This window comes from Tachysurus vachellii, chromosome 4 (genome assembly GCF_030014155.1).
Source record: "Tachysurus vachellii isolate PV-2020 chromosome 4, HZAU_Pvac_v1, whole genome shotgun sequence".
Classification (NCBI taxonomy): domain Eukaryota; kingdom Metazoa; phylum Chordata; class Actinopteri; order Siluriformes; family Bagridae; genus Tachysurus; species Tachysurus vachellii.
This window is the reverse complement of record NC_083463.1, coordinates 28,659,809-28,730,804: the sequence shown is the minus strand read 5'-3', so window position 1 is coordinate 28,730,804 and position 70,996 is coordinate 28,659,809. Positions and strand designations below refer to the sequence as shown.

At 37.5% G+C, this 70,996-nt stretch overlaps 6 protein-coding genes across 12 annotated transcripts; 4 read left to right on the top strand and 2 right to left on the bottom strand.

Moving 5' to 3' along the window:
* Positions 1-10,456: 10,456 nt before the first annotated feature.
* On the bottom strand, positions 10,457-22,701 carry LOC132844911 (transmembrane protease serine 6). Its single transcript, XM_060868795.1, has 18 exons — positions 22,428-22,701; positions 20,826-20,949; positions 20,534-20,676; positions 18,749-18,816; positions 18,473-18,660; positions 18,290-18,331; positions 17,732-17,936; positions 16,550-16,686; positions 16,283-16,395; positions 16,019-16,128; positions 14,381-14,523; positions 14,154-14,252; positions 13,785-13,898; positions 13,539-13,655; positions 13,188-13,356; positions 12,659-12,930; positions 11,737-11,873; positions 10,457-11,533 (listed from the first exon to the last, which is right to left on the bottom strand). Exons 1-18 carry the CDS (start codon positions 22,503-22,505, stop codon positions 11,372-11,374), a joined length of 2,421 nt encoding a protein of 806 aa, XP_060724778.1. The 5' UTR covers positions 22,506-22,701; the 3' UTR covers positions 10,457-11,371.
* Positions 22,702-24,680: 1,979 nt separating this feature from the next.
* On the top strand, positions 24,681-43,958 carry LOC132844896 (interleukin-2 receptor subunit beta). 7 transcript variants are annotated; one of them, XM_060868773.1, is made up of 11 exons: positions 24,681-24,841; positions 36,088-36,256; positions 37,349-37,454; positions 38,070-38,190; positions 39,076-39,163; positions 39,675-39,774; positions 40,091-40,224; positions 40,397-40,574; positions 41,569-41,674; positions 41,828-41,906; positions 42,047-43,958. In XM_060868773.1, exons 3-11 carry the CDS (start codon positions 37,376-37,378, stop codon positions 42,761-42,763), a joined length of 1,602 nt encoding a protein of 533 aa, XP_060724756.1. In that variant the 5' UTR covers positions 24,681-24,841; positions 36,088-36,256; positions 37,349-37,375; the 3' UTR covers positions 42,764-43,958. The 7 variants fall into 7 exon arrangements, with proteins under 7 accessions (XP_060724756.1, XP_060724760.1, XP_060724759.1 ...); XM_060868776.1 differs by lacking the exon at positions 24,681-24,841 and adding an exon at positions 27,336-27,408; XM_060868774.1 differs by lacking the exon at positions 24,681-24,841 and adding an exon at positions 33,986-34,112.
* Positions 43,959-47,898: 3,940 nt separating this feature from the next.
* Positions 47,899-50,608, bottom strand: LOC132844041 (3-mercaptopyruvate sulfurtransferase-like). Its single transcript, XM_060867199.1, has 2 exons — positions 49,880-50,608; positions 47,899-48,898 (listed from the first exon to the last, which is right to left on the bottom strand). Exons 1-2 carry the CDS (start codon positions 50,463-50,465, stop codon positions 48,600-48,602), a joined length of 885 nt encoding a protein of 294 aa, XP_060723182.1. The 5' UTR covers positions 50,466-50,608; the 3' UTR covers positions 47,899-48,599.
* Positions 50,609-52,224: 1,616 nt separating this feature from the next.
* On the top strand, positions 52,225-54,648 carry rps19bp1 (ribosomal protein S19 binding protein 1). The gene is made up of 4 exons (XM_060867198.1): positions 52,225-52,411; positions 52,784-52,954; positions 53,039-53,136; positions 54,168-54,648. The coding sequence occupies exons 1-4, from the start codon at positions 52,357-52,359 to the stop codon at positions 54,297-54,299; spliced, it is 456 nt and encodes a 151-aa protein (XP_060723181.1). The 5' UTR covers positions 52,225-52,356; the 3' UTR covers positions 54,300-54,648.
* A 1,221-nt stretch (positions 54,649-55,869) lies between these two features.
* LOC132844895 (uncharacterized) lies at positions 55,870-61,499 on the top strand. The gene is made up of 9 exons (XM_060868771.1): positions 55,870-56,106; positions 56,232-56,417; positions 56,493-56,564; positions 56,654-56,782; positions 59,589-59,741; positions 59,822-59,932; positions 60,458-60,497; positions 60,614-60,659; positions 60,755-61,499. Exons 1-9 carry the CDS (start codon positions 56,098-56,100, stop codon positions 61,476-61,478), a joined length of 1,470 nt encoding a protein of 489 aa, XP_060724754.1. The 5' UTR covers positions 55,870-56,097; the 3' UTR covers positions 61,479-61,499.
* Positions 61,500-62,880: 1,381 nt separating this feature from the next.
* LOC132844039 (uncharacterized) lies at positions 62,881-68,251 on the top strand. Its single transcript, XM_060867197.1, has 5 exons — positions 62,881-63,009; positions 66,112-66,261; positions 66,635-66,677; positions 67,001-67,046; positions 67,184-68,251. Exons 1-5 carry the CDS (start codon positions 63,001-63,003, stop codon positions 67,902-67,904), a joined length of 969 nt encoding a protein of 322 aa, XP_060723180.1. The 5' UTR covers positions 62,881-63,000; the 3' UTR covers positions 67,905-68,251.
* The last annotated feature ends 2,745 nt before the right edge of the window (positions 68,252-70,996 follow it).

The following is a 70,996-nucleotide window of genomic DNA, read 5'->3' as shown; positions in this document are numbered from 1 at the left end:
ATCTATTTTCTGTAATGTTTATCTTGCATAGGGTCACAGAACTCAGGGCACAGGGCAGGGGGCACCTTGGGCAGGGTGACAACCCATCACAGGGCACAATTACTGGACTGGGAGAGGAAACCAAAATACATGGAAGAAAGACTGGGTACATTGAGTGGAGGCAAGAATTGAACCCCAACCCTGGAGATATGAGGCAAACCACTAAGCCACCATGCTTCCATGCTAAACTGAACATTAGCGTTACTTTTTTTTTTTTTTTTTTTTTTTTTTAGCTCTAGTCAATTATTTTGAACAAATACAGTTCATCTTTACATATTAGAGTAATGAATTTCTCTATAAGCCACTCAAATATTTTTTTTACCACCTGACATTCCTAAGTTATATTCCATTTTAATCACACACCAGACAGCATGATACTGTATAGCATTTAAATAAGGAAATATAAAGCTTTTGGAACTTGTTCGGAGATTCTAATGAGGCTCACGAGAGTGCTTTATTAATTAAAGACAAGCCCTGAGGGTTAAAGACGTTAAGCCTATAGATGAAAAAGTCAGACAGCAATAGCAATAAATGTACTACAAGAAATATGTTGAGTGATAAAGTGTTTAATTAGAATGATAAAGATTTTTTTTTTTTTTTTTTTTTTAAGATTCTTTTGGTTAAACATTTAAAAATATATTTATAGTGTTCAATAACCTTTGACTGGTTCTGATCTTATGTTGTGAATCAGTTCTGCTGAGTTGGGATGAATTTGGAACCTTTTTTCTTTCACAGCTGCTAAGATAGCTGCAAAAGCATAGCTAGCCAAATACAGATGTTCCTGCATACGATGTCTGTCTGTGTGTGGGACATGTTTTTCTATCATAGTGAGGACCAAATGTAATCACAAAGAATAGGAACCTCTGACAGTTTTGTGCTGAAATTTGTCTCGTTCATATTAGGAAAACTGCAGCTTGACAAAATGTTGAATGTTAAAAGTTCGATAAGTATTAAATAGGCACATCAACATTCAAGCCAGTAGCAGGTCCTCATAAGGACTGTGTGTTTGTGTGTAAGTGAGTAAATGAGGGAATGTAGGAGTAATATAAGTTGACACTCAACTTAAACAAAGGCGTAGGTTAAAGACTTGGAGAGAACAGATGTCAAATTTACTTCATCCATAAATCGAGCCACAAGGCAGTATTTAGCAGGTCTATTCTGCTAACGTTCCCTGAGCCATCAGGCCTCTGAAGACCTTGGAAAAGTTTTAGGGTTTTTTTGTTTCTGCAAATATTATTCTATTGTGTAAAATGACTTTGGGTCTGAGAAAGTTATTAAAATTATTATTCTCTCACTTTCTACCGCTTATCCGAACTATCGATCAAATGTCAATCACCTGTTGGGTCACGGGGAACCTGTGCCTATCTCAGGCGTCATCGGGCATCAAGGCACGATACACCCTGGACGGAGTGCCACCCATCACAGGACACACACACACTCTCATTCACTCACGCAATCACACACTACGGACAATTTTCCAGAGATGCCAGTCAACCTACCATGCATGTCTTTGGACCGGGGGAGGAAACCGGAGTACCCGGAGGAAACCCCCAAGGCACGGTATCTATTCCCATCCATGTTTAGATGGTGGATTGATTTATTTATTTAATATATATATTTTTTATTATTATATTTATTATTTGTTTGTTTGTTTATTGATTTATTTATTTATTTATTTTTTTTTTATCAAACCTTTGTTTGTCACAGCACAGTTCACACAATTAGCATAATCCTTATGTTACAGATCTCCAACATTAAAACCATGAATAAAACCATATTGCACTTAATAGTGGTTGAACAACATAAGTATGTTCTGTTAACACTCCCTGATACCTCAGGCCTCTGAGAAGGTTAAGCCGACGTGGTATCTGCTGCAGTAAATAATCTGAACTGTGTGTATCTGGAGTCTGGAATGATTCAAAACAGCCTGGGTTTGGCTGCCTGAATTGGCGGGCAGGGACTCTGCAAGCTTAGCAATTTCGACAAGATGATCACGATATCAAATAAATATTCACATAAAGAGAAGAACATCGGGTGTTTAGCTCATACACAATAGCCAGAGAGATTACTCACAATTCCACTGTGTCTCATTTTCAGGGCTGTTTTGGGAGAGAGGAACTCATGGCAGTTCCACGTTGATCATAAATCTTAAGGTGAAAACTTCAGACACTCCTAAAGAACACAATCCAGTCCTGTCGCCTATTCACAGTAAGGTTTGCATTTTATTGTTTCATCATCATCACTTTCATCACTTTATTTATAAAGCACATTTACTGTAAAACAGCCACAGGACTGACCAAAGTGCTGTACAATAAAAAAGTGTTAGTAAAAAATACACAGAAAAATAAAAAAATGAAATTAAGACAGAAGATAATAATAAAAAGCAAAATAGAATTAAACAATACAATAATACACACTAAAACACTAAAACAAGCAATAATAGAACAAATAGAAACATTCATTCATTCATTCATCTTCTACCGCTTATACGAACTACCTTGGGTCACGGGGAGCCTGTGCCTATCTCAGGCGTCATCGGGCATCAAGGCAGGATACACCCTGGACGGAGTGCCAACCCATCACACGGCACACACACACACACACACACACACTCTCATTCACTCACGCAATCACACACTATGGACAATTTTCCAGAGATGCCAATCAACCTACCATGCATGTCTTTGGACCGGGGGAGGAAACTGGAGTACCCGGAGGAAACCCCCGAGGCACGGGGAGAACATGCAAACTCCACACACACAAGGCGGAGGCGGGAATCGAACCCCCAACCCTGGAGGTGTGAGGCGAACGTGCTAACCACTAAGCCACCGTGCCCCCCCAAATAGAAACAGTAAGAAGAAAATGAAAAGGAAAACTATAGAAATGCAGAGGAAAAGAGATACGTTTTAAAAAGGGACTTAAAGATAGACAGAGAGGGTGCTAATCTTAATTCTATTGGCAAATCATTCCAAAGCTGTGGCCCAATTACTGAGAAAGCTCGATCCCCTCTACGCTTGAGTCTTGAAAAGGGAACAGAGAGGAGGTTCTGGTTGCCTGATCTTAGCCTTCTGGAAGGAGAGTACGGATGTAATAACTCAGATAAATAAATAGGAGCTTGATTATGCAGGGACTTAAAAACAAATAAAAGTATTTTGAAACGAATTCTGTAATCAATAGGCAACCAGTGACGAGTCCTCAGTAGAGATGAGCCGGATACTCGGCTGAAACGAGTATCCGGTACGGATAAAGCACTTCTGCTGAGTACGAGTATTATACGAGTAATACAAGTCAATATCTGTGCTCGGATTGAATGAAAATCATCATTGGGTAGCTGATTGTGTCAGTGTTCTGTGATAGGCTAGTCACAGCGCCCCTCCCCTACACACATACAGATGTATTGTTAATAATACGTACTTACTAACCAGTAGAGTTCTGGTAAACGTGGGTTCGTTCAGACGTGGTGCTTGCTTGGTAGAATGCGACTCGCATTGCGTCTCTGCCTGTCGGAGATTTTTTCTTTTTTAAACCTTCAGCTGTCTCTAACCAGTAACCAGACACTGAGTGTCTGACACGTTTTTGCTGTATTTCATAAAAACATAAAAGTAGTAAGCTAGTGTTATAAATATTACAAATTAATTATTAAGCTACACGCACACATACACACTCGCACACACACACCTGGTGTGGAAATAAAAAAATAAAAAAGAACCAAAAAAATCACACTGATCATAAAAAAATTAAAAGTTAAAAAAGAAAGTTATGTTGTTCATTACATTTTACTTCATAATTGCACTGCATTGCACTGCGTTTTCATTGTTGCAAAACTTGTTCTGTAATATAGTTCGTTTGCTATAGTGATCAAAACCATTGATCTGAAGCTCAATCCTGATGCTGTCCTGTAAATATTTTTCTAATCAGCAATAAATCTAACAATTTCTGATCAACCCATATCAATTGCATGCTTAAAATAACATACCGGTTAAAGCCCACCCTACTTCCGGGGTAAGCCCCACCCACTCCGAGTACAGATACAGATACAGATAATTCATATGGTTAACAGATACAGATACAGATACAGATAATGCTGTACTCGCTCATCCCTAGTCCTCAGAAAAGGGGTAATGTGATCGCTTTTGCGCTTTTTTAAAAGAAATCTGGCAGCAGCATTTTGAACCAATTGTAAACGGTTAATTTGATTTTTGGCAACACCACAGTATAGAGAGTTACAATAGTCTAACCGAGATGTGATTAGAGCATGTACTGCCATCTCTAAGGTTTTAAAAAGTGACTAATTTTTGATAAAATGCCAAGCTGATATAAACTCGATCCAATGACAGCGGAAACTTGTTTATCAAATTTTAAGGACTCATCTAAGAGAACACCCAGATTCCGTACCTGCGGAGACCGAAAGACGGAAAGACATCCTAAGTCAGGGTTGGTGACCTTTACACTTTCTGTGGGGCCGAACACTATCACCTCAGTTTTATCTTCATTTAAAAACAGAAAGTTTTGGGCTAGCCAAGCTTTAACTTCATCTAAGCACAATAAAAGGTATGTAATGGATGAGGGGTTATCATTGTTTATTGTATATCACTTTGAACAATTTTTTTTTAATTTTTTAATTTTTTTTATTCATTTTTTTTTTTTACAAAGCAGCTTTACAGACATCCGGATGCAACAAGGAAGCCACAGGTGACAGTAGCAAGGAGAGAGAACCAGACTCAAAAGGAAAGATTTAAGACAAACAGTACAAAGGGTCTTAAAGGATGTTTATTATGAATGAATTGTGAATAAGATTTCTGGGATAAGACACAGGACAGTCTTTTGGATTACAGCAGCAGTTTTTAGGTACTGTATAGTACCGCCTCACTCTCTCCGTTCCTGTGATACTACATTCAGTTCCTCGCACATCCAGGTCTTCCACGAGTCGAGTGTTTGATCATTTAGTGCTGCTGCTCCCAAGCTTGACACCTTTTTTCGTTTAAATCTGAACTCAAGACCCAACTTTTGCACTCTACACCATTATACTGCTAGCTTGTTTTTTTTTATGTTAGCTTTGTCTTTTTTTTATAGCAAGTAATCCTGTGTTCCTTATAGTTTGTTTTGGCACACCTATCATTTTTTGTTTGTTTTTAATGCTGTTTTATTTTAGATAATTAGATGCATTTTTCCATTTGTTGTCACATTTAAAGTTGGGGAACAGCCACAAAACAAGCTAGTTCTTGTTATCTTGTTGTTGGATTATAGTAGCTCAAAACAATCTATCCCTTCCCAAGTCTCTCTCTCTCTCTCTCTCTCTCTCTCTCTCTCTCTCTCTCTCTCTCAAGAGAAATATGTGGCTTGTTATGTTACCAAGAAACCACAAAGCACAAATATCTCCATCCTGAAAACTTTCTCATGAACAAAACTTCAGTTTACAGCTTTTCACTTTCTCTGTCTGACGCTACAGACTCCACCAAAAATGATTAATACAGTAAATCTCCTCACAGACGATAAATCACCTTACAGAAATCTTAACCATATCAATTATTATATGTTTCTTATTTATTTATTTATTTTTTTTGTAATATGTTCAGATGTCTTTCTACAGAAATGTTGATGTATTACTACCAAACTACTGGTAAAGCTGCTATTAGTGAAAGTTAGTCAATCGCTTCTGACCTATCGTGATATAAAATAATAGAAAGTATGGTAACACTGACAAATCATCACCCTATCCATTCTTTCGCTCTGTTTTGTGTTCTGAATTTTATATTTATCTTTCATGACTGAATTGCTTTTCAAAGACTATTTATAGAAATGTGCTTCAGACTTAAATTTGTTATTTGGAGTGTGATTACATGTAAAAAGATAACTCTGAGTCTTCTCAATGTACATCAATAAAACCCACTTGCCTACTACAGTATGTTGAGTCTTAGAGCTTTCCTGTAACAATAAAACAAGATGACTGATATGTAATAACAGTGCTTGTGCCAGCTTTCTCACTTTCCTAAGGACTATTTCTATTTATGTTTCAGTTTCTCTGCCAATTTGTGTACTTTTGCCCTGCTTTATCCTCCTACGCTCTAATTTCTATTTCAAAGGCTTCCTTCGTTCTCTTTTAGTCTTACGCTCCAGGCCAGATCTATAGATTCTTGTAAAGTCTATCCCCAGCTTCCTCCTCCTCCTACTCCTCCTTCTTCTCCCTTTCTTTCTCCTCCTTCTGTTGCCTTAATGTGTGACTCCTGAGAGGAAAGGTCTGGAAAAACCCAATGCCCACAGCTGCAATGTGCATCATCACAAAGACAGATGGGAAACGGAGCCCCGCTGGGTTGAGAGGAAGGCTGTGAGGGATAAATAGTAAGGGAATAAGCTGAGAATAAAAAAAGATCTCAACTTTTTGTGTACAGATTGTTTAGGCTTGTGAATGAGTCATCAGCCAGCCACTATGCTCTCATTATGTTGTATGTTCGAAGAAAATTTTAATAAACTGCATAATAAACACCGAATTAACATTTGTGATTTCCTTTTTGGCTCAAACAAAACTGGTAAAAACAATTGGGAACAAAATGCAAATATATTTGAGACAGTAAAACATGACTGAGTTGCGTAAAGAGAGCTTACGTACAGTATAAGGGTATTATACTACAATGCATACAATACAGTACATACAGACTGGAATAAGGAAGAAAATGGGGTCAGGACATTTTTATTTGTATTGCATGTGTTTCTGATTGAAAAAAGCTCTTGCAAATTGCAATTGCAAATTCAACTTTGCCCAGACTTTGTTCATGTTTTCAATAATGTTTTGTAGTAAGTATTATCTATAAATAGTTTTTTTGTGGCTTAGGAAGTGGGAGTATGTTTTGAAAGGATTTCAAGTATGTTTACATCTCGCTATCTTAAAATTCGATTTACATTTATATTTCTGACTTTTCCTTTCTAAAAACTTAATTAAAGCAGCTGTAAGCAATATTAGCAACAGTTCATTCAGGATTCATTTTTTACCAACTTTGCAAAGATGTTGCTACGTGATTTTCTTGCGTTAATATTAACCCTAAATAGCCTCAAGGGGCTAAACCGCAAAATCCTGGAGGGACTAAATGAGCTTAAATGTCATAGCTTTTCTCTGTAAGGTTTCCAATTTGGCATCCAGTTAAGAAAGAATTGGCCATAAGATGCAGTATTTCTGACTGTCATGATATTTCCATGCTGCTTTCTGACTGATTTTTTAGTGAAAAGTTACCAGCAAACTGCAGTTGAGATTCCACAACTGCTGATGTGTAGGGTGAACCTCCTTACCCTTGTTTCTCAGCTCATAACTCTTTTCTGTTATAATATCCAATCCATCCAAGTGTACCGGTTTCAAATGAATCAAACTTTACCTCTCTCTCTCTCTCTGCAGCTCTGTACTTGTCCTTCTCCAATCCAAATCATAAGAGCACATGGAGAACAGCTAAACCTTATGGGTGTTCTTTAACTGTGCTTGTGGTTTTATAAAACTATCAAAACCCAAAATATGTTTTATAGGCTTAACACTGGTGGGAAGTCAGACCATGAGTCATTATAATGCAGAGAGAAAGGCAGAAAGGGCATTAGAGGGTTGTTATCCAAAGCTTGAACACACCAATATCATCCTAGACTGGAAAGAAAGATGTTAAATACACGTGACTATTTGGAGGAATATGGCGTTGGGACAATTTTACATGTACTACATGCATATTCTAGCATCAAGTTGTGAAAACTGACAAATTAAAATGTCCGTAAACAATATTAGCAACTGGCAGACATTCCATTTTCATGAAGATTTACTCATAGGAGGATTGACCAGTGCAACTGTCTTTTATATAGGTATTTTAGCATATAGTTACCAAAGCTCAAAATTAAAGCATCCGTAAACAATATAAACAAATGGCAAATGTTTCATTTTCATTTTCATTTCAAATTTGCAAAAACATTGTTAATATCATTATGTAAGTAAAGCTTTGAACAGAATATTACCCATAGGACTTTGAAACATCCAAAGAACCCTTGAAGAACACTTTTTTATATGTCACTCAAGTAGACACAGTACATTAGCAAAAAAATTGCATAAATGTACTTATATTGCATGTGTATTTGCTTAGTTTCTAAAAGCTCAAAATTAAAGCAGCTGTAAGCAGTATTAGAAACTAATGTACATTTTACTCATAGAAAGCTGATCAGTGCAATTCAGCTAATGTTCCATGTTTTATATGTGGGTTCTGCCTTAGAGTTTCTAAAAGCTCTAAATTAAAGCGGCTGTAAGTGATATCGGCAACTGCGGTACATTTCCAACATTTGCAAAAACATTGTTTAAGTCTTTATGTGTTTAAAATCTTTACAATGTAATTATTACCTACAAAAAGTGTTCATTGGCTAGAGCACATTAAAATTTCATATAGGTCTTCTGTATTTTGAAGCTTTGCCACAGAATGGCGCTAGGGAGCTGAACTTGTAGAATAACGGTCACTTACTGTATATGTGGCTTGATTTCACTTCCAGTTCCAGAACAAACAAAACTCTCACACTTTCCCTCACTATTTTCAGTGTGTGTATGTCTTTTAAAGTATATATAAGAAAAGGCCTATGTTGTATATACATTAGTACATATTGTGCTAAGCATACCATAGTAACCCAGTGATTATTCACTGCTGGATGTTTAACATTATGAAGAAATAATCATAAAATCAGTCTCTTTGCATACGCCAAAGATCTAATTCCTGTCTACTCTCATCATAAAGGTATACAATATGAAGGTGTAAAAACAGGAAGTCAAGTGCTATTTTGCTGTGAATGTGTCCATACAAATCAGAGCAAATACTTAAGCCCTATATAGGGGACTTTAAAGGGAGAATGTCCATGCATTCTCTACACCGGTTATCCTACTGGGTCACGGGGAACCTGGAGTCAGTCCCAGGAGATTCGGTCACAAGGCAAAGCATACATCCTGGACAGGTTGCCAGTATATCACAGGGCACAGCTACACACACTCACACACCCAATAACACACTATGTACAGTTAAGAGATTGGAATGGATTGTGTTAACATTCAGAGCATTTCCTTATTCTTCTCATTCATTACAAAACAACATAATGGTGTTGCAACATTTGCACGTTTGCACATGTGAAGTGATGTTAGTGTACTTAGTTCTGTGTTTTACTGTATGTAGCAATAGCCATGAGAAACATTTTTTTATTTCAGTGTACTGCGCCACCTGAATATGGTTGAAATGACAATATAATATTCTTAACTTAGGAAAGAGGAATCATCTGAATCAGTTCAAATCATTTGAGTCAGGTATAGTATTAAAAACTCTATACAATACTAAGATCCTCTTCAGCAGTAGTGTAAATGTAGTTATAAATGGATGAAAAATATATGATTCATCGTTCTTTAATACACAAGATGATAGGTGTTGGGAAATTGTGTGTAAGAAGATTTGCACTGTTGTGTAAGAAGAATAAAACACTTAAAAATAAATTGATCCTGAAGTACAATGACTACTTCAAGCTAAGCAAAATTGCTTTTATAAAGATCCGACTCTGTGTGATATCTCTGATAGCACACACTAAAGAGAACAGACTAGATGAAGCATAAGGATTTTTTCGCTATCTAAAACTAATGTCCGGGTTTGTTTGTCTACCAGCGACAGTCAGTCGGGCTGCTGTGCTATTGATCTGCCCTGAGCAGTGTCACACACACTCACACACACTCACCTACATGTTCAACCTGCTGAAAACAACTGCTACAGAACAAACAATATATATTTAAAAAGTCTAGTGTTAATGAAATAGCTCTTATTCATACCTAAGATATTACTGTAAATATACAGGAATATTTTATTTATTAAAAAAAAGGCAAAATTGTTAAATGCAAAATTCAATAACCCAAAACATCTACATTATTTGAAGATTATTCTTATACAAGGAATGTTTTTTTTGGACTGTAAATATAATAAAATAAAGTAAAATATGCTTGAATATGCTGCAGTTTTGTGCTTTGTGTGTGTGTGGGTTTTTTTTTCTATTTGAATTGTTGAAATTACAGGTTTAGAATTTTTTTTTAAACTTCTACTATAACTTTCTATGAAAGCTGTATTCCAGTTTAAAGCAAGTGTATCTTCGAGAGACTACAGGGACATTTCCATTTTTGTGTGACAACTGGAGATGTTGCATGGGAGGAATAAAAAAAGAACTATCCAGAGCTAGACATGGCCAAGCTGACGTTTATGATATTCACTCTGGCTCCAAAAAAAAAAAAAAAAAAATCTAAATAAATAAATAAATAAATAAATAAATAAATAAATATTCTACCAGCTGTTAGACGAGATAAATGCAATGAAAAAACAGTGAAATACAATTTTAACTTTATTAGGAAATGAATGCAAATATAAAAAGAATGTGAATGGATAATAAATAAAAGTTAAAGAATCTGCAATATTACAGATGTTTTTTTTTGTTTGTTTTTTTTTTTTTTTTGTCTGCAACTTTAAATTGTTTTAAAAGTCATATATAAAAATATAGAATTTTTAAAAGAGATATTTAGAGATGCCGGTTTGCAAATTTTTAACCTACTGTATAACGAATGGCCAAAGGCTCATGCCAAAATATGTCCAAAATAATTCTGTGTGAAAATTTGACATTTTCTTTCAGAATATACATGTGGGTTTGTTACACGGTGAACAAAACTGAAACACAGTGAACGTTCCTCTGTAAAAGAGTTACCAGCCTTCCATACTGAGCTGCCCAAGGCTATAAATACTCCTCTATCTCTCCTATTTTAATGTTTCTTTCTTTTCCTCATTACAATATACAATACACTCTTTAGGTCTGATCTACCCTGCAAAAACAAATATCAAAGCATATGAAAATATCTTGAAAATACGCAAATATGTCTTATTTATCTCATTTCTGATTACGAGATTGAACTGTATACAGTAGCTTGTTTGTAGATACATTTATGCAATATAAAGCTAGATGTTCTAGATGTTTTTATTTTTAATGCTTCAATTTTATATAATTATTTCTTTTTTAAATATCTGCCAATAATACAATAGTTTTTCAGGGTTGAAATGCACAGTGTAAACAAATGTTTAATAAATTCAATGTAATAGGAAATCTATATGCAAGATATTTTCACTTTTTGCAGTGGAATAATAAACAATAATGAATCCTAATGTTAAAATTAGACCATCATAGTAGCATAGCAGTCCATCAACTTTACTGGAGCTCTCATCTGTTCCTTCTCTAAACTTAAACCTACACACCTCTCTAGTCTAGGACTAGCTGACAGCAGCTCCTGGCTGAGAATAGGATCAGTGTGTCCTGCATGTCAGGATGCGATGAGTTGTTTGATCCAGGAAGAGAGTTTGGTGATGCGAGTGTAAACACCATAATAATCAGCTCGGCCGCAGCCACGGCCCCAGCTCACTACACCAGCCAAAAACCAGCGACCGGATGTCTCCTGACAAACCAGCGGCCCTCCAGAGTCGCCCTGTGGAGAGAGATGGAGAGCAAATTTGAGCAACGCTGGATTGGTATATCTGTATATTAAAATAAAGTGTATTTTTATAATCTTTCAACAATTATTAGTGCTACTTGGACTACATACTGTATTGTGGAGGAAAAACTTGAATGATTGAGAAAAAAAAAAGATAGAAGACAGAGGATGAGAGATAAAGAGAAGAGGCATCTTACTTGACATGCATCTTTTCCTCCACGCCGATAACCAGCACACAGCATTCTGGGAGTGATAATGTATCCGTAGGAACGGACACAAGCCTCCTCGCTGACCAGATGCACATCGACCTTCTGCAGGATGTCGCTTATGCCACCTGGGGGATTATATATTAAATAATCATTAATGAATAATAAAGATCAAATAAATTATATACAATATAAAAAAGGAAACATTATACTCATTAAAAAAAGGTGTGTGGTACAAATTGTGTAGTGTGTATTTTTGGTTATGCAATTTTAAAGTATTGTTTCATTATAAAGTGGTGAACAAATGAATATCACATTGACATGAATATGAAATCAAATGAATCTTAGCTAAAATGAATCTCAGATCAAATGACTCTCAGATAAAATGAATCTCAGTTCAAATGACTCGGTTCAAATGAATCTTAGCTAAAATGAATCTCAGATCAAATGACTCTCAGATAAAATGAATCTCAGTTCAAATGACTCGGTTCAAATGAATCTTAGCTAAAATGAATCTCAGATCAAATGACTCTCAGATAAAATGAATCTCAGTTCAAATGACTCGGTTCAAATGAATCTTAGCTAAAATGAATCTCAGACCAAATTACTCTCGGATAAAATGAAATGAAACTCAATTCAAATGAAATGAATATGAAAAAATGAAACTCAGTTCAAATGACTCAGTTCAAATGAATCATAGCTTACATTAATCTCGTCTCAAATGAAACTCATATCAAATGCATGTCAGATTCAAATAACCTTGGTGTTATTTTTTATGGTAAAAGTGGAGTATATCAAAGTTAATTAACATTTATTATTTAAGTTCAATTATCTCTAAATTTGGGGTCAGCTTTGTGATTTCTTCTACCAATTTCTCTAAATGTCAGTGTATATACAGTATGCATGTCCTCACCTCCTTCTCTGAGCGCCCCCCAGCCCGTGACCCAGCAGAGCAGACCGGGCTCCAGCTGGTGTGTGGGTTCGGGCAGACAGGCGGGCAGTGCCAGTGTGCCTGCTGAGATGGGTCTCTCAAGCCTAAGCAGTGCCAGGTCGTAGTCGTGGATCTCATCATCGTAGTACTGGTGCAGGTGGATGTGGGTCACACGAAGAGCTTCCTCAGTCTGAGTGGAGGTACGTAGACGCAGCTTACCTACATACACCGTCCATACGGAAGGCGAGTACAGACTAAAAGAGCAGAAGAAAGCATCTTTGTTATCTTCATACCTAGTAAAATTGTCTCCTTTCATAGCCTTTAAGAACTGAGTGTGTGAGTATTGTATAGTGACATTTTATATAAGTACAGTACATACAAACTTAAATATCTTTAAGCGATATACAGTAAGAAGCTGGCTGACAGTAAATATATTCTGTTTTGTCTTTCACTATATTTTTAATATTAATATTTTAGCATTAGTGTTCATCACACAGCATGCTTTAATCACCGATCATCGTTGAAGCAATGTGCAGCAGACACCACCCACTGAGGGGAGATTAACACGCCACCACAGATATGCTGTCCATTTATCTGCAAGCTGGCCTGCCATGGCCACTCCCCCTCTGTCGCATTGACTCCTCCCACCACTCGAGTACTGAACTGACGCAGACCGCAATCTGTAGGAATATGTGTGTGAATGTGTGTTTCTGTATGGTGAGTACTATTTGGAAAATGCAGGAAGTTGTTGAAGCATTTCTAAACTGTATATATATATATATGTGATTTTTTTTTTTTTTTTTTTTTTTTTTAGAGATTCTGGATTTCTGTGACAGAATGGTGTTTTTTTTTATAGTCTCACCACAATATTTCTCATCAGAACCATCAGGACAGTCGCTGATAAAATCACAAGCAGGGTTCTGCTTCTTCAAACAGGTTCCATCAGCGCACATGTAAGTCTTATCAGTACAAGGAACTCCTAGACATACACACAAGTACAGTACATAGCAAGGTATAATATTCATCAGCGAGCTTTCCTCTGTATTTGCGTTTTCCTAAATATTCATTTCACTTTATGTAGACATGGTGTGTGTTTTGTGCATCATACCTATTGTGCAGTTCACTTCATCGCTCCCATCAGTGCAGTCCTGATGTTGGTCACACAACTTGTAGTAGTCTACACACTGACTGTCCCTGAGACAGCGGTATTGAGCAATACACACTGTCACACACACAAACGTATGCATCATGTTAATTCAAGACGATGAGCAGCAATATTGTTAAACCTAAAATACAATTAAGATTCTGTATTGAATCGCTGAAAAACCATTATATGCTGGTAATTTTAGTAATTCTGCATAGATTTCATCTGTGAAATTCTAATTCTTAATCAGACACGTCATCCCCATAGCTAAAGTACAGACATAAACCGATTTTTTGTTATAGGGAACTTTTATCACAGTAATTGCACTCTTACCACAGTTTCTCTCATCCAGACCATTAGGACAGTCTGAGATCCCATCACATGCAGACACACACAGGCCATTGACACTGCACAGGAACTGTCCAGGACAGGCTGAACACACACACCAACAATACCATAACAATCAGGTATGTCACAGATATGTCTACTGCACCATGTCTCAGTGTGTTCAGATGTGTGTGTGTGTGTGTGTGTGTGTGTGTGTGTGTGTGAGAACTAACGATCTGTTTGGTTGAAGATGCTGTAATGGACTTGGAGGCCAGGCCCTGTGAGTGACACCTCTGACGTCATGGAAACGGTGGTGGTGGAGGAGTGGAGGTAAAGTCGCTCAGCGTACGGCTGCAGAGCCCTGGTACCACACATTCTGTACACACAACACACGTCACTTAAACATTACCAAATTTCACTCATTCACATAGACTTCCATTCACTGTATTATCATTTGAACAAATTTAGGACACAATCACTGTTAAAAACATTTATTGTATATATTGTCACACGGACATACAGGACACAAATACGTGCTTACATGCATGTTTATTTGGATAAGTTCATTCAACACTGGTAATTAGAACAATGGACAATATTTAAAATCAGAAATAAACAGCATTAGAGTTCAGACAGGGCAAGGACAAAAGATGAACTGAGATAAACAGACAAATAATGCACAGGAAACAAGCAAAACGTGACGCTAATTAATGATCAGTCCAAAAGAGAAACTACAAAAGGAAGCAATGACCATATAAGGAAAGGAACGGTAGTGCGCAGATTATGGTTTATGCTTAGGTAAATGTTTTAATGCGATTTACAGAACATAAGAAATATTGCAAGAAGTACAAAATGTTTAACATTATACGAATATGTATACAAACATTCAAGATTAATATTAGACTTCTATTTAAATGTGTTTGTATTTATGCCCAGTGAGCAAGCCTGAGGTGACTGGTGCGACTGTGGCAAGGAAAAACTCAGATTAGAAGAAAGAGGAAGAAACCTTTAGAGGAACCAGTCTCAAAAGGGAACCTCATCCTTATTTGGGTGACACTGGAGGGTGTGATTAGTAAATGTCAGTGCTGAATCTACACCAGTTGACACACTGAAGTCTATACGCCACCTGTCCTTTCCTTATATGGTCGTTGTTTCCTGTTCTGGTTACTTGCCATAATAATAAATTAGGGCTATATGTTGTTTGTTTCCATATAATTAAAAGCAAGTAGGGGGCACGGTGGCTTAGTGGTTAGCACGTTCGCCTCACACCTCCAGGGTTGGGGGTTCGATTCCCGCCTCTTGATGCCCGATGACACCTGAGATAGGCACAGGCTCACTGTGACCCGAGGTAGTTCGGATAAGCATTAGAAAATGAGTGAGTGAGTAAAAGCAAGCATGATATGTCAAATGAAACTGAATAACACATTTTTTTTTTTTTTTTAATGTTCAAATCTGAGGAAATTCTTGTGTAACGTTTAAAAACACTTCTACAACACTGATGCAACCTTTGTAGTTGTAAGATGTTAAACACATTTACATTTTATTTTGTATAATTGGGAACATAGCTGGGCCTTATTTATGTAATTTGGAAAGAAACTAGGGCAGATTCTAATGGAAGAAATAATAAACCAATGAATCTTTGATGGTTTATGCTCTAATTATTCAGGATACGAATTCATTTTGATTAATTGAAAATATAGTTACGGGCACATTCCCGGTGACCGTGCATGACCGTGCATGACCGTGCACAAGCTCATGATGAATTTGATATAATGCAGGATGTGAATTTTATGTTTCTTTTTTTTTTTCTTTTTTTTTTTTTACAAGAATGTATTAAACACGTTCCTGACGTATTAAAGATTAAAGCTCACCTGCGGTTCTGAATGAGCCACTGGCCTTGTGTGCAGTTGTGGTTGTAACTGGCTCGACTCAGCTCATAACCCTCAAACTCCAGGGTCAGTCCATAATTCGATGAGGGTATCTACACACAGAGATTTTGGATTTTAATGGAATTTTTAATGGAATTTTTTTTTATTGAAAATACTGAGCATGAAAGTGTTTTCAATTTCCAACATTCACTCATTCATCTATCATCCAAGGTTCCTGAAAGCTAGGCTAATCACTTTGTGACTCACAGTGAACTGCCAGGTGCAGTTAGTATTAGGTGGATAGTAGCTGGGGTAGAACGGGGTCCGTAGGTTCCCCTGAACTCCTTCCATTCTTTCCAAGTTGATATCGTAGGAGCAATCTACAAAAAAAAAAAAAAAGTCAACTCTGGTCCAAGGCCTTTTTTTTTTTCAGTCCAAAATCTGATCTAGTTTAAAAATGGATAAACCAGATCCATCCAAAAGATGAATTATATCTGAACTATAAAATTTACATTAAGTCATTAAACGACATACTCTTTTTAGGCCAGGCCTGAGCAGAGAGGGAGAACGGGTCTTTATAGTTGTATTGGCCCTGTTTCCACACCACTGTCATCCAATCAGCAGAGGATAAAACCTGCACCACCTGCTCATGCCTGCTACAGCCATATAGACTGAGATAAAAGGGATATTTGAAGGAAGAATTGAAGGAAGGATGGGGAAAAGAATGGGAAAAGAAGAATAGAATGAAGAAATGTATTAGCAGGGTTTTCTTTTAGCAAAGATTGAGGATTCATATACGTACTTAATAGAGAAAATATATTCCAACAAAATTCACTCATCCCTGTTAACTTATTGCTCTCATTTACCCCAATAAAGAATCCACTTCACACACTGAACTTTATTTCTTTATTTTCAATTATATTTGGATTTCAACAAAGTTCCCTCTGCAATGCAACATGCTATTAGTGTAGATGTTAGTTAATCAGATATTGTGTATTCGCTTATTCTAAATTACTCAAACCTGTAACTTTAACATCAAAATTAACCTTGTAAAAATGAGATGTTGTTGCTTGAGATGGGTTAATGCTTTTTTTTTTTTTTGGAATAGCTAAACCAGTAGCCCGCCTTGTGTGTGTGGAGTTTGCATGTTCTCCCCGTGCCTCGGGGGTTTCCTCCGGGTACTCCGGTTTCCTCCCCCGGTCCAAAGACATGCATGGTAGGTTGATTGGCATCTCTGGAAAATTGTCCATAGTGTGTGATAGCGTGAGTTAATGAGAATGTGTGTGTGCCCTGCGATGGGTTGGCACTCCGTCCAGGGTGTAACCTGCCTTGATGCCCGATGACGCCTGAGATAGGCACAGGCTCCCCGTGACCCGAGAAGTTCGGATAAGCGGTAGAAAATAAGTGAGTGAGCGCGAGTAAACCAGTAGCAGCACAATTGTGGACTCACTCATATGACACACTGTTAGCTATGGCAATGCATAAAAGAGATTTGTATAGCAAGGACCACCTTGATGTGGTTCTCATCTAATCACTTACATTGATATCACTCCATTTTCTATATTACATACCGTACACAGAGGAAACATGTAAACTCCATGCACACAGGAGCTGGGAATCATACCTTGAGTGTTAATATAGTTCCTACTGTAATTTATTAGTATATTAGTGTGTTGTTCATAAACACAAAACCATTCAGAAATGAATGAAACTCACGAGGTGATGAGTGAGGAGTCAGCCGGGGTGATCGAGTCATAGATAGCCAGCCGGTCTCGACACTCAGGTAGCAGCCACTCCACCCTCAGCTCTAACTGGGAGCCCTCAGGGGCTTTCAGGTGCCATAGACAGGACGAGCGCTGGGTATTCGGTCCCTTCAGAACAACAGGAATGCTGTCAGTCACCGACTGATACCGGTAGCAATCTGAGGCACAGAGGAAACAGAATAAGTATAAATCAAACCACTGAATCAAATCACTCCAATAAAGTGGAAGTGAATTGAAACAGAGAGCTGGATAGGGTAATTATGAAATGTAAATAAGAGAAGAGATACAGTATGTGGAAATGGAAACTCAAGAAGATAGAAATAGATTTAAAAAAAATGCTCATGGAAACAGCATTACAGGCAGGTACAGTACACATAAATCCCCAGGCAGGCTTAAGTGAAAAAAAAAACAACACAGAGAGAGTGGATATGCTCAAGCACTGCTCTTTGTTCATATTAGATCAGACATGCGTAAAAATAAAAGGCAGAAAATAAAATTGAAAATGTCATACCAAATGAGGCTTGCAAAAAATCTATAACTTTGGGCTGGGTTTCTGTAAAAAAAAAAAGCAAAACAAATGAAAATCAACAAAACGCAACATAAAAAAAAACAGGCTTTGACATATGAGTGGAAATAAAAAAGCAGTGCTGCAATGGAGATTGTGGTGGAGTTTGCAGTGTTTTTACACTATTACCTGATAAGGAGAATGAGGACAGAAGAAGCAGATATCCCTCTGAGTTAACTGTATCCTTATCACCTGTCTCTCTAATGCTCTGCATGATTCCCAGTAAGCTCTCGTTGACCTTCTGCATGGTGACCTTCCCAACATGACTCTCAGGGAGGGAAAGGATGAGCCAGAAGTGTGCTACAACATTGCCCTCACTGTGGAAACACCATTTTACCAATGTCAAGAACGTGTTCATCAATGATAATGTGTTGAAAATTTAAGAAATGTGTAATTCATTCTTACCTAAAACCAAACACGGTCGCAGATTTGAAATAGCGTAACACATTTGAGGACTTCACAAGCTTCTCAAGCTGCAAGAATTAATGAGATATAATACTATTATATTTATTATTTACATCTAGAATATTGGACTAAGGGGCATGGTGGCTTAGTGGTTAGCACGTTCGCCTCACACCTCCAGGGTCGGGGTTCGATTCCCGCCTCCACCTTGTGTGTGTGGAGTTTGCATGTTCTCCCCGTGCCTCGGGGGTTTCCTCCGGGTACTCCGGTTTCCTCCCCCAGTCCAAAGACATGCATGGTAGGTTGATTGGCATCTCTGGAAAATTGTCCCTAGTGTGTGATTGAATGAGTGTGTGTGTGTGCCCTGCGATGGGTTGGCACTCCGTCCAGGGTGTATCCTGCCTTGATGCCCGATGACGCCTGAGATAGGCACAGGCTCCCCGTGACCTGAGGTAGTTCGGATAAGCGGTAGAAAATGAATGAATGAATGAATGAATGAATGAATATTGGACTATTGAGTAGAAATAAGCGAATAAGGCTAATCCCATAGTTAGTGGACGCTCTGTATAAACTTCGATATGTTAAAGTTTTCCATTTTTATTATCCAATTTCTAGAGAAACGAACTTGTTCTGTAGAGTCTTCACAATATTGAACTATAAATGGATTAAAAATTGTTTAATAAGACACTTGACATTATTGGAAAAATAATCAGTGACTGGCCACATCACACCACCCCATATTGGATTTTATTTTAACAGCATGACCTGTAATGTTTTATTCATTCATTCATTCATTCATTCATTCATTTTCTATGCTTATCTGAACTATTCTCGGGTCACGGGGAGCCTGTGCCCCGTGACCCGATGTGATCTCAGGCGTCATTGGGCATCAAGGCAGGATACACCCTGTATGGAGTGCCAACCCATCGCAGGGCACACACACACTCTCGTTCACTCACGCACTCACACACTACAGACAATTTTCCAGAGATGCCAATCAACCTACCATACATGTCTTTGGACCGGGGGAGGAAACCGGAATACCCGGAAGAAACCCCCGAGGCACGGGGAGAACATGCAAACTCCACACACACAAGGTGGAGGCGGGAATCGAACCCCCAACCCTGGAGGTGTGAGGCAACCGTGTTAACCACTAAGCCACCGTGCCCCCCTGTAATGTTTTATTTCTTTCTTAATTGTGAGGATGAGTGGAATATCAATTTCAAACCTTAGATTTTCCACCAATGGGATACAAATCATCTGATATCTTTAGCACATTTGGATGTTGCAATCTCTTGAAAAAAGAAAACTATACCTGGCAACTATAATTTTAATTAGAAACATAAATAAACTTGTAAACGAATTGATCAAAGACAAAGAGAACCAAAAATGCTTAATCGGGTGAAGGATGGAAGTGGAACTGTTCGTTTTTGTTACAAAAGTAATGATCAGTGATCACTGACCATAAACCGTTCCTCTAGATCTATCTTCTTTCTAGGATACAGGACCTTCTTGATCAGTTCTAATGAAAAAGGGTTGGAACTGAAAGCTGTAGTAATGTCTTAGATTCTGCTATGAAAGTCATATGTGGTATGAGGAGGATGTTGTAGCTCAGTGGTTAAGGTGTTGGACTACGGATCGGAAGGTTATGAGTTTGAATCCCAGGTCCACCAATCTGCCACCTAATCAAGGCCCTTAATCCTCAATTGCTCAGTTGTGTAAATTGAAGTAAATCTGGATAAGGGTGTCTGCTAAATGCTGTAAATGTAAATAAAAGTTGTTTCTGACCATGGCCTCCACGGAGCGTGCTTCCTCCCGGAAAGCTCGACTGGTGTGGGAAGAGAGAGCGGTGGAAAAGTTCCTGTTCAGGATAGAGATCTGGCCTATATACTGCTGCTCCACCTGTACTTCTAAGACCCACACTCTGTACTCTAAACAGAAAGAAGGAACATCTTTATAGCAAAAATTAATGATTTAATTAAACTTTGTTAAAATATGTTAGATTGTAAAACCGGCTGGATTCCATTTATTAGTCCATTGATCTAGTGAAATAATGTAGTGCTTTTTTTTCCACCTATACCTAAAAAATACCAGGCCAGGGCTGAACCTCCAGCCAGGATCAGAAGAATGAAGATGATGATCAGGGCAATAGCTCGCCGTGAGGCCACCTTATACGTCAATGTTGGCGCGTTATCAGAGCCTACCTGTAAATAGTTGAATAACATATTACAGCACAGATCTGGCCTAGTTTTTTATACAATGATTAAAAAAATGTAATAGAAAGTTGACCACAATCAAATAAACCAAAAGGAAGGATCATCAACCTTTTGAACAGTTTTTTTTTATGTGTATTTAAATTGTATTGCTTTGTTTTGTGCTTTGTGTTGTTTTTTGATGTTTAATGTCTGTACTGTATGGACGTTGCACCGTTTGACCTGTGAGACACGACATCTCGTTCCACTGCATGTCTCAACATGTAGCGAAATGACAAATAAAGAAACATGAACTTGAACTTCACTGGTTTGAAAAGTTAACATGTCTGAAACAGCTATGATTTGAATTAAGTTTTTAGTTCAGTTTAGCCTACTAAAACATTTACAAACAACTTTGACGCCCTTTGGAGACATTTGGGGAGAAGTGATGAGAGCCATGCAAGCTTTACGGTTTTGGGAATTTGGCTCCACCTACTTAGCTCCACCCATTACCAGGTTAAAATACTGAGCTATTTGAGTCAGTTTAGTAATTGTATTCTTTAACAGTGGTATGGATTATATGCACAAAAATTCAGAAAACTATCTATCTATCTATCTATCTATCTATCTATCTATCTATCTATCTATCTATCTATCTATCTATCTAAAACATTCCTATTACACACAACTTTGAGACCTTTTGAAGAGATTTGAAGAGAAGTGAGGAGAGCCAATCAGAATGCAGCCTTCAGCCTTTTGTAAATTTGCACCTGTTTATTGGCTTTGCTAGTGGTAGGGTTTATATGTACAGGTTTGCAGCCAATCAGTATTCAACCAAGCATTCTGAAGCTAGTGGCCAGAAAAGCGCACAAAAGATGCGTCTGCTTTGGAACTGAAACATGAATAACATGAGGATTGTTCTCATAAAACACAACCACAGTTGTAGATTATGAAACATTAGAAAATGACAGTTTTGTTTACAGGTGACATTTTACAGGAAACCAAAACCAAAATAACCTAAATCTGAGTAATCAAACTCCTCAAGATAAAGTAGATTGAGGTGTAAAGATGAATTCCATGTTTATGTAAAGACGAGAATGCTGTGTGTGTCAAAGCCTGTTCCTAAAAAAATATTTCACAGCTTCATCGAGCATACTAAAGGATTATTATCAGGCGTGATAGATTAGAGTAAGATCTGTAGCCACACATAGGGACAAAACACTGGATTGCCATTTTAGAAGTAGTTTCAATATCCTGATTCATCATCAATATGGATCACATTGAAACACACGGATCATCACAATCACAGGAGATGATTTCTCGAGAGCTTTTATTCGTGTGATTTTATTTTATGTCGCTCAGAAGCTACATTATCAGGCTGCTAAAATATTACGGTTACTTATCTCTCAGGTGTCTGTGCTAAACACTGACTTTAAATAAATTTTAAACCCCATTATGCATATATTTTAATGCTGGTATAAAGCGCTTACTTGCAAGGCAGGACAAGCCACCTTTCCATTTCCATACTCCACACAGTACACCGAGTTCTCTGTATTCTTGTGCTCCATAATACTACAAGACTGATACGTCTGCTTGATGCATTTCCAAACTAAAAAAACAACAATAGTCACTCAATCCTTTCCAACAAGTGTGTTGCTGTGAAAAAAAAAAAAAAAGATATCACTCCAGATATCACTCCAATTATTCCCCATGCTTCAGTGCCACCTGCGCCCAGACATTTGAGCAGGCCTAATGACCCCAGAGCACCAGAAAAGCAGCTCCGGTTTCCCTTTTATTTACAAATCCAAAGTTTGCCATGAATCAATATCCTCTTGTTGCTCTTAAACTGTCCTGGTTGCTGATTTGCCCCTGTCCCTGTTTTGCATTTGATCTAAATACTGGACAAAAACACTAACAGCAATCACACAGCAAAAACACTAGCAAATCTGAATGAGTGTTAATGCAGAGAGTGTTAAATACATGCATGGTACATGGACACAGTAGCTAGGAAACGTATTCTTTGCAGCCTATAGGGACCTTCGTTTATACCCTAGGCTGCTAGTGCCTAAGCAGTCATAGTGATATGATGTGTTGTGGTTGGATAATAAAGCCAATTATTTGACATTTTGCTAGCACAAACATATAAATTGTTGTTATCCGTAAATGAAATCCATTTGTTTCTGATATTTAATATTTGAAATATAATTGATAAAATACAATTTATAATTTAGTTAATACATTTCTATATAATTTAGAAAATCACTAGCTTCCCGTTTGCTGGTTAGTTGTTACCTTACTGTATATTTGTTCTTCTCTTCTTCTCTCTTTCTTTCCAGTTTTTCTGGAAACGTTCTTCTATTTAGAAGGTTTTTTTCTTCAATTTTTTTCATTTATGTGACCATGGACAGAACAAACATGTCACTGCAGTTGTATTTCACTGGCATTTAAACAAAAATTAAACAAGCATTACTTTAAATAAATTCATAGTTGTTGTTTTTTTCATGTCTTGTTGGTTTGATATATTTTATACAAACAAATTGGAATTTTGTGCACTTAGAGGTTAGTAGTCATTGTCATGCCTTGCTGTAGAGGGAGAGAGAAAGAGAGAGAGAGAGAGAGAGAGAGAGAGAGAGAGAGAGAGAGAGAGAGAGAGAGTTTTACATTAGACCATTTTTGTCTTGTGAATGATTCATATTTATTCAAATATACCTCAAATATGGCTTGCATTCTAAACACATTTTACTCATTTGTTCTATAACTAGTATACAGTACATGTACATTTTAAGTATTTACATTTATAAGTGTGTCTCTGGCACACACTTGAAATAAGCTAAGCTTTTTCTGTGAGAAAATATTCCTACAGGCGTCTCTGATGATTACCATGAACTCTGTAGTTTAATGCTGACTCAAAGCTTTACTCATTATACAGCATTCAGGGATATCTATAGATATATAATGTTCCATTATGTTTCAAAATATTAATCAATATACCTTCAAAATTTACAACAGGATGTTAAAAGTATGGATTACCGAAAAACATGATATATAGTGCGTGAGAAAGAATTATTTGGTAGACCACACTGTCATGTGACTCCCAGGTTCATGTGTTGATCTCTTTGAATTAGGGCAACCACAAACTCTCATTATTGTGCTGTGGAAAATGACTGTGTTGCAATGCAAGAGACTCTGCTGGCTGTATATATCCATGATGCTCCATAATGCTCTTGGAAAGGGGTTTAATATGAATTGTACAGCTTTACAGCCATTGTTGTATGTCCTTGTGATCAAATGGTAAATAAACTAGTTATAGATGTAAATAAACTGATTTTCTTCTGATGATGTATGCCATCTGGTGGTTGGTGAAAATAATAAAATGACTTTCAATTCATAGCAGATATGTATATATATATATATGTATGTATAGGTTGAAATGACAGATCTGTAGAGTTTGTGGTAAATGTGAAAGACTAGTAATGAGTTGATGCACATGATTGAGATTTTCTCATGTTTCTCAGGGTTTTCTTTGCATGGAGGGATCTAGCTTTTTTCTGTGGTTTGTACACAGTACATTTGATTGAATGGTTTTAAGCAACAATAAGCAACAATTTACACTGCTAGATTGCATGTTTTAGGGATTACTCACATCCTCATTGGTTTTTCTTTCTTCCTTACTCCTATCCAAACTAAGACTAAGTTTCTCTTTCCTCAAACTTCTCTTTACCCAAACAAATCACATGCTAGTTCACTGTGCGTAGAGAAATTACCTTATGAGAAGGCTTTTCCATGTTCCCTATAGCAGAATGCCCAGGATTACGAACGATAATACAGTACAAAAAGAGTTACTTCAACAATGGAACACTGTAAATTTGGACTATTTAGATTTGGAAAGAGGACATGACTACAGGTTAGTGAATTTTGAGATTTGAATTTTGAATGTCAGGTTATTTGAAGGAAAAAAATGATAATATTTAAAAAAAAAAAAAAAAAGTGTTGTCTTTACAATGAAACAGTTTAACTAAAAAGCAGTAAAGAAAAGTTCAACTTATTATTAAATGGAACTTTTAAAAAAAAGCCTTTGCAGTTCATAAAATCTCCACATGAAGCTGGTTGAGAAGCTTCCAAGAAAGTGCAAATCTTAATCAGAAATATTATTAAGAATTGAAAAATCTAAAATCAAATTTTAGATAATCTGACACTTATTAGCCACAGCATATTTTAATATCTCTTAATTCGCAGTGTAAATATCATTATTAATTTAAAAAAATACAAAAAAAAAAAAAAACATTTTATTGCTTTACAATTTCATTTATATGGATTATAAAACAATATTACTAATATTATGTCAGTGTTTAAGAAGAAAAATTCAACACCAAGTGAGTTCTTTAAAAAATGAGCAAAAATGTAAATCTTTGTAGCTTTCATGTTGCTACGGTCCAAAATATTACTTGTATGTGTGTTGAAAGGAAGTCGGGGGCATGAGGTGTGACAAAGGAACAACAGATATAGAGTCAGAGATAAATGTGAAGGTGATGATAACTCAAATAAACAACAGTGCTGTGGTTTCTAAAATCAGCTATCAGGCTCATGTTAGTATGTCCAATAGCTATAACTGCTATTTGTGATGGCTTAAGTGTAGCTCCTGAAAACAATTGTTTTATTGCTGATACAGTACCACTTAGAAACAAGTCCATTTTTTTTTTCTCTAGTCTTTGGTGCATATAGAAAAGATATTCGTTCTTCCTTGCTTTATTAGGTTATATAGAAAAAAGTAATTGTTTAGACCAACTGGAAAGAATTGCATTAAGACACAGATCTGGGGAAGTGAACTGAAATATTTCCAGCGCAATACAATGTCAATGTATGTATGGGGAAGGCGGAAACTATTACAACAATATCTGCAAAATGCATCAGTGAGGTTTTTGTGGTAAAATAGATAACTTGAACAATTATGTCCCACAGTGAAGTTATTAGGGCAAAGTTTCACAGTCCAGCATGACCATGACTTTAAACACACAACAAAGTCAATCCAGTGCAATGCTTCAGAACAAGTCTATGACCATATCTGACAATAGCATGACCATGACTTTAAACACACAACAAAGTCAATCCAGTGCAATGCTTCAGAACAAGTCTATGACCATATCTGACAATAGCATGACCATGACTTTAAACACACAACAAAGTCAATCCAGTGCAATGCTTCAGAACAAGTCTATGACCATATCTGACAATAGTCATACAGCATGGTGATGTTTTCATCCAACCTGATTAAGCACTAATGAGTTTTTGACCTATTTTAGACATCCTATGTATATTTTGTGTGATGTTAATATCATATCACAGCCTCAGGGTGACTGGTTATCTCCGATGTCCCTGTACAATGAGCAGGTATTTAGCTCATTTATTGTGTGATTTCAAAAACAGTGGATAATTATAGTCGACAATTACATATTTAATCAGGAAGCTTGCTGTGCAACAATAGGCTCACTTTTAGCTTCATTTTTTACTAGTTTATTAAATAAAACTGTGTAAACAAATAACGGCTTTGTCAGGTTAGTCTTTGATTACAAAATGACCGTGACCATGCAATACTTGATAGCTGAATACTTGAAGCAAAGGGAATAGTGATAAAAAAAAGTGCTTGAGGAATCAATAAGGATTTAGGATTTATAGAGAATAAAGCTTTGTAGAGGTTTGCAGTGTATTAAAAATGCAAAGCCATATTATCTCACATAATACACAAAGAGGTTGAGCTTTAGATCTTTCCTGAAAGGTTAGAGATATGAGGCTGCACTGAGAGATAAGAAGCTGATTCCACCACTGATGAGCTGGGATATGCTTTACATGAATGCTTATATCACAGAGAAGGATGCCAATCAAGCTGCGGTTAAAGACCTGATCTGGTGTGTGGGTATGAGTTTCTGGCTCAAGACGTGTACAGTAGATGATATGCTGACTGGCTGCCGTTAATGTGAAATGAGTCACAGTACAGACTTTTAGGAAGTTATAAACCAGGTGAGAAGTAGTGTTCTGAATGCTCGGCAGAACATAGAGGTTCTGGAGTCAGGAACGGATTTATTTATATTATGGAAAGTCTCTTGTAAATTGCATGCAAATTGTTCCACCTTTTTGTTGGCCGTTTCACTTCCCTAAACAATATTTAAACAACCTTATATTTATATATATATGAAAATGGCAATTCTATTTTGGAAATATGCAAATTAAAAAAAGAAAATATTGTAATGGAAAATCTCCATTATTATGTGGGGATTTTGTTTCAGTACATCACTGAATCGGGGAAGTGACTCCATCAGGTAGGCCGCCCAAACGTCATCCGGTTTCCACAGAACGAGAAGTGAAGCATGGTTTCAAGAAAAAAAAACCTTGTTCAAAGAAACCAGAGCGTTTTATCTCAGAAAGTCAGTGACAGGCCTTTGTTGTGGTTATTCTTTTTTGGTTTAGTGCTATCAGGTAAGACATTAGAGTAAATGTCATCTATTTGATTGAACTGAAATGTTTTGTTAATAATTTTGTTAATTTTTTTTTCTAATGGTTGAATATTTTGCTGTTTTTTCTTATTAGCTGATATCTTGTGTGCTCTTGGGTTCTTTGTGTGTTAGATAGGTGAGAAGATTAATGACTAATAGCAGAAAGAAGTGTAGCGGAAAAGGCACTGCAGTAGGGTGAGAGAGAGAGAGAGAGAGAGAGAGAGAGTGTGTGTGTGTGTGTGTGTGTGTGTGTGTGTGTGTGTGTGTGTATGCGCTTGTGTGTGCTTGTGTGTGTGCTCTTGTGGTTTCTGTAGTTTGATGTTATTAGGTAAATAGACCAGCAGAACTGGAGCATTTAGTATTTATGGAACATATGGGGTCTAAACTCCAGTACAAGGTTTTACTGAACCAAGCAGGAAAACCAAAAAGAAAAAAGAAAAAAGAAGTTGACACATAGACAAACTCGTAACAGGATAAATATCTGAAAAGTATGTACAAAAAAGCAAGTAAGATTTCACAACAATTCAACTGGGGATTGTACTGATTAGGAACACATGGTTGTGCTTAAAACACAATGAGTCATGTTATAGATCATATGATTGGGATTGATTGGTGCTTTCATGTTTGACTAAAGTTTTTGGCTAACAGAGAAATGGGAACTGAGCAATCGAGTTCTTATACATTTACGGAATTTGGCAGACACCCTTATCCATAGCGGCTTATGTTTATTTCATTTATACAGCTGAGCACTTAAGGGTTGAGGGCCTTGCCCAGGGGCCCAGGAAAGGTGTACCTGGGATTTGAACTCATGACCTTCTTTGCAGCAGTCCAACACCTTAACCAAAGAGCTACCACTATATAGTTTGTCACACATTTATCCTCTGTGATTTCATATATTTCATTCAACCAAAAACTGAAATGTTTCCTCAATAATCATTAATAAAATGTTTTTACAGCTTCCAGGGCCTGTGCTATAAAATTCTATAAAATCTGGAGACTTCTTCCTCAAATGTTAAGCCTTTTACAACCCATACACTGTTAATTTAGCAAACATTTTCAATCAGTACAAATAAATATATTATTTTATCTCCAGTAACAAGTCTTACTGTATATAAAATGGGTCAGAATACTGTTGGAATTTTCCCTCTGTTGGAAAAACCTTACACAGAATTTTAATGGGTGAAGTTACCCCTTCAAATTGGGGCATCTCAGAGAGCAGAAATGAGTTTGATATCAATATTTGCTTTGAAGATGAAGCATTTCTATAAATGGAAACCATTTGGAGTATCTATGGACCTATTCTATGAATATATTGCCCCTAGTAGTCTAGGTAAAAACAGAAATACAACATTTGCTTGTTATTCATCTAAGATTAATTGAAGAGTCCTCCAGACATGTCTCTGTGAATTAGTTTTTGCAACATGAGAGCAAGTTAATATAAATGTAAAAAATTCATTTTCAAATTTGGTTTGAAAATTAATCACCTTATTATCAATCATGTTATCATATTATCAAACTGGTGCTTTCCACTAGGTTGTTTCACTTCCCAGTAAAAAAAAAAAAAACAACAGATCTTCTCATGCTTCTGTTGTCATGATGAATGTTTAAAAACTAAAAAAAACATAAAAAATACATTACTGTATTGATGTAATGCCTAGAAATTTCCACCCAGACCTTTTTAGCTTTCTAACCGATTTCTTCTCTCATCTGACATAAAATACAGTATATAACACTAGCCTCTTTTTCTCTGTGAGCTGCAAATTGAAGCAATGACATTATCTTTGTGAGAACACCAATAGTTGATCTTTGGATGTGAAGATTAAGAATTTCTGTGTCTGAAAGTCTTGTGGGTCAACAAGAAGTTGTTCAGTATTTTCTTTCAGTTTGTAGGACAGTAAATACTGAGAAAGCTGAGTACTTCATGTTCATATGAGAAGTTTAAAACTTTTGTGTATTGCACTGATAATCGAATCGCATCATATATATATATATATATATATATATATATATATATATATATATATATATATATATATTTATATATATATATATATGTACACACACACACACACACACACAGAGTATATATATGTATATATGTATATGTATATATATATATATATATATATATATATATATATATATATATATATATATATATATATATAGTTGGAAAATATATTTCACAATCATTTTGGATTACATTCAACATAATATGGACTATGATTATGACCTGATTAGGATCATGTTTAACAATTGTTTGCTTATAAACCCAACGTTTCTGAATTTTTACATCTTTTATCAATCATGCTGTCGGAATAGTGGCGCCATTCTATCCACTGAAACTCTGGAATACTCACAATACTCAGAAAAGTATACCATCATATGAATATAAACACTGTCATATGAATATTCATAAAAGTATAATAATAAAATACGTATTATTAGCATCACCATAATTTAATTAGTACTTAAACATTATAATATGACAGTTATTTATATGCAAAGACGTTACCTCAATAAATCTTGACAATCTTGTCACAATGTTAAATCATATTTCAACATCATATATGTAATGTACTTCTTGTGTGTTTAACAGCATATTACATCATGCAGCTCACTCTTGCTAACCTTAACTGAGTCCTTGAATGCACAAGAACTTACAAGAATGTTTCATAACACTTTAAGACTTATCATTGAAATATTCTTGTAAGTTCTTGTGCATTCAAGGACTCAGTTAAGGTTAGCAAGAGTGAGCTGCAAATTACATCATGCAGCTCACTCTTGCTACCCTTAACTGAGTCCTTGAATGCACAAGAACTTACAAGAATATTTCAATGATAAGTCTTAAAGTGTTATGAAACATTCTTGTGCATCAGAAGATTTGACCAGAATTAGTACTACGGAATGAAAAGGAACGGAAAGTCAGATAAAAGATAAAGTCATTCCACCAATCTGAAAACTAATATCTTTTCTCACTCTAAGATAATAATCAGCCTTTTCAAACCTTTTCTTCTAAAGATGTCAGATAAGTTCTTTGAATTTAACACTTCACAGTTGTGAAAACACAGTAAGCTCAACATCCTGTTACAGATTAAAAGTTATGAGGTATGAAGGAGGTAACGATTAGATGAATCTGGGGCAAAGGAACACTGGGCACAAATTACTTGCCATGCCACCACTGGGAATCACAGTCATTCATACCTCAGGGTGTACAGTAGTAACCAATCCACTTTTTTAAAATAATTTTGAGAAGTGGAATGAACAGAGATCTTTCCCACCCATGTAGTTCTATCTACTACTATGCTTCAACAGAAACCAAACTTTTGAACAGCTGCTTATAGCTGGCCACATGGAACTACTAATCTGAAAACAGCTATTTTGTCATCTCCTTGCTGTGGCATCATTAGATTTCAAACACACATTCTCTTGACAATAAGGTGTTTATCCTGGTCAGTCATTGTGGGTCCAGAGTGTATCCTGGAATAGACTATTAAAAGACACCAAGCACAAATCTTGGAGCAATTCAAAAAGAAATCCAAGAAATCCGCCTTGCATATTATTGGGAGGCAGGAAAAAAACTATAGAACCTGAAGGAAACCCAAATATACACTTAAACAACATGCTAAACTAATTTACATCATTTTATGGTGTTTGGTAGACTACAGAGCAACATACGGAAGTGCTTTGAAGTTTCTACTGTATGAGTGAAAACATCGATATTGGTTCACTAGGTCATGGACTAAGAATACCATTTTACATTTACATTTACAGCATTTGGCAGACGCCCTTATCCAGAGCGACGTACATAAGTGCTTAAATCTCTAACATTGAATACATTAATGCTGGCTCACTAGGTTACATACTTAAGATACCATGAGTTTAAAACATTTGTTCAAAGTTACAATGAAAAAGTGTCAAAGGTTTTTTTTTTTTTTTTTTAAATGCAAAAGATAAGGAAAGAAGTGCTAGTTGAAGTGTTTCCTGAATAAGTAGGTCTTCAACCGCCGTTTGAAAATTGCCAGTGACTCAGCTGTCTGGACTTCTAGGGGAAGTTCGTTCCACCACCTTGGTGCCAGTCTTGTAATATACTTGCCTCTTACCCTGAGAGATGGTGGAACCAGTCGAGCAGTGGTGGTAGATCGGAGGGTGCGGGTGTAGTGCGAGGAGTGATGAGGGCTTTGAGGTAAGAGGGAGCTGGTCCATTTTTGGCTTTGTAGGCCAGCATCAGTGTTTTGAATCTGATGCGTGCAGCTACCGGAAGCCAGTGGAGGGATCGCAGCAGCGGGGTGGTATGCGAGAACTTTGGCAGGTTGAAAACAAGCCGGGCAGCTGCATTTTGGTTCATAGGTAGACCTGCCAGCAGTACATTGCAGCAATCCAGTCTAGAAATACCTGTACCCGAGCAGCCTGTGAGGACAAAAATGGCCGAATCCTTCTAATGTTGTAGAGAAGAAACCGACATGAGCAAGTCACATTAGCAACATGAGTGGAAAAGGACAGTTGATTGTCCATGGTTACCCCAAGGTTGCGAGCTGTGGCTGAAGGGGAGATCAGATCGTTGTGCAAGGATATAGCAAGGTCATGACCTGGGGATGAATCACCTGGGATGAACAGCAGTTCAGTTTTGCTAGGATTGAGCTTTAACTGATGAGCAGTCATCCATGATGAAATTTCTGCCAGACATGCTGAGATCCGATTAGAAGCTGTGGTATCTGAGGGTGGGAAAGAGAAGATAAGTTGTGTATCATCAGCATAGCAGTGGTAAGAGAACCCATGTGAGGAAATAACTTCACCAAGAGAGTGAGTATACAGGGAGAAAAGAAGAAGATCAAGTACTGAGCCCTGAGGGACACCAGTGGAGAGTCTGCATGGAGCAGATGTCACTCCCCTCCATGTTACCTGATATGAGTGTCCTTCCAGGTAGGAAGCGAACCATTCCCAAGCTGATCCGCAAATCCCAAGACTCCTGAGGGTGGACAAGAGTCTTGTGGTTGACCGTATCAAACGCTGCTGAAAGGTCAAGGAGGATAAGGACGGATGACAGTTTGGCTGATCTAGCAGCATGTAGTTTCTCAGAGACATCCAAAAGAGCTGTCTCTGTGGAATGAGCTGCTTTAAAGCCAGACTGGTTGGGATCTTGGAGGTTGTTCTGTGAGCGATAGACATACAGTTGATTATAGACAATGCGTTCAAGAATTTTTGAAAGAAACGAGAGAAGTGATACCGGTCTGTAGTTACTGATGTCTAATGGATCCAGAGCAGGTTTCTTAAGAATGAGAATAATTGCTCTCTTGAAAGTAGTTGGTACCTGACCAGATGCTATGGATCTATTGATGATAGTGGTAATGAATGGCAGAAGGTCTTGCGAGATGGTCTGGAGCATAGTGGAAGGGAGTGGATCCAATGGGCAGGTGGTAGGATTGCAGGACTGGATAAGTTGTAAATTCTCATCTGCTGCTACAGTTGAGAAATGTGACAACAAAGGTGTAGGGGAATCCATACTCTGGGATGTAAGTGCAGTCTGGGCTGAAGTGAAGGTCCGGCAGATTTCTTCAATCTTCTCCTGGTAGAAAGAAGCAAAGTCTTCTGCAGTCAGGGAGGATGAAGGAGGAGGAGCCGTGGGGTTGAGCAGAGAAGAGATGATGTTGTGGAATTTCCGAGGGACATGTGAGGAAGCTTCAAGTTTTTCCTTGTAGAAGGAAGTCTTGGCAGAAGTCACATCTGAGGAGAACTTGGCAAGGAGTGTTCGGTAAGAATCAAGATCTGCATCAAGTTGTGATTTCTTCCACTTTCTCTCTGATGATCTTAGCTCTCTTCGATTGTTGCGCAGCACATCTGAAAGCCAAGGAGCAGAACAAGACGTTTCCTTGGGTTTAGTGGACAGAGGACAGAGAAAGTCCATAGTTGTTTGATGGCAAAACAACCTGCAATTAACTGCAGACATCGTGTGATTGTAAATGTTACATTTTTAGAAACAAGGCTTCTTTACGTTTTTTTTTTGTTTCTTCTATTGGCACCTTTTACTAAAGAAAAATTTAATGTGATAGGATCCATGTGGAAACATCTACTCAATCTGTAGAACATATTAATGTATTGTGTTATGAAATTTTGGTAATTGATTCGTTTAACAAATGCATTGAGGAAAATTACAGTGTTTTGTCAGAATCTGGTGTATGATTCACTAAAAATGTACCATGCTTGTGCGCACACAGAGAAAGCTGGCTAGTATATGGCTGATAGATGCAGATTGATAATGAATCAAATGCAGTTTTGAAGGAAATGAGGTAGACTAAAAGTATTTTCAGTTGGTGAGTCATGAACACTTTCATTTAAAGATAACGCTATAAGCTACACTTAAACACAGTAGATATCCATCTGGCATGGTGGTAAAAAACGTAAGATTGTCTTTTTCATCATAAAAGCTTAGCTTTATTAGCAATGTTTTATTCTACTCTAAATGTAGGTGGATTGGTCTCAAGCCAAATTTATAATTAACAAAACTACATTTGTTAAAATCATCCAGAAAAAAAAAATCGGATTAGTTTCAACACTGAGGTTATGACAGTTGTCCCTGTAAGTTTTGTTTTTGTGAAAGAGCACAGAGTTCCACCGTCGCACCTGAAACCACAAGAGGCCGGTTTCCCCCGTTGTGGCTTGCTGACCTTTATAGGAGCAGAAAAACAGGTGGGACCAGTGTGAAAAACAGCGCCTAAACACATCCCTTATCAGTTACGCATTTAGTTTTGCACTGGAGATATATGGCTAATGTAAGAAGTGAACAAAGAAGTCTTCTGACCGCAAATTAACATCATGCAAACTGCAGGCTGAGATGAATAAAAGAAATTACTTTAACCAATTTTATACATTGCCTGCATTGCGATCATCTAAAAGATATAAAATAAATAAACATAAATTTAAATTAATTTGACAGATTTTATATTTTCCCAAATTATATGCAAATTAAATTGTGTTACATGGCCAGAACATAGTTTTGTTGTAAATGGAAAATTTGTGCAAATCTGAAACTTCTGTCATTTCCTGAACTTTCACAATTAGTTGCGTTATCTGTATATTTATTAAATTCCCATAGAAATGTAACTTTCTAAACTCCATGAAAATGTCAGTATTTGAAAAATGACATTATTTTCTATATATATTTAATAAATATCTCATTATCAATTTGCCCGTTGGTCATAATGGCATTGTTCCCGAACAGCTTATGTTGATGATTACAGGTTTTTTTTTTTATATACAACTGAGCAATTGAGGGTTAAGGGCCTTGCTCAGGAGCCCAGCAGTGGCAGCTTGGTGGACGTAGGAATTGAACTCACAACCTTCTGATTGGTAGCCCAACACCTTAAACACTAGGCTATCACATCCCTTTGTGGTGACTAACTGTATGAGATATTTTGCTGGGATCTGGAGACTCAACATTTTATACAGAGTTTTGAAGTTCCATCCATCCATCCACCTTCCATCCATCTTTCTAGTCAATTTGCAAGATGGATAACGATCAGTCAGATAGTTTAGGGATGTTATAACACACAGGATATGATCAAAGACGATTTGATTTGCTTTGTTCTGGAGCTTCATTGGAACAGTAGTGTCTCTCATTGAGTCACCCATAATGAATGAATCATCAAGACAAGCAAACCTAGAAGTGTTGGTGTTTTTGCAGAAATGGAACTTAAAAAGCAAACAGAAACTCTCATCAGAAACAAGTATGAGTGTAAAAACCTTTGTTTTCACCTGAGGATGATTAGTTTATAACAATAGGTAGGTCACTATTGATTCACCTGGATCCAAAGGATCATTGGAAATAACCGTGTCTATGAATGAATTGTTCATAACGAATGAATTGTTTATAACTTTAGACAAGAAATTACAAGAAATTAAAGCAGCGAAACACAACTGGAATTCACTCTGGTGATCTTCTGCAATCTGTGAACTTCTTCTTGGAATAAATAAATTAGATAGCAGAAGCACTTCATCCTGTTTCTTAACACTTCAAATTCTAAGTATGTTGCAAAATTCTTCCTTTTCTACTGTGAGTGTAAATGTGTATGTGTGTGAGAGAGAGAAAAGGAGAGAGAGAGAGAGAGAGAGAGAGAGAGAGAGAGAGGGGTCAGTTTCGGTTAAAAAAATGTAGGTTGTGGTACTGTAGGTGTTAAGATCAAACACAAGACCAAACCTAACACCAATGCTCAGAAATAGGAACACCCAACATCTCAGCAACTCACCACATATATCTAGATAGCCTTGATGGAGAGATATTTGGTGAGGAAATGATGACAGAGGAAATAGAAAATATATAAATATAAAGAGAATAAAACAGAGACTATAAAAAGAGACAGAGAGAGCGAGAGAGAGACAAATAGGGAGATGTGTAAGATACAATAAAGAAAAATTAAATAAGATATGTTAGTGGACTCTGTTGGAAGAAGTTAATTAGAGATTAGGGATAGAGATATTAAAAAAAAGGTAGAAATAAAGATAAAGTAATGACATGAGAGACGTGTAAGGAAGTCCCTGATAATTTCCTCTACAGGTAGGTTTGCTTTCAGTAAGATGCCAAGCTGTGTAGCTTACTGAAAATTGTGTTTTGTGGTTAACTGGGACTCCACCGTGTGTGCGTGTGTGTGTGTGTGTGTGTAAGCAGTGAGTGAGAAACTGATCAGTAGTCAGAGAAGCCACACTGAGCCACATTCATACCATGTGCGAGGAAGCCATCAGCATAAAGGCTTTAAATCCATCAACATTGGAAAATCATCAATCAAAATAATCACAGTGATATGAGTACCAAGAAAACGTTCCTTTATTTCTGAAAGGTGAGTTATTTATTTAAATACTCTGTGTCATGCTGCCAGTTGTATATATTAGAAACCCCCTCTCCTATTCTTAGCATCGGACATAGTCTGAAATGTTGGGTTGGGTTGATATCTAAATTGGAATGTATTTTTCTTGTCTAATGGATTTTGTAGTCATGTTTTCTTTCATCCAGTATAACTTCGTGGTTCGTCATGTTTTCTTTCCTTGAGTATATGAAAGCATGTTAGTATTAGATTAGGATTTGGCATCGGGTCATTTAGAGCTCAAGTATGAGTAGAGAGTCCAGAATGTTGGGTGGGATCAGTATATCACTAATGTACTATTGTTTGAGTGTTTATTATTATTATTATTATTATTATTATTATTATATTATTTCTTTCTTTCTTTCTTTTTTGTTATTGTATCAAACATTTTATAAATGGGGTCAATGCAGTCTTAATGCAATCTATGTCTCAGGTTCCAAGGGGTTAATATCAAACACAGAAGTTTTAAGGTTATGACGTTTAAATCTTATTAACATAAGACAAAGTTCAGGCCACCATTCTATGGAAACAAAACCACAGGTCGTCTTTTTGTGTAGCAGGAGTCCCAGACAGTGAAAGATATGCCATGACATTTTCACTGCACTCCTACTTGGTTGGTGGGTGTTTTGTTTTTTTTTGTGGTTTATTTTTGCTCATTGTGGTTCAGACAGTTTTCCACTCAAAGTGGTAGTACAAACTTGGCAAATAGAATCAAAAACTAATCATTTATCATGGAAGGGATTCATGGGGCGATAAGTGTGTAAGTGTAAATAATAGGTTAATAGGTAAGTAAATAGGTAATAGGTAAGTACCTAAATAGGTAATAGGTAAGTAAATATGTAAAGTAACATGTGATTGAATTTGGACTTGGACATTGAGCTGTAATTTGTTTGTTCTGTACCACTTAACAAAGATGCTGATGACAGCTAGCCTTAACAAACTAGGGTCCGTAGAAGAGTAAGAAGAGTAGAGCCGTAGAGGCCTAGTGTATCTTCCTAAATTCTCTCTAATGCATACTGTATACATGACATAAAATACTCAATCATACCAATCACTTTTCTGGCTTAGGTGATTTACCTGCAGAATACCTCCAGAATGAAGACAAAGATGCTGATTGGCCAGATCCTGATGATCTCGATGATGTCAGTTATACCTTCAAGCAAGGGCAGTAAAAGTAAGTGAAAGAGTGCTGAATGAATCTTCACAGCAGTCATTATTATCTGTAGCATTATGATTTGAGAATAAAGACATTTTGGTTGCTCAGTTTGTCCTCATGTTATGACGTGTATGTGTTTTGCTTCCTTATCCTTTGTCCACCCTGGTTCTTTCATTTCCCTTTGTGTTCAGCTGTTCTCTGTTTAGATCTTAATAGATACAAGTTTTGTTTTCATTTTTCTAGTACAGATTAGTTTTCCTGATATTGCCTTAGACTCACCCCATGAGTCAATGAGACCCTGATGAGGAGTTTTGACAGCCCTCAATAAACCACAGACAATGAATAGCCAAACATGTTTTCACTTAAGCTTTAAAAAAACTTTTAAAAGCATGTAAAAATGCTTTTATTGTACTTTCTAATTTTGTATCCTTGTGGCTGAGATGCACACAAAAAAGGTGTGTTTCTGAGCCATGCCATACATATTGCAGTTAAGGAAAGGTATAGATAACATATAGTAAAAGTATTATAGATCATATCTTAAAATTTCAGTTTATGAATGTTTATTCCAGGTTGTGACCCATTTTAGTTAATCTATCAGCAGTAATATTGTTTTTTTTTTTTGTGTGTGTGTAGATCTGAAATGCTACACTGACGGCATAACTATCATTAAGTGTATCTGGAACACTTCATCGGTGGAAGACAGATTTCAAATAACACCAACCACTAACTGCTCCCTGAAAAGCAGATTCAATGAGTAATGTATTATTTTTATTACTACATGACAGAACCCATACAATAGCTGTGGTTTTAAGTCACTGGTCTTTACAACTAGGCTTTACACTCTTAAAAAAGTTTCCTCGGGGTTCTATATAAAATCCCTGAGGTTCTGTACTTGTATCTTTAATATTAAAACAACTCTCTAATGTCTAAACATTCTAATGTACAAAGACTGCATAGAGTAAAATCTGTGCAATTACTGTACTGTTTGGAATTGTATGTTTATTAAGTTAATGCTGTGAGATATTTAGAAATGGCATTTATGAATGACATTTTTTTTAGAAAATCAATTTAATTTGTTATATAATGAAAACTGAAGTGATAGAATCACTTCAATAAGAAGACGTTTAGCTGTTATCAGTACTAGAGATGCATTTATTTTGTTGCAGTACTGTAAATGTATACTGTTTTTTTAATGAAGCCTTAACAATGATTTCTATATAAAGAACATTTTCTTTTCTATATTGTGTCATTGCTTTTAAGAGTGTGTCTTTCAGATCAGAACTTATTCATATGCATAAATGATAGAATTCAGCTATTTTTCTTTAAAGCCTCAATTACACTTGATGATCACTTGAATTAATACATAGACTCATTCTTTTTGAGAATTTTATTTAAATGAAGAATTGTTCTTAAACGTTTTGTGGATTGGGTTAGAAATGACACAAAGCCTAAAATCTTTATCACTTTAATTTATTACTGTTAAATAACAAGTGACGAGGTAATGTTATGAAATGTAGCTGATTATTTTCCAAGAAAGATGCATCTTAAGATATTTTACTCCTTTTATACCACGTCAATTTGGCAGCAATGAATTAATTGTCAAATAAATATTCATTAAAACTTTGTGTTTGCATTTCAGTTACACTTCTATTCAAACTCCCCAAAGTGACCTGGAGCCTCAGCAACAGCCGCAATTACGTGCAGGAACTCTTACATTTTTTAAAAAGGTACCAAATTAATTCGCAGTGTGTTTGAATATCATTTCATATACACTAGACAAATTCATTTCTTTAAATGGTTAAATTGCTAGGAGACTGTGTCTTGAATTGAATCCAAAATATATGACAATAACAGAAAAATTGGCCATGCTTTCTGGTTACGAGGAATGGCATAGTATCTCTCTACTGTCAATCAAGCACTAACCAACTAGCCAATCGCAAGCATCTGTTCATGACGGGTGTCTGCCATGCCATGCTATAGAAATGATGAAAAATGACAAAGCTTGTAGTCATCACTGTTGTAATACTCTAAGAATAATTTATGATATCATTTTACATCTTTTTATAGCTATTAAATAAAATGTTCTTGTTTCTGCTCTCTGACCTTCTGAGTATAGCATTTCTTGCTGAATGTATATTTTTGTTTAGGAAATGACACTTTGCCTTCTTATTACTATTAGCATGTATTATTAAGTTCTAGAATAATTATTTGCTAATTTGACACAATTGTTGATTCCAGTCTTTAACTATGGGGCAACCATTCCTCCCGCTATATGTGTGGTGTGAAAATATGAGTGAACCAGTGGAAACAATTACGTTATTTCACCCACCAAGTAATGGTAAGATATTTCACTGTGATTAAATAGACTTGAATGTGTGTCTTTTAATCTAGAAAACTTCACTTTGGATTGCCTTATTTGTCATATATTCTGTTTTTAACTTTTCATTTTGGTTTTTCCTTTTTAAAAAGAAATAAATTCATTATTAAAAATAATTAAAAGGTTTGTGAAGCATTTTTTTCTCCCAGGAAAAAATAGGGGATGCATACTTTTGCACACTTTAGTGTATGCTATGCTATGCGTGTTATGCATCTCTGAGAAGGCATAACTAAACTGTGTGCATGTGCACGTGTGTGTGTGTGTGTTTGTTTTATAGTTAAATTGTATCCTCCGACGAAGCCACTTGTAGAAGGTGCGAATGTCACTTGGCAGTGCGGCTCTCCTAAATCTGAATTTGTCAGCAAAGTGGTGTATGAGGTGCAGTGGGGTTTGCTTGAGAACATCTGGGAGGTGAGGCATCTTTGTCTCACTCGTTTTCTTTCTGTCTACATCTCTATTTATTATTATAGGTTAAAAGTAACTGTACTTTTAACTTATACCAAAAGATGTTACTGTATATGCATAAATCTGCTTTTTTTCAAAGCATATTGAATTGAATTGAATTGACTTTTTGCATGTATAGAAGAGCCAGGTGGCATCTACAGAAGTGGAGCACTGTGAGTTACCAGAAGACAAACTAATCTTAAGGAGGAAGTATGTGGTCAGGGTTCGGTCTGCTCCTGCTGGTAAATCACAAATCTGGAGTGATTGGAGTACGTTCACTGAGTGGAAATCCACTGTCGGTTTACAACCTCCACCTGGTAAGCACTGAATTCTTGGAGAACTCACTGTTTATGCTCATTTCAATATAATTCCTCATAGTCAGACATAGTCATAGTCACTGAGAGTACTATTAGTAAGGAATAAAACATGAGGGAGCATGCTGTTATAAGAAAATAATCCACACTGTGAAGGGGTCAGGCCATTAGCTGTCAGTGATGGCTGTTTTCCTATAACAGGACATCTCAAACACTCACTCTCACTCACTCATTTTCTACCGCTTATCCGAACTACCTCGGGTCACAGGGAGCCTGTGCCTCTCTCAGGCGTCATCGGGCATCAAGGCAGGATACACCCTGGACGGAGTGCCAACCCATCACAGGGCACACACACACTCTCATTCACTCACACAATCACACACTAGGGACAATTTTACAGAGATGCCAATCAACCTACCATGCATGAAACCGGAGTACCCGGAGGAAACCCCCGAGGCACGGAGAGAACATGCAAACTTGCTATGTGCTAACCACTAAGCCACCGTGCCCCCACATCTCAAACAATTTCTTCAATTATTCCTCCTTTAACTATAGAAAAAAACTATGGTTTTGCCAATTTTAACAATTTCCACAGTAACATCAGTATTAATATCTTTACATCTACATCTTTCTCTTTTTTGAAATAAGTTAGCAGACTAAGTGCAGCTTGTCATGTTCCTGACAAACCACAAAGTGTAAAGTTCTGCCCCCTAAGGAATTTCCCAAAGCACAGACACTGTAGACTTCCTCAAAATATTTTACATAAACATCCTTAAGCCTCACCACATCAATGATGATGTATTTACATTTCTAAAAAGACCAGCATCGTTTTTAATTGGTCTCTTTTTAGAATTATCGTATAAGCTGTTAGCATAGAATCAAGAATGTGCTCTTATAGAAATGACACAGCTTCAAAACACCTTCAAAAACTTAGTATTTAATGCCCAGCTATATACTGTACAATACCTGTACAATGTATTCTCTCCTCTTTTGACAGAAGAGCCTATGATACTGGGTGTCTTCAATACTTTAACCAGCCTTGGAATAATTATAGCAGTTGCAGTCATTTTACTGGCTTTCTTCTGCTTCCAGCGTCACAAGAGGTAAGTGGTAGCCTCCGTATTCACTATTCTATCCTGTAAGAACATGTTCTATGTCATTCCTCTGTAGTGTAGTTATTTCAAGATGCCTAATAGCATTGTGTAGGATTTCTGCTCTAGACAACTGACTAATGCAAACAGATGGTGTTTTTACAGGATAATCAAATGTCATTATGTACCCACGCCTGCAAAATATTTTGGAGAGCTTTTCACAGACCACGGCGGTGAATTTAAGGTAAGGTCAAGCTGAAAAAATCCACTACACCTGTAAGATAATTGTTACTAGCCATGTAGGGTTGGTTTTCCCTTCAAGTAGTGTGAAGGAAGGCTTACCAAACTATAAAGTTAATCTTGTGACCTTCTCTTCTTTCTCAGTCATGGCTCGGTCCTACTGTGATTGATCTGTGTATCAAGACTGATTCAGAGTGCATCTCACCTGTGACAATCTACAAAGTCTGCAACACTGATATGCTATCCAATAAGATGGAACAAGATGGCAAAATAAAGGATGGCAACTCCTCCAGTTTCTCCAACTCCATTTATTTCCTGTCCCAGAGCTCAAAAAGCGGCATAGAAGATCAGCTGGAGCCATGTTCGGTAGATTGTCCGTATGGACCGGAAGGAGGTGGCACTGTACAAGAGAATCTGCCAGCCACTCATGATAATGGCAATGAGACTGAATTGAATGAGATCACCATGAGCTCCCCTTTGGAAACATCCTCCACCTACAAGCAGCTGCAGAAGCTGCGGTTGGAAATCCAGAGCCCGGACTCAGGGTTCGCTGGCAGCTCTGGTGAACAAGAAAGCCAGGAGGAGTCTGGAAGTGAAGGACTACCCAGCCCACCCGTGGTGGACAACAATCTGCCCATTAGCTGCAACATACTGTGCCCAGTGCCCCAGCTGATAGGAGTCCCTCATTTTGGAATCCCACCTGGCCTGACATGGAACCCTTGGAATAACCAAACCTTCCCAAGCCTGTCTCCAGAGATCTCCAAAAACATTTTGTTGGGAAATTGTGGCATCATGGATTGCTCTGGGATACTGGAGCCCTCTAGTGATGACTATATGCCTGTTAAGAAGGTTCAAGGTTGATTAGGTGGTGCAAGTAATCTCAAAACCCAGCAAAGATAACAGGGACTCAGGGAACTGTGATGAAAAAACATTTTATAAACTTATAAATGCATATTATGTCAAGTAACGCATAACTGTATGGTAATTCTAATGATGAGCAATGTTCTCAGATTTCTGTAATGCTGCAGGAACAGTACCTTACCTACTGGTGACCTGTTTAAGATCAGACCTACCTTCAGAGGAAATATTTGCTGAAATATCAAATCCATAAAGCCAAAGTCTCTGCAATAACAGTACACCATCACATCATCAAAACAGAGAAGAGCACTAAACGTATAATTCTTAGAAGTGTCACAATTTGACCGTATGAATGGTGTCCCAGGTTGTCAAACATTCACAGAAAGTCACACCTTGTCTCAAAACATACTGAAACGTTACATCACTTTGCATACTGAACATCACTTTGGTTTGACATTTATTTTGAGTGAGAAAGTCATATACTATTTGTTAGCTATATTAGCTGTGTCACATCAGTGTAAAACTAATGCTGAAAACACTGGACACCAGTATCTTGGCTGGCAGCCCCTTGTTTACTACAGCGGCTTGTCCAGGAGGCGAAACAAAGAGATGTGGATCAGCTATATCCATCTCAGTACAATTGATGTATCTAAATGAAGCTGTTATATAGCAACAATATTACACTTTACTTGTTGATATACTGTAAATTATTTACAGTAGTGTTAATGGCAACTACTATTTTCAAGGTCATTATATTTGTAATGAAGTTCTTGCTGAACTGGAATTTAACAGTATTTTTTTTTTTTATGCGTAAATTGTCATAACTTTTGTATATTTACTTGTTATTGCCTATATAGGTCTTACAAGAGTAATGTCATGTCAATGCTTATGTCATTGTGGGACCCTAAACACCGACAGCCTTAATGTTTAATGAAAAGTCACTCACACTTTCCATCACCTAAATATCACTGCCAATGCTTATTCAGTCTGTCTTTTAAATGAGCTTCAGTATTAAGGGACTCTAAAGAAATTGCATATATGTGATTGCATATATGTGTGTGACATAGACATTTGTGTCTATTGTATATTGTGATGCGTGATATGTGTACATGTATGTATTTATGCTGCGCTGCTATGCAACCATAATATCATGAAATTTGAATTGTTTATGAAGACTATAAAGAGGTATTTTTCTAAATGGAGAGACCATTGTCAATATTTTCTTGTCAAAATTAGGTGTTTTTGTTTAGTATTTATGCATCCATCCATCCATCCATCTATCCAGACTTAAATTAAGAAGCAATACCTACCTTCTATCCATTATCCAAGCATCAATCAATACATACATCCATTCATTCATCCATCTGTAGATCTAGCATCCTTTTATCCCAATCCATTCAATTGGGAGTCCAATACCTAACTACCTACTATCCATCCATGCATCCAACCTTCCGTTAATCCATGCCTGCATGCAGGAATTCTTATTTCATTTGGCAAAGAACTTCAGAGCAGTTCCTCAGTTATATGCAGTTCAGCAGTTCCATGCAATCATCTATCCATCTATCCAAAGATTCTCATATCCTGTGGCAAGAAGGTTTAACACCAATAGACACATTAATGGTCTTACAGTACATTTCTGGTCCCTACCTACATTCCATTAATCTCTGTATCGGTCAACCCATCCATCCAACTATCCATCCTTCCATACATACATATGTTATTTCTCATTTCCACTTAATGGACATACTATGATTCGCTTTTCTGGTTTCCTCTTTGACATCAGTGACATCTTAAGTGCATCTTCACCCACAAAACCACGGTTTTACCAATTTTACATACACAGCTGATAAAAAGTTCTGTTTCCTCAGAAACCTTGTCTACTACTCTGTAAAGTGTGAGCTCAAGATGACTATTCAGCAGGCAGAAATGACAGTAAAAGGTTTAGTTTCCCTCCAATGAGACGCCACCTCACTCTGGGGTTTCCTGAATGAAGCAATATTGTGAGTAATGCTTGCATTGAGATGCTGAGATGTTTGTTTCACAAATGTTATTCTGAGAAGGCATGTGTAAAAAAAAAAAAGGGATCTTATTAGTAGAAAATTTTCTAGTAAAGAAAGAAAATATGATATCTGAGCAAAAGATAGTCTTTAAATCTACAATAAACTCTTACTGTGTGCAGTGTGTGTCAGACTACATCCTGTGATACAAAAAACTAGTAATACTGCATCACTAAAGCCACAGAAACTTTTTTGATACAGCCTCTAAAACTCCCCTTAGCTCACTTTGGCTTTCCATTTTTCAGATACTTATCTGTAGTTTGTTTCCTTTTCAGGATGTGAGAGGAAGTCTCATTTCAGGAAACAGACTGTTAGAAACAGTCACATATACAGAGACAATACAAGTGGAGCAACAGTTACACTGTACACTGCACTAAATTACTGTAGAATCCAAAATCCCTGATTCTATTAGATCGTAACACACACACAAACTCTGTCTCACACTCAGTCAGGGGACTTTTAATGAAACTCACCTGTTTCCAATCACACACAATCACAATCTCGCTTTGTAAGAGACACTTACTCATTCCCACACTGCGATACACTCTGCTTACTCTGTGCTCTAATGACACCAAGCTTTTATCTACATGATTACTTATCTGGTTTGACCTTGCTTGGTTTTTTTTATATCCTATTTATTTGCCTAGTTTATCCTGTTTGCAAATAACATGCCCTATGTGTCTCTCCCTGAGCTGTACCTAGTATTTTGGAGTGTTTGCTAATTGTTTAATAAAAATGCTCCACCTGAATTTGCAAGAGTCTAACCCTCCATCTTGTGACACAAATTGAGGTGGCCACAAATTATTATTATTATTATTATTATTATTATTATTATTATTATTATTATTATTACAAACCAATTATTATGTTTTGTCTACAAGAAATCATGTCTTTGTCATGACCAAGTATAGTGATATTTTATGTAATATTTTATGTAAAATCAGACAGTCTATTCACTTTGAAAATTCACTTAAATGTCACGTGTACAAGTGACACCAAAAGGTTATTTCAGAATTAAAGTGTAATATCATCAACCATTTTTATTTAATGGTTAAAATGTTCAAATTCAATTAAGTTTTTTTGTGTCTTGTTGCCACAAGTTGCCAGAAGTTACATTTGTGGTTTCAATATTTCACACCTTATTAAAAAAATCTCATCTGATCGCATTCATTTTCCATCACAATTCACTTCAAGTACAGTATAAGCTTACAATAGGCTCTAATGCTTTGAACCTTTCTGAACCTGCTTGCTAAGCTTCCTAGCTAGCCACCCATAGCTACTGGTTAGCAAAAATGTTCTGATTTCTCACTATTATGTTATATTTTGAAAGGTTTTGTCAGTGTAATATAAATGGCTGAGAATATGAAAATGCAAATTGACTCTCTAATATTGAAACCCGACTTGTGTCAACATGAAAAATGAAAGATATGAACTGAAATTAAATCATTAGGGTGTTTCCAGTTGACATATTTATAGATCTTTTATGAGGGTAAAAGTGAACAGATGTTCATAGGCCAATATATAAAACTGTGGTAAACTGCTCTGCCCTAGTGGAGCAGTTGGTTATTGCACTGTGTAATATATTGTTTGAAATCAATAAAAATATTACATTTTTAATTTTTATTACACAGTTTGTATATATAGTAATTAAAATATTATTTATACATTTAAGGTATATTGTATCTTGCACGGTGGCTTAGTGGTTAGCACGTTCGCCTCACAACTCCAGGGTTGGGGGTTTGATTCCCGCCTCCGCCTTGTGTGTGTGGAGTTTGCATGTTCTTCCCGTGCCTCGGGGGTTTCCTCCCCGTTCCAAAAACATGCATGGTAGGTTGATTGTCATCTCTGGAAAATTGTCTGTAGTGTGTGATTGCGTGAGTGAATGAGAGTGTGTGTGTGTGTGTGTGTGTGCCCTGCAATGGGTTGGCACTCCGTCCAGGGTGTCTCCTGCCTTGACACCTGAGATCGGCACAGGCTCCGGCACATGACCCGAGGTAGTTCGGATAAGCGGTAGAGAATGAATGTATGAATGAAAAGAATCAAACTTAATCTTTCATTAAGACATGGCATCTTTAATTATTCTGAACAAAGACAGGTGTAATGAATTTACTTGAGTTACTCTGTATAAAAAACACGAGTGTGCTTTCTTTAGGTTTGTATTCATATTGAAAGTACCATGAGAATTATAAATATACTGCTCAATTAATGCAGCTTGAGAGTGCATAGTTAGCTTAATTATTTAATAACAAAAGTATTTAAATCACATTCATTCATTCATTCATTCATTTTCTACCGCTTATCCGAACTACCTCGGGTCACGGGGAGCCTGTGCCTATCTCAGGCGTCATCGGGCATCAAGGCAGGATACACCCTGGACGGAGTGCCAACCCATCGCAGGGCACACACACACACACACTCATTCACTCGCGCAATCACACACTAGGGACAATTTTCCAGAGATGCCAATCAACCTACCATGCATGTTTTTGGACCGGGGGAGGAAACCGGAGTATTTAAATCACATAGGAAATAAAAAATAATTACTGAGAGAGAGAGAGAGAGAGAGAGAGAGAGAGAGAGAGGACAACAACAACAACAACAACAACAACAACAAGATTAAGCAAGACTGAACACTGATTCTTTAGTTCATTGGAATAATTCTAATAATAATAAAAAATAATAATTGAAATAACTAATTGGAATGCTATTTCGGGGGGCACGGTGGCTTAGTGGTTAGCACGTTCGCCTCACACCTCCAGGGTCGGGGTTCGATTCCCGCCTCCACCTTGTGTGTGTGGAGTTTGCATGTTCTCCCCGTGCCTCGGGGGTTTCCTCCAGGTACTCCGGTTTCCTCCCCCGGTCCAAAGACATGCATGGTAGGTTGATTGGCATCTCTGGAAAATTGTCCCTAGTGTGTGAGTGAATGAGAGTGTGTGTGTGTGTGTGTGTGTGTGTGTGCCCTGTGATGGGTTGGCACTCCGTCCAGGGTGTATCCTGCCTTGATGCCCAATGACGCCTGAGATAGGCACAGGCTCCCCGTGACCCGAGGTAGTTCGGATAAGCGGTAGAAGATGAATGAATGAATGAATGAATGAATGAATGCTATTTCATTGTAATGCTAGCTAGCTAATTAGCTCATCAGAAAACTTAGTTTAGCATCCTGTCTGATTAGAAAGACAATATTAACAGGAAGATAATTATACAGTATTGAAGCATGGATACAACCAGTACAATAACATCCAGCTAGATATATTAGTGGAATTCTAGCGAGTTGGAATGCTAGTTCAACATAATGCTGACTAGTTTCTATCCAGTACCTTGCCTAGTAGATGCTAAGCATCCTATCCTTTTATAAGGTTTTTGGTCACAAAGGGTGAGTGTTTGTAAAATATTAGCTCTCTTATACAACCCTTGTCTGAGGTAAATTTCCACAGGATAGTGCTGTAATTCTATTGAGATTACTGTAAATATAGTTAAGAGAAATTAATGTTTATTGTATTATACTAAGTTAGCAACATATTTACTTAGAAAGACAATATTCAAAGTAAGATGACAGATTTCCCATGTCAAACATGTTGCTTTTAGTAACAATGGTAAGTGTTCATGAAAAATTAAACCTTTTTTCCTTTAAGACAAATTTGTGTGAGGAAAGACAACAAGGACATATTAAAACCAGTATAAACCACAAGATATTTCTGTAATTCAGATTTTGAGTTTATGTTAAAAACATATAGTTAATGAGGTTTTGTGCGTTGCCATCTTGCTCTCCATTTTCTCTCTTATCACCAGTGCTTTCCTCGTCCCTCGGAGATGACGTGCTCGGGTGCAGCACGTGTATAGAACTCAGACCAACCGCCATCATATATGCTCACGTTTGGCTGCCCACATACATGGGCCGCCAGGGCGACATGACACGCCGTGACTGCTGAGCCACATGTGACACAGAGTGGGCACTGCAGATCAACACCAGCCTGCTGAAACAGTTCCCTCAACTGCTCCGGAGGAAGAAAAAGACCAGAGGGTGCCAATAGAGATGTAAAAGGTATGTTGATGGAACCGGGTACGTGGCCAGGTTCAGTGTCTGACATACACACATACAAAAGCAAAAGGAAAGAGATTATGTCACCACTTACAGTAATGTCCAAAGTTTTTAGAAGACTTTTAATATATATTTAATCAGTTTCTTCAAACGAATAGGTTTTTTTTCTGAATCAAGATTGTTCAAAAAAAAAAAACTAACAAAAAAGTCTCTGTTTCAGAGTAGTTTGGCTTTCATTATACTGGAAATCCAAAGTTAACCAGGCAACAGCATTCCAGAGGTTTGCTACATATGAACCCCAGACTCTGTGGGGCAGTGTGTGATAGCACGTATGCAGTGTTTTCAGACAAGTGTCGCAAGCACTACAAGCAGATCAACATTGCACAATGAAAGATAAAGCAGATGTTTTTCATTAACTCACTGTCCGATAAGGCGTTTATTTTTTGTGTAGTTCAGCACAACTGTTCAGTTCCACTGATTGTAGGGATCTAATAAAGATCCGAAGGTGATGTTTGATGTGATCTGACAGATACATTTACATTTCCAGCATTTGGAACACAGAGACTTACATTAAGGGCCTTGCTCAGGGGCCCAACAGTGGAAGCTTGGTGGAACTCATAACCTTCCAATTGGTAGCCCAACACCCTAAACACTAGGCTACCACATGCCCATTACATACAGACAGAAGAGACATATAATAGCTTGTCATTAATGTGCAAATGTTTCCCCAACAATCTGTATATATCTAAATCAACTTCACCCACTCATGCTTCATGATTCTAACTGTGTTTTTAATTAAATGCAATAATCAACTTCCTCAAAGCTTAAAAAAGCCTAATTATTCGATCTAAATAATGCAGGCAATGCACATATAATACACTTATCATAGAAGTAGCAAAGTAATATTTAAAGTGCATTATATATTCAGGTACCATTGCATAATGTTATGCAGAATCAGTCGGTAATTTTAGACATGCATGCGCACCAGGTTTTCTGTCAACTGTCTCACTCACACACACTTACTGTCTCTAGGCTCAGGGTCTCTACCCTTAAATCTCCCCGCAGGTCGCGCGTCCACCAACTGGAACTCTTTCGTCTCGATATTGTCCAAAATGTCCTCGTAGGTTTTCACCCATGACCGGTCAAGCATGGCCCGGTAATCCGTGGGCTCCGGCTTCTCGCGCTCCTCCGTAACCGGGTATCCTTCCTGCATCCAGTGCTTCAAGCCTCCGTCCAGCACGGACACAGTGTGGTGACCGAACACGCGGAACATCCACCATACGCGCGGGGCGGAAAACGCGCCCTGCTCGCTCGCGTCGTACACCACTACGTGCGCGTCGTTGGTAATACCACGGCGCGATATGTACTCTGCGAAGTCGCCTGCCGAGGGGAGCATGTGATCAAGCGGCGAGGTTTGGTCACTACAGCGGTCCAGGTCGAAATATGCAGCCCCGGGTATGTGGCGCTTCTTGAAGTCGCTCGCGGAATTGCGCTTAAGTTTGGGTAAGTACCAAGACGCGTCCAGGACACGCACATTGGCACCCGCACGCGTCTTGATGGCCTGGGACAACCACTTGGCTGTGACCAGCGCTTTAGTTTGGAGAGACATTGCGGGGGGCCAAGGAGTGAGAGTCACTTAACTGAAAGCTCATATAAATCCAGGTGCTGGATGATTCAAAATGAATCGCTTTGATTAGAATCGACTCTTTTAACTGGACACGCCAAATCGATTTTTGCCATCTGATTTATTCTCGTGCATGATATAAAAATCCAGGTAAACTGTTAGAATTAGTATTTGCGCTTATAATTTTAGTTTTTTTTTTTAATATACGACCCCATCCTTCTTTATTATGTAAACACAGAGCATGCAGAGCACGTGGGTTATCTGAGAAAAAAGGCGTAACCAATAGCACACTCTGTATTTGCATATTAAAATAAGACCTGAAGTAGCAGACAAAGGGGGTGACGTCAACAATGCATTATTATGCAAATATATGCGATATAATGTATTATATGAGTGTAAGGGCGTGGCCAATCTCTTTTAATATGCAAATTCTGCCCATGCGTTGTAGTTTACTGATGGAAGAGTTCAGAGTACACAGTCCAGAGTGCCTGATTCTTTTTATAAACACAGTGTATTGACCTCAGCATGCAAGTTGCTACTCAATACAGATAAAATGTTAAAGTCAGACCTGACATCAAAATTGTGACTAAAAGTGATGATTGTGTCCAAATAACAGTAGCTGACAGTAGTTCCAGGTGCAAGTCACAAATCTCAGGGTTATATTAATACATTCATATTAATTATGCATAAATTATATTTTCTATAGAAATGACATTCATTTTGAATTGTATGGCAAACTTACTAAATGTGTATTGTGTCACTGGTGAAATATTCTGTGAGTATATATTTATATGGTCACCAGTGTTGTTAGATTGTAGGTCAGAAGTAGGTCAGTAACTTTTGTGTGTTTTGTGAGTAACATGACAAACCTTATTATCTTCAAGACAGAGAAGAAAAGAAAAAAAAGCAGGCGAGGGAATGAATATTTATTGCAGTTATAATGTCAGGGCTAATGCTAATGGGACAGTAGTGCTGTGGTTAGGGTATTATCCTACTTATTGGAAGGTCATGAGTTTAAATCTTACCACTGATAAGCCACTTACCACTGCCTGCTGGTCCATTTAAGCAAAGCTTCTATACCGTGTTTAAATGTAATGAATCGAATCAGTAATGTAAACGTAAAGAATCGAATCAGTGATTTAAATGTAAAGAATCGAAACAGTAATGTAAATGTAAAGAATCGAATCAGTTAGTTAAATGTAAAGAATCGAAACAGTAATGTAAATGTAAAGAATCGAATCAGTTAGTTAAATGTAAAGAATCGAAACAGTAATGTAAATGTAAAGAATCGAATCAGTTAGTTAAATGTAAAGAATCGAAACAGTAATGTAAATGTAAAGAATCGAATCAGTTAGTTAAATGTAAAGAATCGAATCAGTAATGTAAATGTAAAGAATCGAATCAGTTTTTTAAATGTAAAGAATCGAATCAGTAATGTAAATGTAAAGAATCGAATCAGTAATGTAAATCAGTTACTGTATATCAGTGAACATCACAGAGGAAATATTATTCAGGAAATGTTTCATAAATTATTAATTTCGCTCTGTAGCCTATTATACGTTTCCAAAAAGTTATTTATCACCAGCCGTTACAAAGATTTAATGATTCTGTGACCATAAAATATTTAATATTTATTATTATCTGTGTTAACCATTTGTTATTTTGTTTTGCAAATTAAATCCTACTAATCCACTGCACTCCAGTCATTCTTATGTGGAATCTTTCGCCACGTTCATGGTTTTTAGACGACCTCTAAAAAGTGCGACACACAAACGAACCACATGCTGCGGAAGTACTAGTAGCGCTAACAAAATATCAGTTTTCTTTTGCAGAATTTACATCCTATAACATTTAATATCAGTTTAAATATCGCACCATGTCGATTTCATTGTTAAAAAGGGGGCTCGAACTACTTAATGCAGATCTTAAAGGTAAATCTTGCGTTTTATAGTCAGGAACTTTAGTAGCTAGCCAACTGATTATAGCCTAGTTAGCTAATGGATCACCAAGATCTCAGAAACATAACAATATTCCACTTTATCTCATTTTCAAATACTTGAAGGTATATTTGAGGATCATATTTGGCATGTTTCCTGCTCGTATGGCATAGATTTTGTGTAGATCCATGGACTCAGTTCCATAAAAAAATATGTTTGTATTGCTTTTGATCATTCAGTTCTTGAATTCTGAACTTTGGTCACTTTAATGGTGGAGTCATGCTCATATATTGATTATAATTATGTCATTTAATGAACACAATTGAAATCAACTCAACATTGTGTGTGTTTATTCTTTTTTTGAAGTTGTGCCCAAGGAGCAGAAGAAGAAGAAGAGCCCCAGGAAGACATCAGTGATGGATCAGATCAGCACCAATAAGCAGGGTGTTAGGAAGCAGGTCCGCCGACTGCAGACCCACAACACAACCAGAAAAAACAATGCTACAGTCAAAAACAAACAGATTAAGAACGCCTTAGGTGAGTGATCGAATTCATATTGCGTGAACTACAGGCAGAAACGATGCACTTTTTAACGTCCGTATGCTTGTTTTCTCATTGTAGAGGAATACAGAAAAAAGCAGAAGAAAAGTCAACTCGATCACAACCTGAAGTACTTCCTGGGAACCAGCTATAAGATGAAGGAAAGCTGTACCAAGAAGGTATTTAAACATCCAGTCTGTTGCATGTTAAAAATATTTTGCCACACAGAGGTGTTGTGTTGTGGAAATAAACTGGATATACAGTCTAGCTTAGAGAGGCCAAGTATATATTTAAAGTGAATGTATTTGAATTATTTTTTTTGCACACCCTTGGCATTGTTATTTTAAGTTGTTGTAAGCTTTCACACAACACAGTCACAATTCGGCACTGTAGCGTGTTCAGTAGTAAAGCTTTCTGAAAATAAAAATACAATTTTAATGAGAAATTTTGGGATTAATTATAATTGGGCAAAAGTAAGTTGTTTGGTTTGGTTTTTTACTTGACCACATTTGCTCAAATTAAATTATATCCTATTTAGTTTGAGTATAAATGTACAGTTTTTTTTTTTGTTTTTTTTTTTTAATTCAGTGCTGTTTTTACAGCTCAGTTACAATTTTAATTTGTCAGTATTTTTTTTATCTTTTTATATTATTTATTTTAGGCACTATGTCAAATTTAGTTTTTAATTTATTTCTTTTTTTGTCTGGTTTAATGTTACATAAATGTGTATGCTTTTTAAAATTTGTTTTCTAAAAAAAATTTTTTTCAGTTTGAAAAGTTTAATGTTACAGAAAGCTTTTGTGTTTTATTGTTTAATTTGAGTATATTTAAACAAAAAAAGTGTTTCTTAATAAAAACAACTAAAAAATTAAAAAAAGAAACGAGCATATATTTGACAAGAAAGCAGGTTCTTAAAAATGCCTGGAATAATCTACTTAATGTTTTCCTTAGAATATTCTAGCACAGTGCACCTATACACAACTGCAGATATGATGATTTGAGTTTTCTTTGCAATATGATCAATTTTGAAAAATTTTTGCATGATACTGTACATGGTTTTATTTTTAGTCTCGGAGAAGCTACTACTCTGTGCAAATTTAATCTAGGAGTTTATAGTCTAGACTTTTTGATTTAACAGTAATCATATCTTTGAATACAGTAAATGCATTTTCTGTTATTGAAGCTCATAGTCTCCTCCTCTGTACTTCAGATCGTGCAGCAGAATGCAGGACGTCAGTCCCGGTACCATCCAGAGAAACCCATCAAGAAACAAGAAAAACGATCCATTTTCACAGAGGCAGAATTCCAAAAGTTCCAAGAGGAATACTTTTCTAAGCTTTAATCTCACTTATCTGTGGACACTTATGTGATGATCTAGTAGAGGAGGAATCTTGCTTTCCAGGAAAATATCTGGAGAAGTCACATGGACAGACACACAGAAATCCTATTTCCATGTTTGTGAAACCTTCAGAGATTTCAGTTTGTGGGGGTTTTTTTGTTTTGTTTTTTTCTCCCCCCAAATAAAGGTTTGATGGTTTGTTAAAAGCTGTGGTTATGTTTTATAATTGTTCAGGGTATTGTTGATAAAGAATTTGGATGTAATACATGTTGCTGAACACATCTAGATAGATAGATAGATAAATAATACATCGTCATTTCTATAATAACTGCTGATTTAAATGGACTTGCATGGTGGATGCACAGTGTAATCTAACATTAATGTACAGATCAAAAATGTTAAAGAAAAATATAGAATTGTTGATGATGGTCATGTTTCATGTATTTTGTGCTTGTTCTGTAACGATGCATTAAAAATAGTGATTTAAGGAAAACAGCATTACAATAGTGCAGTGGTGTCCAATCTTATCCGGAAAGGGCCGGTGTGGGTGCAGGTTTTCATTCCAGCCAAGCAGAAGCCACACCAGAGTCTACTAAAAGCCAAGAACAACTGATTAAATAGGTGGAATCAGGTGTGGCTTCAGGTGTGGATAAGATTGGACACCACTGCAATAGAGGGATAAAAGACAAATTGTTTTGAGGAATGGTACAGGAAAGTAATTTCCCTGTGAAAAGTATTTCCCTATATCTTTTGAGCAATATGAAACGATAACTTCGAGCTGATTGGACATTTCAAATCTTACCCAGTTCACAGTATCAGGAAGTTTCAGACGTGTTGCTCTTCCAGTTTAGTTAGATAGATACACTTAGACAAAGGAAATAAAAAAAAAAAGCATTTCCATCAGGCATTTCCTACAGGCATGGTAACAGATAGTAGAAAGAATGGCGAGATCCCAGAGGATGATTATACTTGTACAAATAGAACCAGTGAAACTCTCCATAGGAAGTAACTAAACACCTGATCATCAAACCTATGTGCAATCATCAATCATAAGCTCTTCTGTAAATCCTTTCCACTAGATGTTGGAGCGTGGCTATGAGGATTTGTGATCATTCAGACACAAGAACTTTAGGAACCTTGGGGTGTTCAGGCTTTGGTTTATCTCAAAGATGTTCAGTGGGATTGAGTCAGAATCAGGTCTCTGTGCAGGGCATGTGAGTTGTTCACCTTCAAACTCAACAAATCATGTCTGTATGGAGCTTATTTTGTGAAATTCTTTGTGATTGGCCTTATCTCTTCTTCAGGAAACCCAGTTCCTGTTATTGTTCTTGCTTACGATACTCTAAGGTGAAGTTCTGTGTATGAAGTCATGTCAAGTTGATTCGGTACCTTGGACTTTCAAGAGGCTCACGAGTTAATAAAGTACTCAAAAGGTCCTTAAAATGATGATAGTGGTAATTCCCCTGAGGGAAAATACCAACAGGAAGTCCTAAAAAACGAGAGCAATGAAGGTAAGGCACTAAGGGTGTGTTAAAATGTGTGTTAAAATTGCATGGTTGCATGTTTTGACAGCCTTAGCATGTTTAGCGTGAACAATGTCTGCTATGTAGGCTGGTAAACAGGTTCTACAATGTCACGTGTGAAGATATGTATGTGTTTTTGGGAAAGCCTGGCAGTCAGAAATATGCTGAGATACACAGAGGTACGAAATCCGAAACTGTACTTTCTCTTTGATATATGATAACATAGCAGAAAGAAGCTACTAGCAGGGGGTAAAGAGACATTCAGAAGGAAGGAAGGAATGTCGCAAGTGAGTATTTTATTGAGTTTAATTTATTGTGGCTCTGTATTGAATAGACTCACAGCTCAATGTTTACAGTGTATAATGTGCACTTATTCTTGTACAAAAATGTTGTACCAAATGTGTTCTTTTAGGAAGCAAGTCAGAAACCTAAATGTCCAGCTCGTCCACCACAACCTGACCCCTCAAAGCTACGAACCTTACGACTTTCCAGGCTCAGGCCCACAGACGAATTACAAGCTAAAACATGTAATCTATCGCTGGAGAATCAAAACATTCCTACATACATAGATGTGTTGTCTGACAAGTCGCCAGCTAAGGTACTGAGTTTCACAGCACAGAACTAGTTTAATTTTTACAAAGTTTTTATAACTTGAATGCACTTTTGTCAGTAGGATGTAGCTCCTGCCAGGCCACCACCTCCAGTATTGACAAGATCATTCCTCTATCAGTCCAAAGAGACAAAGGTGTGCCTTTCTCTTAAAGCATTCTTCAATCATTTGTATCATTTCTCATCTATGTTACATATTCTGTGGATCTTTTGACCTTTTTGTAGGATTCAAACAGTCATGTAGAGACAACGGACATCGAAAATACAGAAACACCTTTGTCTAACGGGAACCATGTGGAAACAGATGACGGTTCGTCATACGCCGATGTTCTTTCCAACGAGAGAAGGCTCAGAGTAAGCTGGAGATGATGATTGATTGCCATAGGGAATAATATCTGGGAAACTCTGTAGCACTGTTGTTTCAGAGCACTGATGTCCCTGAAGGTTCTTAATTGCTTCTTTGTCAGGATGTAGAACCTTAAATGCGTACATGCTAAACACTTTCTGTTGGTTAATTGATTAAAGATGGGGTATGTTTGAGAAATGCTTCAGAAAACTGAGTCGGGACAACAAAACAAAAATCAAAACAAACGTGTAGCCAATGAGCAGAAAGGGGCGTGTCTTGTCATTATGACAAGGGCGTGTCTTGTCATTATGGCCGGAGAGAGTGTTCAGTGCGCATGTGTGACAGCAGAAAGTGGTTTAACATTGACATGGAGGATAAAAACAAAGAAAGAAAGCGAAGAAAGGCTTACGATAAGGCAAGAAGTAGGACCCGTGTTAATATAGGATCAGCTTTCCAGCGCTGGAGAGAACTGAAGGAGCAGGAAGTTGGCGCATATTCACAGATTGGAGTTTCCTGAGTAAATAACTCCTGAGTTAAACGCTGTTACTACACAAATAACACCTCTTTTCTATCGTAGTAATGTAGAGACGCAGCTACAACCGTGTTTTGCTAGTAACAGCGTTTAGCTCAGGAGTTATTGACTCGGGAAACTCCAATCTGTGAATATGCGGCCAACTTTACTTAAGACGCCGAGGCGCATTTTTCCTTCTTGATAGGTGAGTAACGTTGGTTTTGCTTTGTTACACAGAACTAATATATGCCTTTGTCCTTTGCATGATTATGCTTGTGTGTCATTTTTGCTTGTTTGTTTATCTGCAATCGTATTGTTCTTCCCTTCAGTTATGATAGACACATTTCTTTCCCTTAGTTGCCTGGGTTATGTGTGTGTGTGTGTGGGCGGAGCTATCGATACAGGGGTGGGAACCGTTTGGGTTAGGGGCGTGTTTGTTTTGGTGATTTCAAATGTCAACATTGGCTTTCAAACATCGGAGACCCCACCTTTAATTGTAGTAAATTTCCTCCAGTTTTCGAGGTAACTAGATGGATTGGTGACTAAACTTTTCCTGGGTGTAACTAAGTACAGTATGTGCATACATGTAGAACCCTGTGATTGTGATGATCTTGAACGTTCCTGAAACCTAGATCTCCTGTGACCCTGAACAAGATAAACCCATTACTCTGTATGGAAAAAATAGTTCCACAAGATGATGAACATACAGCAACGATAAATGTTATACTGTTAAATTATTCATTCATTCATTTATTCATTCATTCATCTTCTACCGCTTATCCGTACTATCTCGGGTCATGGGGAGCCTGTGCCTATCTCAGGCGTCATCGGGCATCAAGGCACTGTTAAATTATTTTGTACAAAATTGTTTATTTTCTACAGCAGCTAAAAAATGAATAGAAAAACTAAGACTTAAGAAACACATAACTTTCCATTCTGTAATGTTTACACATTCTGTACTGTTACTACATGGAACAATTGCACATCATGCTTGCATGTAACATGTAGCATACTGAACATCATATTCTATTACTACTTCTTATTTCTGTAACATTCATTCATTCATTCATCTTCTACCGCTTATCCAATCTACCTCGGGTCACGGGGAGCCTGTGCCTCAGGCGTCAACGGGCATCAAGGCAGGATACACCCTGGATGGAGTGCCAACCCATCACAGGGCACACACACACTCTCATTCACTCACGCAATCACACACTACGGACAATTTTCCAGAGATGCCAATCAACCTACCATGCATGTCTTTGGACCGGGGGAGGAAACCGGAGTACCTGGAGGAAACCCCCGAGGCACAGGGAGAACATGCAAACTCGACAGACACAAGGCGGAGGCGGGAATCAAACCCCCAACCCTGGAGGTGTGAGGCGAATGTGCTAACCACTAAGCCATCGTGCCCCCCCTTTCTGTAACACAGTTTCATAAATTTAGTTTATTTATATGTGCAGTCAAAGGAGGAGCAGCTAGGATTTTAATACACTATAAGTTAACAAATATGTGACAAATAAAATCTTAGGTTCACATAAAGGAATTTTTAGAGACATCAAGTTTTAATGACATTTATTGAAAAGTTTTTCACCTTATCACTTAACAGATCATGAGGAGATCCCGAGAACAGATCCCAATCAGATCCCAATCCTGAGGAAAGTGTGTTTTGTGCTTATTAAGTGAGGCTGTTGAGGGAATGGCTGCTTATAGACTATATTTCCAGAAGTATCTCTTCTGGAAAGGCTTTCCTATAGATTTTGGAGTGTGGCTATGGGGATTTGTGCTTATTTAGCCAGAAGGGCATTAGTGAGGTAAGGAACTGATTGGAAATATGAAATCAGCATTCTAGTTCATCCCAAAGGTGTTTATTTAGGTTGGGGACAGGATCTTTGACTCCAATTTTAGCAACCATGTCTACATGGAGCTTGCTTCATGCACAGGTGCAATGTCATGCTGGTACAGGTTTAGGCCTCTGAGTTCCAGTGAAGTAAAACTGAAATGCTACAGCATGCAAAGACATTCTGTAGAATTGTGTGCTTCTAGCTTTGTAGCAACAATCCAGGGAACCACATATTGGTGTCCACAAATGTTGGACCATATAGTATAGGCTCTGTAACATAAATGAACTAATCTGATTTGAGGACATTCCACAAAATGTCCTATTGCATGCCACTGTGTGTTTTATTCCATACAATCTGTGCACTATTTCAATTAGAGGTTAGGTTTTAAAGCATGTTACGAACACTGCAAAAATATTTACACTATTGTCCGGTATTTTGTCTGTTCTTACCCATTCATAGAATCGTCCCACATCTGTAAATTCCCCTCCTCCTCGTCCTGTTTTTCCGCCTCGGCTTTCTCTGTCACTTCCACGAAAATCAGTACTATGCCAGTCCCAGTCGGCCGGGCCTACTGAACATGTTTATGAAAGCATTGACGATGTTTTGTCACAGGTAACGAACAAAGCAGCACTGAAATTATTTACATGCTCAGTACAAAATTCTGTGTGGAATGACATTTGCACAAAAAACAGGATAAAGGTGGAGAGAGAGGATTATCCGCTGGCCTAACAAGAAAAGGACGTTTTGCTACTTACCACTCATGGAGTGAAGCATTTAGTGTGGATGGAGACCGCACTGCAAGGGTAAAACACGTCTAGACTTGATATCAAACTCTATAGAGTTAAGGATTTCCTTAGTTTTTAAACTTACTGTGCTTTTGATTTCAAGTCAGTGATTTTATTTTTAATGCATTTTTATTTCATTTTTCCATCAAACTATCTTAGAAATGACTTAGACTTTATGAACTACAATTATACAAACAGTTTATTTGTCTGTCAGATAAAAGTGAAGTAACAGTTATATAATATTCCTATGAAAGGTCCAGATAAGCAGCATTTTTTAAATAATGTATACATCAGGAATGAATTAAAATGTATTCCATTTTTTTTCCTCGCACTGGTGCTTCATTTACAACTTTTGACTAGAACCATGGGATATGAACAGATATGATTTGCTTTTGTCTTTAAATATTCAGTTTTCATCATCAAAATTTTATTACAAGTTTTCCATACCATGTTTGTTGAATTAAACCAGTTGAAATCTGATAAAAATTTATACTGGTTTTGATTCTATAAAATGGAATAAAGCATCATCTTTCTTTTCTTTAGGAGCTGGATATCTTGTTAGAATGGTGGAGAAGTATAGGAGGTGAGTGAGATACTGCTTACATCCAGTGCATAATGGTTAAACCCTTTACTAGCTGCTGACTTTGAAAAGGACATTTGTAAATGGGGCAAAAATCAGACCAGTTTGATCTCTTTTAGGGTTGGAGAATCTACAAAGCTATCAACAAGAGGAAACAAAATCAAAGTATGTATAATTATTTAATAAAAAAAAAAAGAACTCTGCATTATAGAAGGGTACAGAATCACGACCTGATGGTGTTTGTCTTCTCTCTGATTTAGACCGCTGATCTCAGTGGCACAAAGAGTAAAAACAGCCATGCGTCTGTATGAGCTGCTTTTAATTCAGCGTTGTACTGACCTGCTAAACCATGTCACAGAGCTCCACTGCACTGCGGACAGTCTCGTCAAGTCGAATAAGAAGGCTCGACTTGCCAAGCTCACAGGAGGCACCACTGGTGCGGTTGGTGGTGTTACTATTGCAGCAGGCCTTGCTCTTGCCCCACTGACCTTTGGAGCCTCATTGGTGGCAACCGGTATCGGCGTCGGAATCGTTGCCGCAGGAGGAGTCGCAGGGGCATCAGCATCCTTCAGCAAAAAAAAGAAAGGGAATTGGTTAAAGGACAAGGTGGAGAAAATCATAAATAGCTACAAAACCCAGATAGAAGATATTCTAGCATGCCTCAGGTTTATTGATATAGGAATGGAGCAGCTCAGAAAGGAGGATAACACCAAGCTGAATGAAATGGGTGCTCAGTTGGCGAAAATAGGCAGAGTTGCTCAGGAAATGGAAAACATACACTCCATGGATGTCGTAAGTGATTGTTTTGGCATCCTGGAGGATTTGGATTTCTATTTCTTAGAGGAGGATGATCCAAAAACTAAGAAGAACTCTAACACCCAGCTTGCTCAGAAAGTCTATGAGGTGGCTGACAAACTCAAAGAGTGTGTGGATCAGCTGATACGGATTAAAAACCTCTTTCGATCAGTAGATGATAGTGTTTGATTAAAATGATACGTTTTGTAAGTTGTTGCATTGTATGTAGTTTTTTCTTATATATAAGTTTGTTTTTAATATAATAGTCCCTTTAACTTTCCTTACCTATCCAGTATGATGACAGTGAAGTACCACAGGTCTGTTAGAAGACAATAAACAGGAATGCGTTATGTTATGTGGCAGGCGCAAAGGAGTCGAGTATTTTTATAACAGTCAAGTCTTTAAAGCAATATTTATATATAATAATTGTAATAAAACTTTTTTTTTTATAAAGCCAATGATTTATAATGCAATTCATAATGTAAGATTGAAGTGAAAAAAAAGAATAATAAAAAAGAAATAACTGTATATATCATCAATATAATGTAAGCGATCACAGGAACTAACATGTCTTGTGGACATGTGACCACAGCATTAACTGTAATGTAACAGAGGAGGCTCAGAGGCAGACTCAGGATTCATATTCAGAAGCTTTAATGACACTTAATTTAATAACAAAACATTACGAACAGGGGGGCACGGTGGCTTAGTGGTTACGGTGGCACGGTGGCTTTGGGGGTTTCCTCCGGGTACTCCGGTTTCCTCCCCCGGTCCAAAGACATGCATGGTAGGTTGATTGGCATCTCTGGAAAATTGTCCCTAGTGTGTGATTGTGTGAGTGAATGAGAGTGTGTGTGTGCCCTGCGATGGGTTGGCACTCCGTCCAGGGTGTATCCTGCCTTGATGCCCAATGACGCCTGAGATAAGCGGTAGAAAATGAATGAATGAATGAATGAACATTACGAACACAGCACACAGTAGAAGACACATTTGAAATATCAGGATCAATATAATAATACATACTGAGTATCAGCAAGGCTTCAGGAACAGTTCAGCCCAGATATTTTCTGTATAAGTCCATGATTAGAGAAGGGCCCACAATGTCTCAGTAGGGACACTCAGGACCACACTCCTCCAGTCCCCCAAACTGGTCTTTCTGACAACATTCAACATGCTTTTGAGGACATTGCGGGACAACATTCAAGATTTTAGCCTCTTCAGTGTACAGGATTCATTTGAATGAAGCTTGAACATTGATCTCATGGGTCAAGAGTCAGATCAGAGGAAGAAGAATAACAAAAATTCAAATCAATTACTATTTCCCAGAGCATGCCCTCTTCTGGTGAGGAGGAGAAATATCACTTGTATCTTTGTAGCTATAAATGGCATTCTTTAATAAATTAAACATTTGCCATTGGCAAATTGCTGTTGTTTAAGAAGACTAAAGCACATCACCAGGTCATAATTATTTTATATAACAGCACCCCATGTCATTTTTTAGTTCTTAGTAATAGGATCAAACTAGATGAACTTGTTTGATGAATGCATACGTATTGTTTTGCCAGTCATTTGAAAGAAAGCTGACGAGATTCCACATTACAGCAAGTTTAAGGTTTTGTTTCAAGGCAAGCAATCGCGTTCATTTACACTTCATCGCAAAACTCGACAGCGTCAAGCGTAAGTTTAAGGATCCAACAGCAACGCAGTTGTAATGTTAAAGGTAAGAATCAAAATTTTGTTTAACAATATAAACATTCAAGCTTTGTAATTCAAGTGCCAATGACATATTGCTTAACTATAATGTTAGTAGTATTAGCAGTGAATGGAATTCCTGTTTTATCTTTGAATTTTTCATTTATTGTACAGTTTAGCTTTTAATTTTACACTTTTTTTGCCATTTTTAGTGTCAGGTCAATTCTTAAACAGAATAGAAAGGTCATCAAAGGTAGGCATGTAAAAGACTATAAGTGTACTATAAGGTAGAGCCCTGCGCAGGACTGTTTTTATAAACCCGCACGCGCCCGCTCCCGCTGAATTTCTGACCAGGACCGCCCGCGCCCGCAAGCTGCATGTTCCACTTCCGCCCGCACCCGCAAAGTTTGTGTCCACTCCCGCCCACTCCCGCGGATTTTTTCTTGAGAGCATGTGAAAATTTTGATTGTGTACAAATGATCAGACTAATTATTAGTTCAGGCTAATGTCCAGAATAACAGAATTAAACATGATTGCATTTCATTCATTCATTCATTCATTTTCTACCGCTTATCCGAACTACCTCGGGGAGCCTGTGCCTATCTCAGGCGTCATTGGGCATCAAGGCAGCATACACCCTGGACGGAGTGCCAACCCATCGCAGGGCACACACACTCTCATTCACTCACGCACTCGCACACTACGGACAATTTTCCAGAGATGCCAGTCAACCTACCATGCATGTCTTTGGACCGGGGGAGGAAACCGGAGTACCCGGAGGAAACCTCCGAGGCACGGGGAGAACATGCAAACTCCACACACACAAGGCGGAGGTGGGAATCGAACCCCCAACCCTGGAGGTGTAAGGCGAACGTGCTAACCACTAAGCCACCGTGCCCCCCATGATTGCATTTAAATAAGATAAATTAATACTAAACCAAAGCAACACACCTGACAAAAACATTTGTTTTTTATTATAAAACATTAACCGTTTTAACAAAACCACAACTAGCGGCACCTCATTTTTTAAACCTACTGCATGATACACAGACACGCACCAAATAATTAACTGTTAACAACTGTGCTTTTTCCTCAATATGTCGAGACACAGTGGTTGGATGTGGCAGCGCATCTCTCACATCAAATGTACCAAATTTAGCGGCTACGTTAACAAAGTGCCGAACTATGTCAACAAAGCCATTCCCGGCAACAATGTCATACAGTCTAATATCTTTACAGCAAAGTGCGACACATTTTTCCATAGTATCTTGCTTAACGTGAGCAGGAAGTGCTTTATTGGAGAATGAGAGCTTGCTTTGCCCACTGAGAACTGTGCAGGTATGTCGCCTCAGGCCAGACGTGCCAGATTTATGTCCGTTGTAAATTAACACTTTTGCACATTTATTGCAACTTACGAAGTTTAACTCTTTCCCATTTTTTTCAGTGACAATTGAGAATTGTGTCCAGATGTCTGACTTGCCTTGCTTTGCTTTTGTCAAGTAAACAGCCGCTTTAATCTTCTTCTCAACGTCATGTGTTGACTCCATTCTTATTATTAGGCTACACACCAAATCCCGGGTCCCGCGGATCTCCCGCTAAATTTTCTGACCGCCCACTCCCACCCGGGGCATAGATGAAACCGCCCGCTCCCGCGAGATTTGCGTTGGGTCCCGCGGGTCCCGTGGGAGCCCAATCCCAATGCAGCCCTCTACTATAAGGCCTACAAATAATCATATATTGTATTAACACACAGTATGTACTCAAACTTTCAGAATGTTAAATTTAATATAAGTAAATATTAATAGCACAAGAGGACATAAAAAATATTGACACTGTGGTTTAGTGGTTAGCAATTTTAGGGTAGGGGGTTTATGTGTGCATGGGGTTTGCATTTTCTTCTGGGCTTAACCTGGGCTTAACCTCCAGTTCCTCCATCTGCCCAAAGACAGGAATTGTAGGCTAATTTGGCATCTCTAAATTGTCTGCAGTGTGTAAATGGGTGTGTCAATGTGTCCCGTGATGGGTTGGCTCCCCATCCAGGGTGTCCCCCACCCTGCGCCCTAAATGTCCTGGGATAGACTCCATTTTCCCATGACCGTATGAAGGAAAAGCTGTACAGAAAATGGTGAGATTGATGGAAATGTCAAAATGAGTGATATATGAAGTCATTAAGCATTAGCATCTCATTCTTTTATTTACAGTTGGGAGTGTTGGAAAACAAAACAGAGTCTCAAATTGGATTAACCAGCACTGTTTGAAATGCATTCTTCATTATGTAAATAGCCTCTTTAACCACGTTCTGTTAGTCATCCTCTACCCATCATTGGTGTAAATCTTTTGGACCACGGCACTGCTGGAAATCTGTGGACAGATTCTCAATCCAGCAACTCAGTTATGTCACTGCACCTGATTCAGTTGTACAAAGATCTCACACATGGTAATGCCAGTGCTCACCAAAGTACTTTCTTCACGCAAATAAATGCAGTTTACTGTGTAGGTATAGTCAAAATGGCTTGCATGATTTTCTTGCATGTGTATGCACATAAATGTTCATTCATTCATTCATCTTCTACCGCTTATCCGAACTACCTCGGGTCACGGGGAGCCTGTGCCTATCTCAGGTGTCATCGGGCATCAAGTCAGGATACACCCTGGACGGCGTGCCAACCCATCACAGGGCACACACACACTCATTCACTCACACACTACGGACAATTTTCCAGAGATGCCAATCAACCTACCATGTATGTCTTTGGACCGGGGGAGGAAACCGGAGTACCCGGAGGAAACCCCCGAGGCACGGGGAGAACATGCAAACTCCACACACACAAGGTGGAGGCGGGAATCGAACCCCGACCCTGGAGGTGTGAGGCGAACGTGCTAACCACTAAGCCACCGTGCCCCCCCACACATAAATGTATTCATTTTAATATTTCAACATACTTTCTAGAAGTTTCTTCACGGAACGTCAAGGAACAGAAGTACAGAAACTCATGCAAAATATAAGAACCAAACAAATCTAAATGTTTATTAATAATAAACGTGTAAGGGAATTAAAAGGCAACAATATTTATTCTCTGTTCCCTGTGACTGTGTCTTATGGCTGTTTCTATGCTTATTACTGTGATAGATTGTGGATTTGGATAAGAAGCCACCACCAAACAAATCCATACTGGACAGGATTATCAAAGCAGGTGGTCGACGCTTACCAGGCATGGTGCCTTCAAGCCCTATTCCTAATTCTGAGCAACTGAGTCAAGGAGAAGTGCTGACTGTACAGGTACCAAAGGATGGAATGATTTCTTCTTCTAGGCGCACCTTCTCACCAAAGTCATTTGTCTTCTGAAAACAAAAAAGGGGTCCTGCAAGAAGCCAAAGAAAAGTCCTATTGTGCTGAAGTCTTCCCTGTTTCTGACATTAATGCTGACATGAGTGACTCCTTCAAAAAATGCTAAAAAAAAAAAAAAAATGTACTTTGTAAAGTTGATTTTTTTGGTGACGCATGTCATATAACTCAATTTACCTTAAAGTTCAAAACCGTGTCAATCCTGTATGCCGCCATGATAATGCACAAATCATATTTCCCCTATAGAATTCATGTCAACTTTAACAAATCTTCAGTGTTTAAGGATAATTTTTCCTCTGTCTATTAGGACGATAATGGAGACTTCATGGAATGGTGGTATTTGGAGGAACGTAAGTTGAAAAACATACAATATAATATTAGAATTATGTACAATAAATGTACCAGAATTTTTAGTATTTTTGTAATTACATTCAAGTATTGTCTAGTAGAATTTAAGCTGCTTATAATAACTGCATATCAGCAATTGAAGTCTTATTCAGTTTACAAGCACAGAACCTTCAGCACTGTACGATGTTAGATCACGCACATTGAAATATGCTATTCCCATATCTACATAAAATTCTCAGAAGCTGCCCTTATGTATTATAACTATATATTATGTCACTGAAACATCTGGTTGACCCTGGATATGAACCCTTTTTTTTACTTTCAGCCTGGAAGGAACTTGACCATCCTAACGCAGAGCAAGTTGATGCAAAGTAAGTGTCAAAAATTCTGTTTCTGAATGAAGACACTCGGGAATCTATTACATACTACGAAAAATGTCCATTTTCCCTGTTCTCTCTCTCTCTCTCTCTCTCTCTCTCTCTCTCTCTCTCTCTCTCTCTCTCTCCAGGTCCCTAAAACAAAAAGCTGAAAATCTAATAAAAGCTCTAAATGTGTATGATTACCTCCTATCTAAACAAGGAGTGATTCTGCAGAGTCACATTAAAGAACTAGAGGAAGTGGTGGAGAACATTGACAAGGAGGTGAAGACAGCAGATAGTACCAGGGGAACTCTAGGGGCAATAGGACTGACGGCTGCTGTCGGAGCTGTCATATATGCCCCAACGACCCGAGTGGCTTCCTTAGCAGTGGCTGCAATTGGGTTTGGAGTTACAGCATTCTGGGCTGTTATTTCCAACAAACGTCCCACCAATGTGAACAGGAAGAAAGTAAAGACAATCTTCAAAGACTGCTCTACACAGTTAGAGGAAATCGAGAGGTGTCTAAAGTTTATCAGCTCTAATATGGCATGTCTGAATAAACACGATTTGTCCGCTTCAATTGGGGTGGATTCCAAAGCAGAAAAGGTTTTTAGAATGGTGAATAACAGTGACGGTGGAAACAGTGTAAGAGTGATCAGTGCAGTCAGTAAGTGCTCAGGCCTGATCCAAGGCTTTGTGCTGGGTATGGATACGTGTTTCTGCAAAAACGACAACGAAAAACTCAAGAAGCTGAAACGGGGCTCAGAAACCAAATTTGCTAAACAAATCTCTGTGCTGATAAAGCAGGTGCAAGTCAGCCTTGATCAGCTGATGAGTTATAAAACTGTGGTGAAATTTGCAGACATATAGAACATAATTTGGGAGGGATTATAGATATAGTATGATGGTGTTATATAGTCTTATTATATCATTTACTAGTGAAATTTGAAATGCTGCTATATACTATATAATAAACATGAAGGATATAAGTATATTTTCATGTAAAAAATCAAATTAGTTGATTGGTGGAGTCTTTGGGTTAGTATGTTTCCAGAGCCTTTCTTTTAATGCTGGTTTCTTTATGAAATCTTCTATGTGAAATCTGTCTGTAGAATGAATGCACTTTTTCATGTTACATGTGATGTAACCTTTTTGCACTTTAGCGGTTAAAAGTTTTGCTGGACAATACTTAGAGGAGAAGTTGTTGTTGTTGTTGTGACCATGCTATTTACTGTCACTGACTGAAGTGATTAATATATTCCAAAATAAACATACCTGTATTAAAGTGAGTTTCGTGACACTTCAATTTTATGTAGGAAAATTATTGACATGAATGCGGAAAAAAGTAGCAAACTATATGTACTTTCATTCAGGTTAACTTGATCTGTATTTTTTTTAATATAATTAAATCTTAATACTTGAGTGAAATTATATATAATTTCATATAATTATATATATTCTTATTATAACAAATAGAAATATAAATTAGCTCTTCTTCTCTCTATACCAAGTGTAGAATATGGTCAAACAGGCGATTACAGAACAGCAAAACACAACCAGTATGCAATAAAACTGATTCAAATGAACCAATGATGTCTCCGGTCTCTGGTCTAATAAATGGATGATAGTAGTAAAGATATTAGGGGTCCGATATCTTAAACACTGGGCCTCAACAGACTGATAAAGGATCAAGCATACAGACATCGTCCATCTGTCCAGCTTCACGTATTGCTATTGTTTTCCAACAGCTACATACAATATGAGTCGTACACACACCTGCAACAAAGTTGGAGCATATGAGGCAGAAGAGAAGTGGCTGGTGAAGGCTGGTTCAATTCATCATAAATAGTGAAAGAAACAGATAAAGAACAGATTTCTCTATTGATATACAAATGAGTTTGTGTTCCTGCACCTAGGACTTGCCTGGCAAAACAAGGTCAGATGAACTTGTGTAGACTTATGTGGACGAGCTCGGTGACTCAGTGATCTATTTCAAGGTAAACTCTGCTGAGCTATTTTATTTCTGCTGAGACAAATATTTTCCCTCATATATACAATTAGCACTAGGGCTTTGTTTTCTCTCTCTCTCTCTCAAAAAAAAAAAAACGTAACTGACATCTAAGCAACTGCGTAGACAGAGCATCAGCTCCCGGTAGTAAAAATAGGAAAATGGTAGTAATGACAGTTAAAATATCTGACAGGAGATTCTACATTCCATAAGGTTTAATAAGATTATTTCTCAGCAAAAATCTCAGTTCACTTACACCATTCATGCTAGAAGGTATCTAGTGCAGTTAATCTTTGGATCCTGCAACAACTCTGCTAAAAATGGCAAGGGTAAGAATGAAATTTAGACTTTATTTAAAAACTTGCGTTGAATTCTATGTTAATTTCAAATTCATCATCTTCTACCGCTTATCCGAACTACCTCAGGTCACAGGGAGCCTGTGCCTATCTCAGGCGTCATCGGGCATCAAGGCAGGATACACCCTGGACGGAGTGCCAACCCATTGGGCACACACACTCTCATTCACTCACACACTATGGACAATTTTCCAGAGATGCCAATCAACCTACCATGCATGTCTTTGGACCGGGGGAGGAAACTGGAGTACCCGGAGGAAACCCCCGAGGGACGGGGAGAACATGCAAACTCCACACACACAAGGTGGAGGCGGGAATCGAACCCCGACCCTGGAGGTGTGAGGCGAACGTGCTAACCACTAAGCCACCGTGCCCCCTAATTTCAAATTGATTTTTTTAATTTGTTGTTTATTGTTTTCATTTGTCATGTCTAGTTTCATATATGCATAAGACTTAAAAGACAGATATACTGATTTAATGATATTATACATAGCATGATACTCTTAATAGGCTTAATGTTTTATATATTTAAATACAGTATATACATATAAACAATTTCATTTAGTTGTTCCTAAACATATACCATTTCCTGTGTTTCATACAGTATGTGGTCCCCAAGGAGAATAATGTAGAGGACAGCATCAGTTCCCTTAAAATGCAGTATACAATTAAAGCATTGCATGAATCTAGAGCTCAAGGGAGGATATATATTCTACACATAGAGTGAGTAGAGAGATATATCTGATGAATGTTTCCATCTGTTTGACCTGCTGTCATGCAGTGGTTCCCAAACTCAATCCTACATCATACTCTTAGCCAAAAGTTAAATGTAGAACGCTAAAAAAAGGTCTTTGGTTTGGTTCCATGGAGAAACCCCAGAGCAGATGGTTTACCATTTTGAAAGACAGAGTTCAGTTAATTCTTTTTATGTTGAATAAAGTGCATATTATGAGGATTTAATACAAAACAACACAACTATCTGTTCAGACAACAGATATAAATACGGATTTAAGGCTATTGACTTGAACACAGTGGGATATACATTTTAAATTTAATTCAAAATTAATGGTACAGTTAGCAACTTAATAAAACTAGAACATAAACAACAAACACATAGCAATATTTATCGATTGTCTAGATATCACACAACTTTCCACTTTCCAAAAAAAATTTTCAAAATCAGCATTTTGAACAAACTAGAAAAAACACCTTCCAGATGTCATAAAACTCCTTGCTACATATGTATGTTTCTCAAGAGAATGGATTAGTGGTGGCTCAAGTGCTTAAGGCTTTGGGTTGTTGACTGGAGGATTAAGGTTCAAGCCTCAGCACTGTCAAGCTGCAATTGTTGGGCCCTTGAGCAAGGCCCGTAACACTCTCTGCTCCAGGGGTGCTGTATCATGACTGACCCTGCGCTCTGACCCCAACCTCCAAAGTTGTGATATGTGAAGAATGAATTTCACCTTGTTGTAATGTACAGTATGTGTGACAAAAATAAATGAATTATGACTGATGGTTTATACATACAGTACAGTTTAAGACACCTGGGGGTTTATATTAGTCTGTAGTCTAGTCTGATTATATTTTACTGAGATGTT

What these genes read in the sequence shown, in the direction of transcription:
- LOC132844911 (XM_060868795.1), bottom strand. Translation starts at nt 22,505, where the DNA reads ATGGAGCACAAGAATACAGAGAACTCGGTGTACTGTGTGGAGTATGGA. An exon ending in TCTGGATGAGAGAAACTGTG is followed by an intron (nt 13,899 to 14,153) that starts GTAAGAGTGCAA and finishes TGTGTGTGACAG; the next exon opens with TGTGTATTGCTCAATACCGC. An exon ending in TTCTGATGAGAAATATTGTG is followed by an intron (nt 13,357 to 13,538) that starts GTGAGACTATAA and finishes ATATTCCTACAG; the next exon opens with ATTGCGGTCTGCGTCAGTTC.
- LOC132844896 (XM_060868772.1), top strand. Translation starts at nt 33,987, where the DNA reads ATGACAGTTGTCCCTGTAAGTTTTGTTTTTGTGAAAGAGCACAGAGTT. An exon ending in TGCTTGAGAACATCTGGGAG is followed by an intron (nt 40,225 to 40,396) that starts GTGAGGCATCTT and finishes TTGCATGTATAG; the next exon opens with AAGAGCCAGGTGGCATCTAC. An exon ending in TGCTTCCAGCGTCACAAGAG is followed by an intron (nt 41,675 to 41,827) that starts GTAAGTGGTAGC and finishes GTGTTTTTACAG; the next exon opens with GATAATCAAATGTCATTATG.
- LOC132844041 (XM_060867199.1), bottom strand. Translation starts at nt 50,465, where the DNA reads ATGTCTCTCCAAACTAAAGCGCTGGTCACAGCCAAGTGGTTGTCCCAG. An exon ending in AGACCCTGAGCCTAGAGACA is followed by an intron (nt 48,899 to 49,879) that starts GTAAGTGTGTGT and finishes TGTGTATGTCAG; the next exon opens with ACACTGAACCTGGCCACGTA.
- rps19bp1 (XM_060867198.1), top strand. Translation starts at nt 52,357, where the DNA reads ATGTCGATTTCATTGTTAAAAAGGGGGCTCGAACTACTTAATGCAGAT. An exon ending in ACAGATTAAGAACGCCTTAG is followed by an intron (nt 52,955 to 53,038) that starts GTGAGTGATCGA and finishes TTCTCATTGTAG; the next exon opens with AGGAATACAGAAAAAAGCAG. An exon ending in AGGAAAGCTGTACCAAGAAG is followed by an intron (nt 53,137 to 54,167) that starts GTATTTAAACAT and finishes TCTGTACTTCAG; the next exon opens with ATCGTGCAGCAGAATGCAGG.
- LOC132844895 (XM_060868771.1), top strand. An exon ending in ATCAGTCCAAAGAGACAAAG is followed by an intron (nt 56,565 to 56,653) that starts GTGTGCCTTTCT and finishes ACCTTTTTGTAG; the next exon opens with GATTCAAACAGTCATGTAGA. An exon ending in CAAGAGGAAACAAAATCAAA is followed by an intron (nt 60,660 to 60,754) that starts GTATGTATAATT and finishes TCTCTGATTTAG; the next exon opens with ACCGCTGATCTCAGTGGCAC.
- LOC132844039 (XM_060867197.1), top strand. An exon ending in GAGAAGTGCTGACTGTACAG is followed by an intron (nt 66,262 to 66,634) that starts GTACCAAAGGAT and finishes TCTGTCTATTAG; the next exon opens with GACGATAATGGAGACTTCAT. An exon ending in GCAGAGCAAGTTGATGCAAA is followed by an intron (nt 67,047 to 67,183) that starts GTAAGTGTCAAA and finishes CTCTCTCTCCAG; the next exon opens with GTCCCTAAAACAAAAAGCTG.